The sequence below is a fragment of the Tasmannia lanceolata genome, unplaced genomic scaffold (assembly GCF_043159265.1).
Source record: "Tasmannia lanceolata isolate RefF3 unplaced genomic scaffold, GAP_Taslan_0.1 ptg000008l, whole genome shotgun sequence".
Taxonomy (NCBI): domain Eukaryota; kingdom Viridiplantae; phylum Streptophyta; class Magnoliopsida; order Canellales; family Winteraceae; genus Tasmannia; species Tasmannia lanceolata.
Genome location: NW_027518685.1, coordinates 6,003,328 through 6,075,416, shown reverse-complemented (window position 1 = coordinate 6,075,416; position 72,089 = coordinate 6,003,328). Strand labels below are relative to the sequence as shown.

General features: G+C 38.5%; 2 protein-coding genes across 4 annotated transcripts; both read left to right on the top strand.

The window, feature by feature from the left end:
• The first annotated feature begins 31,627 nt into the window (after positions 1-31,627).
• Positions 31,628-58,143, top strand: LOC143884107 (putative GPI-anchored protein At1g61900). The gene is made up of 8 exons (XM_077387503.1): positions 31,628-31,846; positions 34,814-35,032; positions 35,137-35,742; positions 37,860-38,105; positions 38,283-38,294; positions 44,077-44,223; positions 55,264-55,308; positions 57,752-58,143. The coding sequence occupies exons 1-8, from the start codon at positions 31,789-31,791 to the stop codon at positions 57,820-57,822; spliced, it is 1,404 nt and encodes a 467-aa protein (XP_077243618.1). The 5' UTR covers positions 31,628-31,788; the 3' UTR covers positions 57,823-58,143.
• A 1,095-nt stretch (positions 58,144-59,238) lies between these two features.
• On the top strand, positions 59,239-65,960 carry LOC143884106 (uncharacterized). 3 transcript variants are annotated; one of them, XM_077387502.1, is made up of 6 exons: positions 59,239-59,568; positions 60,463-61,167; positions 61,327-61,381; positions 61,475-61,721; positions 62,411-62,473; positions 65,667-65,960. In XM_077387502.1, the coding sequence occupies exons 1-6, from the start codon at positions 59,253-59,255 to the stop codon at positions 65,802-65,804; spliced, it is 1,524 nt and encodes a 507-aa protein (XP_077243617.1). In that variant the 5' UTR covers positions 59,239-59,252; the 3' UTR covers positions 65,805-65,960. The 3 variants fall into 3 exon arrangements, with proteins under 3 accessions (XP_077243617.1, XP_077243614.1, XP_077243616.1); XM_077387499.1 differs by having other exon boundaries at positions 60,463-61,381; XM_077387501.1 differs by lacking the exon at positions 62,411-62,473 and having other exon boundaries at positions 60,463-61,381.
• The last annotated feature ends 6,129 nt before the right edge of the window (positions 65,961-72,089 follow it).

Below are 72,089 nucleotides of genomic sequence, written 5' to 3'. Positions count from 1 at the left end.
GATGAAATCGGGCCCTGTACTTATTTGATGGTGCATTGAGCATAGATCCTAAAATCATAGATTTAAGTGCTGCACAATATCTGCAGCATTATTCTATTTCTGCGAAGAACTTCTCTGCTTCCATTTATTTGCACCAACATGGAAATAGAGCAGCATTTCAACATTACGAACAAGTTTTCCCCTTCCGCGGCTTATGTCAGATGGCCAAATGGATGATAGAAAGCTTATGTTGTGTTTTTCATCCATTCACATAAGCAGAAAAAAATGAGAGCGATTCGGATTCACTTCGGAATATTCTCATTCTCCATTTTCTGCCCCATTTTTGGGGAGACTGAGAAGGCTTGCCAAATACGATCTTAATGTTAATCATCTAAGACTAAGGGGTGGAGCTCTTATTCTCAAAAATCAATTTACTTCTCCTGTGCGTAATCCCCCCACCACAAAAAAAAGGTGCGATCTTCCATAAAAAAATTCATTGCCGCCACATTTATTATTTCCTATTCCATGAAAAGATACAAATTAATCTGATGCCACAAGTGAAGAATTTTAGAGAATTTCTCCTTCATACTTCCCACTAGCACATCAAGTTTCGAATGTGCATCGGTCGAAGGGAGCTCGCCCAAAGATAGATCGCCCCAAAACATAATTTCTCCCACACTAAACCTAATCTGCACTTTGACCCAAAGATAGATCGCCCCAAAACATAATTTCTCCCACACTAAACCTAATCTCCACATTAAATTCATCAACGACCGAAGAATATTTATGACTTTAACTTGATTTTTTCTCATGTGCTATGACAAAATATGATCTCGCTTATTATGTCATGATTGTTCCTTGTCTATGGCCAAGTTTCAATTAGAATGCTTGGAAAAATTTTCTCTTATTACAGGTCTGGAGATAAACAAAGAAAAAAGTGAAATTTTTTTCGCTAGCATCAGTGCTAGATTGAAATGTGATATCACAGACATGGTGCAAATCAAGGAAGGAAAGCTCCCAATCCGGTATCTGGGCCTCCCTCTAATTTCTTCTCGGCTTTCGGCTAACGATTGCGCTCCTCTCATCTCCAAGGTCAGGAAGAAAATGCATCAATGGAGCTGCAAACACCTCTCTCAAGCAGGGCGGATCGAGTTAGTAAAATCAGTGCTAAGCACATTCCACACCTTCTGGGCATCTGCTTTTGCAATTCCAAAAGGCATCTTAGATCTCCTTGAAAAAATTTTCCGAGACTTTATTTGGGGTGGTCCTGATTGCGCGAAGAAACTCCATTCGGTTAGTTGGACCGAAATGTGTAAGCCAAAAGAAGAAGGAGGTGTGGGTATCAGAAAGCTGAAAGACATAAACAAAGCTCTTCAGGTAAAGCTGCTTTGGAACCTGCTGAACAACAAAAAATCATTATGGTCGAGGTGGATCAACCAAAAATATGTTAGAAAGCAGAACATCTGGACTATTCCAATGCCTTCAAGACCTTCGTGGGGCCTCCGACACATCCTGAAAGTTCGAGATCAAGCAAAGCCTTTCATCTGCTACCAGATCGGAAAGGAAGAAGACATTAATCTTTGGGACCAGCCTTGGCTACCTACAGGCCCTCTCAGTTCGAGCTTCTCCAGACTTTCTACCGACTTCTCTCTGAGTTCGATGAATCTACTTTCTGAAGTCTTCAAAGATGGGACCTGGAACCCCAAAATCGATAATCCATCGCTGAGGGAAGAAAAATTGATGATAAAAGAGGTCATTTTGAGTACTGATATGAATAACTATCCAATTTGGATGCCTTCCACTGATGGATTTTACTCTACAAAGAGTGGCTGGAATACGTACAGAGAAAAAGCTCCAAAACCTCCGTGGATTTCTACTGTTTGGTTCACAGGTCATATTCCCCGTCACGCTATCACTGCTTGGAAGGCCCTGAAATACAAACTGAGCACCAAAAACAAAATCCAAGCTATGGGTATAGTCGTCGACCCCACCTGCCCCCTCTGTAAATCTGAGCGTGAATCTATCGATCATTTGTTCTTTAAATGTAGCTACTCTGCTTGGCTATGGAAGATGATTCTTTGGAGAAGCGGGTATCACAGACACCTCCTGCGATCTCTTGTAGATGAAGAAGAATGGATCCGTCTCCACTCTAAAGGTAAAGGTCAAGCCTCCACAGCCTTAAAGCTCTGTTTTAGTTCCTTAATTCACAACCTGTGGCTAGAAAGAAACCAGAGAACATTTGAGAACAAATCTAGACACAAGCGTATTCTGCTGCAAGCCATTCTATCAGATATCAGTATCAGGTTAAATGCCCTGATGATCAAGGACAAAGCTTCTCCTTGGAACATTGCGTCGGCGATTAACTTTAAATATAAGTTCAATCCAGAAACATGCACCAACAAATCTTGCTCATGGATTCCGCCGGAAGAGTCGGAACTCAAACTCAATACTGATGCTTCTTTGGAAGCAGAGGGAGGAGGTTTGGGAGGCCTCATTCGGGACTCAAAAGGAATGATTCACTCTATGTTCTCAGAAAATGTTGACAAAGAAGAGATTTTTGAACTTGAAATTCTGGCTATCGAAAGAGGAATTCGCCTTGCTATGAGCCTGGACCACTCCAACATCTGGATAGAATCTGATTCAAAATTCGCGGTGGATGTTGTTCAAGGATCCATACCTCCCCCCTGGAAGAAGATAAATGTGATTACTCATATCCGGGACCTCCTTTCGCACTTCAAAAAATGGCGCATCACCCATATATGGCGAGAAGGTAACTCTGTTGCTGACATCCTCTCCAAAAGATCATTTCCATGGAAAGGTTGCCCAGTTCAAGTGCTGTTTGCTCCTCCCCTTCTCCTCTCGGCAGTTGACGACGACCGAAATGGAACTCTGTTTTTGAGATTGTAGGCAATGGCTGCCTTTTTCATTTTATTCAGTGTTGGGATTTTCATCCCTGTGCTTTGGCTCTTAAGGCCCTTCTGTTGTACTTGATTACTCATCTATGAACCTGGTAGGGGTCTTGCCTAACCCCAGCTTACCCATCAAAAAAAAAAAAAAAAAAAAAAAAAAAGTTTCAATTAGAATTTCTGTGATTGAGACAGTCCTAACTCCTAACACACCCTTTTATAGCATTACACAAAGGGATCACTCAAGAACAAAATCGAAGAAGCTTTTATTTATAAAGTGATTATGTACTATAATGCCAACACTACATAGCCTCTAATACTCAGATACCATCACTAATAGCAACTGAAGTAACCTCTGTAGCCGTTCGGGCTTGAAGGTCTCTATTCTCTATGATCTTTACGCCCTGCAAACCTACCTTGACCTCAGCTTTCATTCGAATCTTGAATCCTGATAGGCCATGAGAAGGACCGCTTGGTCTCTGCTTGGTCTCTCCCCTCTCATCCCCAAAGACTCCACCTAATCCTGATGGCCCTGTATTGCCAATGCTTGAACCATCTAAGTTGAGGTTTACTAAGCCTAGACCAGGGGGATTGGAGTTAGATGCGTGTATCTCCACCTACTACATGCTAGCCCAAATCTCTCTACATCCCTGTCAAATGTCATAACTAGATATAATCCACCTAGCAAACATGGACTATTGGTTCAAGAAGAAACAGTCTAAAAGCTCAAAGAGAAGAACCATACGGCAAACCTTCTAGTTAGCTGAAATGTGAACTCAACCCTGCCCAACTGGTCCTTAGAAAGAATTGCACCCTCAAAGGCAGGAGGATAAAGTTAATTGCAAATGAATCTTCTATACCCATCACATCACTCTGATTGGGAAACAAATTTAATAGTTACTACAATAATAGCACAAGAAAGCTTGTGTTTCTCCAAGTAAAGGTTAAATTTATATTGCCTACTCCACCCCAGTTGCTACTTCTCCAATCTCTTTATATTGCCTGTCTCTTTGTTTCCCAAAATAAAAAATCTCTTTGTCGGGATACTATTAAACTCAGCCAAGTCATTAACCAACTAAAACCCCTTCAAGGGCTCTTCTATCAATCAAACCCTCATGTATGTTTTCTCTCACATGGTCGCTCCCAGGCCTTTCAAACAATTGAAGGCTGTAGCTTATTTATGCCTCTTCTTGAAAGCACGCAATAAACTAAAAACCGAGCCGCCTTTCTTTTACCCCAGGAATCACAATGATCAATAAAATCAAACCATTGCAGCTTTATTTGTGAAAGGAAATAAAAATTATTAGTGTAATTCTTTAAACACCATTCTAAGTATGGACTCCAATCAGCTAACCACATGAACAAAATATAAGAAGAGAATAGAAAATGACCAAGGTAGAACACAAGCAATAAATGGGAACTAGTCTTGCTGATGAAAGTGTTGAATTCAAACGGCTTGGATCATCGAAAGGGAGATGGGAACTATATAAGGTGTGTCATTATTCAATGCAGAGTTGGGAATTAAATTACTACTTGGGTGCATTTCGTTGTATAACTGACTTGCACATTTGGGGCTTTTTTTTGGATGGTAATTTATATTCTTTTCATTTTCCCCGGTAAATTGAGGCCCGTTTGGACGCCTGAGAAGATTTTGATTTGGATTTTTCACATTTGCAGCCTTTTTTGCATTGTGATTTAGATCCGGATCGAATCTTTGGATTTCCAAATAAGTGACTGACAGTGAAAAACTGTGGAAATAAGTCTAGGAAGTACCCCCTTCCCTCTCTGTCTCCCTCAACATCAGCTGGGGGATCTATTCAATTTGTATTCAAAACTCAATTCCAAATCCAAAAACAAAATATGATGTATTCGAAACTCAATTCCAAATCCAAACAAGGATGCCAAAATCCCATCAAACAATTCAAGAAACCTAAAAACCTAGAAATGAGAGGGAATCAAAGCACACCCACAACTCGCACGGTTCCCACAAAGCGAGAAAACATACATGCTCATCTACTATCTATACCTTTCATCTCTACTCGCTAATACAGAAATGTAGTGGGTCCCACCAAATTGGTGATCGGAACCGTTGCTGTGCTGGGCCCATGTGGATAAAGCCATGCCCCCTCCCCCAAATCTCCACCGTTCTACTGTAAATATCGTAGTCACTGCTTTGTGGACCCCATTGTAAGGTAAAAGTTGTTGTCTTTGTTTTTAAATCTTTGTGATCGGTACAAATGAATGGGAGGATGAAGATCATTTGATGGGTTTTTTGGCGCATGTCTAAGTCCTCTATAGGGATAAATGGTATGGATCATTGGATAGATGCGTGGGTGTCCATTCGGTTATTTAAAACCTTATAATAATCTATAAATGTAAAATATGAGCGGGTAGAAGTGCAAGTGGGCCCCCTATCAGGTTTTTCTATGGATGGGCCCCGCATCAAAATTTACTCTCATTGGACGATTCTAACCCTCCAATTTGTGTTAGTTGAATAGATGGAGGGAAAACATGGAAGTGGCCACCAATTTCATGCCCGTTGCATGGTCCAATGGGAGTGGATTTTTATGCCGGGCCCATCCATAGCAAGGCCTAACAGATGAGTAGTTTGGATAATACTAATCGGAGATTTTTTACCCGTGTAAGCCCTTATAGTCCCTTATTTTTCAAAAAGTAATGTACGGACCACATCATAGAATGATCCAAACTGTCCATGTGATGGGCCATAACGCAAATAGGTTGTGCCCAAAAAAACATTTCCATAGGATGATCCTAGCCATCCGATCTATAGAGTTCCATAATATGCAGTTTATCTTTAGATCGAAGGGTTGGGATCATCCTATTGGAATTATTTTTTGGGCACAGCCTATTTACGTTATGGGCCATCATATGGACGGTTTAGATCATCCTATGGTGTGGTCTGTACAGTACTTTTTGAAAAATAAGGGACTATAAGGACTTACACCATACAAAATCTCATACTAATCGTCTGACTTTTGGAGATCCCATGAATAATATTTTTCAGGGCATGGCCTATCTGGACAAGGACCAACAAATGAATCGTTTAGATCATCAAAATAGGTGGGCCCTATTGTACTTTTTACTAGACGTATATTTCTCCTATAAAATCTCCATTAATTTTTTTCCCTGTTCATTTTAGATTTTGACAACGATTGGGTCCAAAGCTGATGATTGGACCCATTAATTTAGGCCCGTTGCATGTTAAAGCAGCCACCTTGTGAATGAAGACAAAATTTGTTGAAAAATGATCTTGTGTTGCAACAGACCGTACTCGAAATGCCTTCTGCTATGGACGCTAGCAAATCCCTAAATTATAACATGGAAGAAAAAAGGACTGCCATAGTACATATGAGCTTCAAGTATCCTACTATACCATTTTTTTCAGATATCACAAATAAAACCTACACTATCAAGTATCAACAGAAAAGAAAGGAAAGCATACTAACCGAGAACCTAACCTAAAAAGGACAGCCATAGTCAAAACATGAGCTTCAAGTATCCTATTTTACCATTTTTTGTTCACATATGACAAACAAAACCTACATAAGAAAGAAAGCATACTAATTTACTAACCAAGAACCTAACCTAAAAAGGACAGCCATAGTCAAAACATGAGCTTCAAGTATCCTATTTTTCCATTTTTTGTTCACATATGACAACCACAACCTACATAAGATAAAGAAAGCATACTAATTTACTAACTAAGAACCTAACCACCCCAAACAAACACCTGTCTATGTAAATCCGATGATAAGATTAAGCAAAAGATCAAAACCCACCACGCGGAGACACCTATTTATCAACCCAAAACATCAAACAAACCACAGTCTAAATGATCAAAAGCCACCATCCAAATTTCTCCACAAACACCCACTAACCTTCAGCATCACATCAACCATTCTCCCGTAATCAAACTCTTCCCAATCTCCAACGAAAGAAAAGCATCCATGCAAGCATACTAAATCTAATCAAAGTCAAGGCACCGATTATCTCACGAACTCCTCCGAATCCACTCGGGCTTTTCCACCTCAAACCCAAGAACATCCCTAGCTAGAGTCTTTAAACCCACCCCTCTCAACTATCTCCTCCCAGTCTCATCTGCAGCCAAATACCTCAAATCTGTAGTATAATCCACATGCAACCTATAACAGTTCATTAGTTTCTCGGCATCGTCATTGATCCCAACTCCTACGAAATTGAAACTGGGGTCGGAAAGGAACTAACACATAACGTGTACAAGATATCATATAACTAACACATAAAAAGGGAAAGAAGATTAAGAAGAAGGAAAAGGAGACGTGAGAAAAGAAAGTGGGGAGCTTAACCAATCAGAGATTAGAGAGGGCCTGTTGTTTCTCCTGGCGCACCGGTGGACAGTACCAATCAAGGTGTAGATGGAGTTGGGAGGGACGCGTGTCGTTCCCTCATAAGAGCTGGAGGAGACACGTGTAGTCTCCTCACAGGATTGTTGCTTCCTTGCTAAGTCACTCTCACTCTCCTTTTTCCGCTCCAAAAATTGAGAAATTTTTTTCTTTTTTTTTCCCTCCAAAATTGAGAAATTTATTGGGGATTTGATATTGTGATTTGGGAACTTCGTGTGGTGGGACATAGTAAATAGGTCATCTCTAAGAAAACACATTTCAAAACCCACAATCCAAATTTCTCCATGAGGACACCTATGAACCTTCAATCTCTCAACCACTCTCTTGTAATCAAATTCTTCCCAATCTCAAACGAAAGAAAAGCATCAATGCAAGCATACTGAATCTGATCGAAGGTAAGGTGCAGATTATCCCAAGAACTCCTCCGAATCCGGTCGGGCTTATCCACGTCAAACCCAAAGAACATGCCTGGCCAGAGTCTTTAACCCTAGGTCAATTGAAAAGAGCACTTTCGTCCAGCTTTTACTGACAAGACCTATTTTGTCCCTCGTTGATAATTTCAGAAAAGCATGAGTCTGTTGACAATTTCATCATTTTTTAGTCCCCATTGATGATTTTTTCTTAAGTTTTTTAGGAGGAAAAAGAGTAATCTCACTTTTGGAAGCTGAGAGGCAACACTGTAAATATGCATAACTTTAAAAAAAAAAAATTAATTCACATTTTATATTTAAATACTAACATTAAAACAAAGCCAGGGAGCCTGATAATCTTGAATTGTCAAAACAAAATAGCAAGTCGCAAAGGGCATGCTATTGTGTTTCTAGTTTGTAGTCTTATTCAGTTTTCTCCGTTTGGATGCCAGAATTTTTTTGGTTCTTGGGACTTTTGTGGAATTTCCACAGGAAACCCACGTTTGGTTGCTAGTTATATAGTGGGCAAAAAAGAATCCCACAAACCAAAATAACCCCGCACGAAACCCAAAGCTGGAAAAAAAAATCCCAGGAACCAAAATAATCCTGCACGAAATCCGAGGAACCAAAATAACCAAAAGAAGAACTTTTTTCTTCCCAACAGTTCAAGCAACCAAACAAAGCAGGATTTTTATTTTACCGGGATTTTTTTTTCCCACCATAGTCCGGTCAACCAAACATGGGATTTTTATTTTACCGGGATACTTCCAGGGAGTTTTTTTTCCCACCAATCTCCCAGGAAGTTTTTTGTTCCACAAAAGTCCCAAGAACCAAAATAATTCTGGCATCCAAACGGACACTTTTCCGACCAAAAAACACATATTCAATTTCTCACTTTTTGGGTCTTGTAAATTGCGTTGGCAAGATAATCGCGTTTTAAATGTGCTCCAAAATTGGATTAATTTTTACGGAGTCGGCCAAAATTTGACGAGAATTTCGTTCTAATGAAAAACCATATTGCATATTCCTCACTTTATCATACACTTTTCCGATTAATGATAGTCGGAATAGCCTTTAACTGCTCAAAGGATGCTGACAGAATTGCCCCCTTCTCTTCTTTATGCCTACCCTATTCTGTGATCGGTTTTGAAGCTTACAAGAATTCATCTTCTTCATAGCTGAATTTGTCCAATTCATTCCATTCATATGAGTCAGCACTTCTCTCTTGGAAATAAGGAGCTGCAAAATTGGTTTTACGAAATTGCCTAGGCACTGCCTAGTAATTAAAGATGACCATGAATCACAACAAATAACCGTATACTATAGAAAGCTTGCAATATTATAGTTTAATAGATTAGGAAATCATATAAAAACAAAAGGATATGTTTCAGAGGTTCACAGGTCCATGCATCTATCTCTTGTACAATTCACAAGACGTCGCTTGTTTGAAGGTACTCAGAATGTAATTAAAAACTAATTGGCTTATGCAAGCTGACTGCTCTTCTCAGAGACGGCAAAAGAAGACCCAAACGGCATATATCGTTTGCTAACAATTACCAAAAAAAAAAAAACGTGGGGAAAGAAAGAAAACAAAAACAAAAAGGAAGAGTGCACGTCATCTTGCGTGGTTGCATTCAAAAAGAGGGAAAACTGTCTAATTCCCATGTATTATGTAGACCATGGCGATTGTGTGTTCACCATGTTGCAGTTGAATTCTAAAACAATTAGGCAAGAAAAAGTGCATTACATTCTGTGGGTTTAGCATAGTTTCGAAACTCGAAAAACTGGTTCCAGCTTGGAAGTGGGTTGAGTCGAGTCAAATCGGATGAGTAAATGGTGACTCCATAAAAACTTTAGGACATTTTTCACTTAACATAGATATTTTATGTTGAAGTATAAATGATTATATAACACCAACTCCAACCATTTAAGCTTTTGCAGTAGTTGGTTGTTTCACGTGGTATCAGAGCTATTGCCTCACGGTTAGTCATGGGTTCAAAACCCCTCAACTACTTGATATGAAGAATCCACATGTACGGCCACCTCAGAAGAAGAGCCACATGTCATACCATCAACCTCGCGAGTGAAGACAACAGCTAGTAAATTTCAAACATCTGAGAATTTTTTTGCACTTTTAGATTTAGGGATTTTTTTTTTATATCGATATCTTCCGCTAGTATTTACATCTTCTTGTAACCAAATTTCAGGCATCTGAGAATTTCATTTTACGAAGGAGTTGTGGTTCTCTGGCCCTGAATTTCGCTTCTCTTTTCCTTCTTTTTTGTTTCTTAAAATCCGAGGTCAATGAAAGATCTGTTTAGTACACAGTTTTGTGATATGAATTTCTCACATTCAACACTGTTCTGCAATCTCGCTTGTATCATTTGTTATATATAATTTGATCCATGTCGCTCTTGGTCATGGTTTTTTCTTATTGATAAACTTGGACCATTTCAAGAAAAGGACAATCATAATTTGAATTGGTCTAACCCAGGGAGCTTGGATTCAGTTGGGCCTACTCTGATCCCATCCATTAAACGGGACGATCCACGATTGCATTGCAATTTAAAGGCTGGCCCACCCCATCCCACTTTTTGGTATGTGACATACATGTGTGTGATAGAAAGTATTATTACGGGCTGGTAGATGGGCCAGATGAAGCGGCCCGGATCCGTACAACAATAATAAATAATATTAAACACCAACAGGCTAATGCAAGCCAAATCAAGGCTATGGACTTCGTAATCTGAAAACGGATGCCAAATATTTTATTTTTATGCATTAATTGTTCGTAACATTATGAATTTATGATCAGCGTAGAATATTTAGCTGTTGTTAATTGTAAACATGAGAGGTAAGTCTGCAGATTCTTCTCATGTGCTAAGGAGTCTATGCCCATGTGGTCTGCTGTCTGCACATATAATGAGAGAGAGAGAGAGAGCATGTGATCTTATGTTAAATCCATGATCATTGCCAAATTCTTATTAAATAGAGGGGCCAACATCTTAGAGGTGTGGCCCTTCTTGGTGGGACCAGCAGCCCTCCCTTTAATTGGTGGCCCCAGCTTTTCTATTTGTAATCCCATATGCAATTGAATACTTTTATTGGTTCCCATATGGTTGCCCATCAGATCAGTTGCTTTGATCTCCATAAACGTGTGGCCCTTCTTAGTGGGCAATCGCAATTAGACAACTGACACTCTTAATCATGTGTACGTAACCGTCAAAATTAAAGATTCCATCAGGGTGGTCGTGTTCACACTTGCTTTTATCCGCCTAGGTCTTGTCTGATTTAGATTTTGAGAATTGATTTTGAGATCAAAAACTAGTCAGACAGACTTAGGCGGACAAAAGTAAGTGTGAACACCGCTGCCTTGATGGAATCTTTATTTTTGACGGTTTCTTACACATGATTGAGAGTGCGTGCAATTTTTAGACTAGTAGTAGTCAGTTTTAAACTCAAAATCCACGCAAAGAGGGCCTTGGGTGTTTATGTTTTCTAGGATTGAGTGTGAGTCCTATTTCTCAAGTGTTGAGAAAGGGGATAGTGCTGGTGGGAGGCGACCTTAATAGTTCATTATTTTTCAAAAAGTACCGTACAGCCCACTTAACAGGATGATCCAAACCGTTCATTTGTTGGGCCACACTGGAAATAGGTTGTGCCCCCAAAATCATTTCCATAGGATGAACAGTTTGGATCACAACCTATTTACGGTGTGGCCCAACAAATGAACAGTTTGGATCACCTTATGAACAACAAAAAAGGATATACAAGAAAGAAATCCAAATCCGAAAATTATAGGGACTGGATTATAAGGAATAAAGCCTGTAAATAAAATGAGAAAACGCCCTCGACACGATACATTAATATGCGTCTCCTTAACAAATACAATAATGAAACACGAAGCTGGTCACTATTCAAAGTTTACCATATAGTGGTGAAACTTGGGTGAGGCTCAACCCGAACCTAACGGGTTACTGGATTTTGCCTCGAGTCTAACCCAATTTAATTTCTGGTCGGGTAAGGGTTGGACGCCTTGGCCAACGTGACCCAACTGGAACCCTACCTATGTCCTCTAATTTTATCATGATTTCTTAGGGTTTTTTTTTTTTTTTTTGGCCCTAGGTTAACGCAAACCAACCCTACCCTAATTTGGGGGTGGAAAAAAACAGGTTAGATGGGTGTGGTTAGGGTTGAATGATTTAGAGGTTGGCTGTTAGGTTTGACCGTCGGCTCTAGTTGGGTCAGATTAGGGTCGAGAGAATGTTATCTCATGTTGGACTAGGGTTGGCCTTAACTTAATCCAACCTGACCTGAGTTACACCCTTATCATATTTTGGTTTTCCAACTTCTTCAATTGAGTCAAAATTTGAAAATCTTGCCCGAGCTACCAAGTCAATTCCCTGTAGTCAAACCTTTTCTATGATGAACCAACCCAAACAGGCCAAGTCCGACCTCCTGCCTATCAAATCAAAGACGTAAGATATTTATCTGGACATTACTTGAAATTTGGGAAAGGAAAAAGCCGTGCCTTTATCTTAAGCCATATTTATCTTCATTAACTATGAGTTGATGTCAATTTCACAAGAAGATAGAAAACATGGGCAGCAATCGACTCTTTTGAAAAGCCGTGCCTTTTATGCGACTCAGTCTAGCTTAGTTTTGTCATCAGTTATCTTAACCCATATTTATCTTCATTAACTATACGTTGATGTCAATTTCACAAGAAGATAAGAAAACATGAGCATTCGTCATATGCCAAGGCTTATCCTTTAACTGGTAATTAGTGTTGACTTAAACTTTTAATTCTAAGTTTAAGAAACTAGACCCAAATATGAATACCAGATGTGACTCGAGATTCATTAATTTTGTAAGCAATGAATAGACTAAAAGCTGTGTTTGGATTGCCCCAATCAGTGGTAGAATCTGTTTCCTATTCCGATTTTGGCCTTTGGTTCAAAAAAATGAACGGAATCAAGGGGTGAAAACTACTCTCTGGCAGAATTGAAGTCGATAAAAATGCTGGAATCTGTTTCCGGCTCCGTATTCTAATCTTCCACTGTTGGAATGATTTTTATTTTTATTTTCGAATTATTTTTTTAATTTAACTTTTTACCTTTCTGTTTCCAAGGTAAGGGATTAAGAATCTGAAAAGCAAACGAATTCCGATTCCTGAGATTCCAGCAATCCAAACTCAGCGAAGTAATGGATAAAAGTGGCATCTTTTGGAACCCACATTGGTTTTCATGAGATTTTTTTCGTTCTAAAATTGAAAAGAATACCATTACTTCTCCTCTCAACTCTAAGAATGAAAAATGGATTTTAAGAAAATAATCACTGCTATTGCATTTTATTATCTCTTAAGTGAATAATCGAATGGCACAATGGACATTTTTTTCATTTCTTTCATTGAATTTGAATTCTAGTTCTTTTATAAATAAATGAACATTTCTGATTTGTCCAAAACAAGCAGGGAATTAATATATACTACGAAATGATTGAAGGAAATTATGGTCAATTGAAAGGAGTTCATAGTATGTTAATCTTCAAATGTATTTTAGATCTTTCCAAAATGTGGGAATTGCCAGGGTCCATCGCAGAAGGCATTTCACTGCTGTTCTGTCCCATGTTAGACCAGCCCCACACAGTAAATGAAGACAAAAGCCGTGGTTTTCATTCACTGTGTGGCTGGTCTAACATGTGACAGACCAGCTGAGAAATGCCTTGTGCGATGGACCCTAGCAAATCACCCAAAAAGTATGAATTTTACAAAAATTTCCTCAACAAATTAATAGACGTTAATGAGGGGGAGAAGTTTTGAAAAGAAACCTAATTATTTTAGTATTGAGGCTAATCCTAAACAGATAAACAACAGAAGTTATTCACCTCATTCTTGTTGATTCTTCCTACACATAAAAATATGGCATACCTTATTTATGTGAAATCAGAAAGTAGACGATGTTAATGAAATATTTCGGATGTAGCGAGAAGAGGCACGAACTAAGTCGCTCTCTTTAAGGTGAATTTGTGTCATGATGAAGAATCTCAGGTAATAGTCCGAATACAATCACCCCCAGAATACAACAGCCTGATGCACCGTCGATATCTACCAGAAATGTACTATCGAATAGATATAAGCCACTCACTGGAACACTCTGAATACCCAAGCAAAAATATAAAAACATAGCAGGAAGACGAAGACAGAACAGAGAGGAATACAGAGAGCCAGAGAAAGTTTGTGTTGGGTAAAACAGTTGCGTAAAAAAAAAATTGTAGCCTTAGATTTTTACAAGGGAAAAAGTGTCCATCGAGACACCCCTTAAATCAGCAAATACACCCTTCCAAAAACACCCATTAAAATCCAATGGTTGAAAAAGAAAGAAAACGTTTAGGAGATTAAAACCCACACCCGTCCCTGCACCCGCGCCCACAGCCGTGACCACGACCCGGCGCGGTGTGAGTCTACCACCTACGCACGTGCGCTAGTGTGTATTTTAGTTCTTTGTAAAATGAGCTCACCCAAACTAATCTATTGTCCCTATCCCAAAATGTTTGACCTAAGAGGTGGTATTTGTTAAAGTCTAAAAGATAAATAACGCCTTTCTCCAACAGCTTAAGCTTTTGGAGAAGTTGGTAAGTTAACATGGTATCAGAGCCAAAGGTCTCGAGTTCAAACCTCCCGGATAGCAAAAGTCCACATGCAATGGTCGGCCCAAAGTGGAACCACATGTGCCACGTATTTGCCAAGTGGGCCACACATGCTGGGAGTGTTGAAGTCTAAAAGAAAATAATGCCTTTCTCCAACAGCTCAAGCTTTTGGGGAAGTTGGTAAGTAAACAGTATTTAACCCTATCCCAGGAGGCTGATAATAAGTAACACACATTGATGCAGATATGCTTGCTCAGGCCGGAGTCGATTGGCCGACTTTGGAGATATTTGAGTTTTTGCCACGTTGACTATTATTGCACTCTTTCTCTCGCCTTCTTGTTGTTCTACTTGTGCTGTCAACCTCCTCGGTTGTGAGTTTGTTTCTCATTACATGCCTTCATCTAGATAAGATCAAAAAGAGTAATCCGTACCTTGCTCTTAAGGTTAGGAGATGGGTTCTAACCATATCCCGGGATGTCTTTCTAGCATCTAGTGGAGGCGGATATTTACTTGAAGAAACAAGGTTTCTCTTTTGATACCTTTACATAAAACAAGCTAAATCATTGTGAAATGGAGCGTAATCACAGAGAGAGCTTATAAAATCCTACCCTCCTCGGAATAGAAAGTGTGAAAAATAAAGCTCACATTTTTAACATATATACATTTTTAACATACACACACACACTAGCATATTGCCCTTGTGAGGCATACTTAAACTCTTTTAAGGACATTGGCTACACGAATCAAATAACCATTTTTTCAAAGGAGTGTGATCATCGTACCACCAAACAGCTCACGAACATCCCCTCGATTAGTCAGGCCTAGTTTAGGGTTTCTCCATAAAAAGCAAAGTTGTTGATTTTTGTAGTCTAATTTGGAATCTTGGATGAGAGAGAGAGAGAGAGATGTGACATGAAAGAGAATGACAAGGAGAGTGAATTTGACTGTGGGTGAGGCATTTGTGCCTTAGAGAGTGGAGGAATTTTAGGTGTGAGAGTGTGGATGTTAGAGAAGGCCCAACACAGTAACAAATAAAAACTTGATCCTTTCATCTTAGCATATGTATCTAAAATATATCAAAATATTGTGTATTAGTATGTTAATATAATTAATATACATGATATCTTTTTATAATCGACTCAACTTAACAAATACTCAACAGGCACGCTGAGTTAATAACTCAACTGGGACAAAAGGCTTTCTAATTGAAGCTATGAGTTTTTAAACATTGACTAGATTAACAATAGGAAAATGATACTCAAACTTATTTTAATTAAGTAGGCTAATAATCATATTGGCACTATGACGCAGCCCACGTCTCTATGTTTTAATTAAAGCGGTTGCAAGTTTGCAACACATCACTTGATACAACAATTTTTGTTTGGTAGGTAGGATGCGTTACTAGGGTAGTTGAGTCCAGGGTACTTTTTAGCTTATAACTTAAAGGCTGTTACAGTATAATTAACAAAGAGCTGTCAAGAACCAATGGGAGAAGTGTTCAATAAAGTGAGGAGTGCTATGTATTATCAAAACAAAGGCACATGGATATGGATTCCCCAATATCTATAGTGGAAGGGTTGTTCTAGATTGGGTCAAGCATTAGACCCACCACTAGCAACTGCAATAGGTGAGCCTACAGGTCACTACCACAAATGGTGGACTCTACTATTTGGTTCATGTTAAAACTACATGGTTGTGCTATACACCAATGTTCCAATACATACAAAAGGTGGACCTCCTCGAATGGAATGGTAGAGCTTGTGTCCGAAAAGCAGAGTTGAGATGATGATGGCAAGCCGAATGACCTTGCAACTTGTTGGCAGAAATATTTTTCCATGAAATTTTTTCTTTCATTTCAAGATTTAGTGGGAATTGGCATGATTATAGCTTATTTACCAGGATATCATCATAAATTAAAGTGGGCTGTCTAGGCAATTTCATAAAGGGCAATGATATCCCCCTCCTACATTATTCGTTTAGTTTTAAAGGCAAAGAAAAACGTTAAAGGGGTTGAATTTATCCTCAAACAGTGAACCTTCTCACAGATTTTATCCGTTTAGGGGGGGGGGATATCATTTCCCTTTATAAAATATCATTTTTCTGGCTCACTTTTTTGCGAGAGAACCTTATTTTTTCACGAGAGAACCGAGCCACCTCAAATGAATTAAATGAATAAGGCAGAATATGCTACAAGGTGGACGTTCTCTCCCGAAAAAATGAGCTGCCGTGAAATGTCTTTTTAATAAATTGCCCAGACAATCCCAAATTAAAGACTAACATAAACCATTAGGATGTTTTACTTTTTACATGTTTGATCAAACAATAGAAAAGCAGGAAATTTTGGAAAAGTTTTTCGTTCCTAAGTTTTTCTAGAAAATTCCCATAATCCAACCAACGAGTGAGTGTCAAAGCAGTTTCTGTGGGGCCTCCACTGTAGTACTATGCTCTGCTGGTCCACTGCATACGCAATAAATTCGTTGCAATTACGTTCCGCCTTAGAAAATGGGTGGGGCTATTTTAACGTTCCCAAACGAATTAATCACAGAGTATGGCTCACCACTTACTCATAATGTTAAAAAATTTGTGAATTGATTGGGTAGAGTTTGGGAAAAAGTCGGAAAAAAAAAAAAAAAAGGGGAAATGATTTATGCGCTCCGGTGTTTTGATAAACATGCCCTCCACTTATTTGCCGTGTAGTATTTAAAGGGATGTCAGAGGATATTACAGTTCTCAAAAAGCTCTTAAAACCCTTTAAATTCTACACGGCAAACAAGTGAGCGCATGTTTATCAAAACACTGGAGCAGCGCTGAAATCATTTCCCAAAAAATAGCTAGTTTGTTTTTATATTTATAACATGTATATTTATTTTATATCTTTTTTTTTGGGGGGGGGGGATTTACTGGGGACCATTGCAGAAGGCATTTCACGGTGGGCTGTTGCATGTAAGACCTGCCACCTTAGTTAAATTAAACGAATAAGACAAAATGTGAGCCTGTGTGGCTGCTCTCACATGCAAAAGCCCATCTCCGATATGCTGCGATGGTCCCTAGCAAATCCCCTCTTTTTTTTAATAGTAAGGTATATATAAAAATGATAAAAAGACTAGTGGGTGTTAGGCTTGTTCTTAATAGACTCTTTGGGGCCTTCTTGGGCCGAATCTATGTGATCCAAATGCCATTTGAGTTCAATTTGCGAAACAAACACGTTTTATTCAAAAAAATGCAAAAAAAAATTAATCAGTTTTTAAAACAATCAATTATTGACACTTGTGATTTGCCATTGCAAGCCAAATGGCATTGCTCAAATTGCACGCAGTATAATCTAGACTACTTGTCTAATCAAGCTACGTACCTCATGTAATATACCTAATCAATCCAAACTGTTGAGATCTCTGACACTCTAACATCAACGTCCGTGATTGTCACACATGTTGGCCACATATGCAACATCTATAGTAGGTTTGGCTTCCCATCAAGGAGGAGGCTTCTTAGCAAAGTTCTATAAAAAAAAATTTATATAGAAAACAGTACTCACAAGGTTGATGAATTGTGAAGGCAGACAGAGTTTCCTTTTGCGTGACTGTTTGCTGGTGTCCTACCTATTTGGGAAGTCTCATAAGCAATGTAATTTTATGGTTTTGGTCATAATCTTAATGATCAGTGTGGCTCAACCTGATTATTAATTTAATAAGTTAAGCATAAATATATTGGATGGTACACTTGGTTGGTCCTAACTTTGATCTCCAATGACTCAAAAATCACATTAACGGCAAAGGATTTTCATGAAATTATTGAGAACTACTTGGTGATGCAAAAATAAATCAATATGAATTAGGCATTGGAATCATCATTCTACTCCATTCCACGCGATTCTGACATTTGGTTGATAAAAATATGCGGAAACAGGGCAGAAATGATACCCAGAAGGAAATGCCGAAATATGTTTCCGCCCCGAGAAATGGTATTCATATTTTATCTCGATCTGGGTAGAATATTTATTAATTTTTTTTAATTTTAATTTTTTTCCCACTTCGTTTATAGAGGAATCAGAAGGGGATTCTGATTCCGATTCCTGATTCTGGCAATGAAGCTTAAGAGTCGGATCAAAGGTTTTAAAAATAAAAAAACAAACGAAAATTAGAAGCAATGTGAATCAAAACTAGGTTTCATCGAATAGTTGATCAGCATGGGAGATCCAAGTTGATCGCCAGCAATTGGACGGTTCAGATCAAAAGACTCGGCTGAGGACCTCACATTATGCAATCATGTAGTTATCTTCAACACAAGGAAGGACAACGTGTTGAATTGAAACACTCTGTCATTCTACCATTCTACTCACCCCCGGTGTGTATAGAATCAATGAAGTTGCATAAAAGGACAAGCCAAGTGAGCCACGTGGCAAGAAATGATGGCTAGATCAAAGCATGGGAAGATGAACGTGAGGGTTAATTCTAGGAGCCAAGTTAGACTAAAAGAATATTATTAAATGAAATAGGGAGATCTCCAAAAGGCCAGCACATCAAAACCAAAGATTCCGTATGGAAACACGTTCACACTTGCTTTGTGAGGGAAGATCCCATCCTAAAACCCTTTTCACACTGGAGAGTGCTGGGTTCTGGTTTCAAACTACTTCTTAATGCCCATCAAAAAACCAAAAAGTAACTTGCTTCACTAGGCGCCAGCCTGTGGCTCGGCTTGAATAAAAGCTGTGCATTGTTCATTTTGGATTTTTAGTTTAAAACACTGATTATTGAACTCAAAATTGTTTGATTTTGAGTCTGATAAGGTATAATTTTGAGTCCAATAAGGTATGAGGAATTCTAGACTGAATGGAGCCCTTGCAAAAAAAGAGGTGAAAGGGCTTCCCCATTGGCTGCACATCACCATGTGCAGATCATGAGACTGATTATTGAACTCAAAATTAAGTTTAATAATCATATAATTTTCCTCAAAAGGTCTGGTTTATTTTGGATTTTTAGTCTGAAACTGATTATTGAACTCAAAATTAAGTTTAATTTTGAGTCTAATAATCCATTTAATTTTGAGCCCAGTAATTAATTTTGGACTCAAAATCCATTTTCCAAATCGAAAACAACATGGCTAGATCATGAGAACAAAAACTTTCCTAGGAAATTGATATCAGCACAACCATGTTTTGTTATTTGAGCTAACATGTCTTGTCTCTTAGTCTTAAAGTAGCTGTCAAAAGGTTCTTACAGTTCCTAAAAAGCTCTCACAAGCTAATTAAAAAAGAAAAGACAAGCCACATCCGCCGAAATAACAAAATGTAATCACAACGATATCATTTCAAAAAATTTATAGTGATTGAAAATTTTAGTGGCAATATGGCGTCTGAGAGTAGAGCCGAGCCGATCTATAAACCGGCTTGAACTACTCTAATGACCGAGTCAAAACGGCACACCCATCACCCAAGCGGAGTGGCTTTTGCACCGCTCACGTGACGTCATCGTGGGCCCAAAACCAATCCAAAACATGATGACACCGTCAACTATCTGATGCCATGTAGGACTACATCTCCCCATCCTACGTGGCATTAAAGGGGTTTGACGATTTCTCCCACCTACGTTCCTTGAATTCTTATCTCCTACCCTCTCTTTGATAATGACACCCCCACTCCTCCCTATTTAAAACACAAAACTCCCCCTTGTCCTAGATCTGGTTCTTGCAAAAACAGATACACAAAAATCTCCTCCTCCTTAGAAGAAATGGGGAATTGTGTAACACATCAATCTAAGGTGTCATGGGCCGGAGAAGAATGGGAGTGGACGGAACAGGAGACGTCGAACGGAAAATGTTGCGACGGAATGGGAAAGAGAGGGGGGACAGAAGGGGAGAATCTGTTCGGGGAAAAAACATGTGTTGGTTCAACAGAGGTGAAGATCAAGATCACTAAGAAACAATTAGAAGAATTGCTAAGGAGAGCAGAGATGAAGGGTATGTCCGTTGAGCAAGTGCTTGGTCAGCTGATGAACATGAATGGTGAATTCCATGTCAAACACAAGTCTTGGCAACCTGGTCTACAGAGTATCCCTGAGGCCAATTGACAACTATGATGATGATGACGAAGAAGATGGTGATTGTGATTATTTTTTTTTTGAACCCAGATGGAATCCTTTCAGTTCTCATTCCCCTTGTAAGTTTTACTCTTGTAAGATAGTAAATGTGTTTGTAAGAGGGGGGATTGGGGTTAGAACTTAGAAGGATTCTCTTATGGGTGGGTCTGATTGTAAATAGAAAAGAGTGGATAGAATCGATAAATTATTTTGAGGTATTTATACTTCTCTTTACTCTCTTCTTAAGTTCTAGAACATTAATTTCAAAGGAATGAATGTTGTCTTCTTTGAGATAGAAGGGATTGAAAAGCTCCCCTTAATTTTGTATGAGTGCCCGGGCACGCATACTAATATTTGTGGCACAATGGTTTAACACCCTTGCCTTTTTATGTAGCATGCATGATCATGCTTTGACAAAGAAATCAAAACCTTGATGTAGTAGTTATTGCGGCACGAGGGCTTTGTCTTCTAATACTTCTGACCAAACCAAAGAAATTTTAAGCCTTGATGGGTCATAATAAATTTTAAGCCTTTGACAAAGGAATCAAAACCCGAGTTAGGTTAGTTTTGTCCATCATCTTTCTCTTTATCAAATAAATCGATAGGGGTCCCCGTTAAACCCCAGCTACCCTATCTGGAAAAAATAAAAACACGGTCATAATACATGTGTACACATAACAATCATGTATGGTGGTTGTTGATCTGATGGGCCATCACAGCGGGACGTTTTTATGGAGATCAATTTGCAAGTTTGATTCATGCAAAGGATTTCGATTTCTTGGAGACTTGTTAAAATGGTGTACTTTTTCATCAATTTGATCATCGGATAAGAGATTGACAAGCCAGTTGACAAGATTTATGGGCTTGATCACCGTACACGTGCTAGTGGGTCCATGCCTTATATCCTTCTTTTTTTTCCATTTTTTCAATTTGATCTTATCACTACTAGAGGATAGAATCTGCAGTTGAAATGTTCAGAGAATCTAATCTCAAGCTTAGAATTTTATTTATAAAAAAGGATTGATGGAAATGCATAGTAATTTGTTTTTGAGTCCTGATAGGGGAAACCGAGACTATGTCCAAGTTGGGAACCTCTACAATTCCTGCTCGCCGCCTAGCTATGGAAAACTATCCCGATTCTCTAGGTTTTCACCTCGGTCTTGGTCTTAGTCTCGGTTCCCATATCATTTTCCTTAATTTTTCAATGTGGACCTTGGTTTATTACTCTTGCTCCAAATTGGGCATGCATTTAATTGATTTGAACTGTCCAAAATACTTGGGTACATCTTGAATTGATCAGTCAGGGCCTATGTAACAAAAAAAAAAATCGGACAATTCGGTATAGGTTTCTTTTATCTCCATTTATTGCTCTTGATCAGACAATCTGGGCCATCCAATTATTTCCATTTGTCGGTTTATTATCCATACAAGATGGGGTCTCCACATAGATGAAGGTGGGGCCATGAGTAGGATAGACTACCCAAACACCCTACTTCCTCTGTGATTTTATCGGCCTCCCTAGGTTTGATGATGTTACGAAGCTACTCTGCGCCCCCAAAACTAAGGTACTATTCATTTTGGATTTTCAGAATTGATTTTCAGTCCAAAACTGATTATTGGACTCAAAATTGAACACAACTTCGAGTCCAATAATCAGTTTTTTACTACAAAAATTCCTTCTGAGCAAAAAAGACGCTAGGATGGAATACAAGGACTTCCCAGAAGGTCACTTGTTATAGTAATATTCTCAATCAGTCACCCAAGCATGCTTCACTTCGGAGTTCTGATGAATATAGTTTTGGACTCAAAATCAATCCACAAATTCCAAAACAAAGAGAGCCTAAGAAAAGTATGGTAGTAATAGAACATTAAAGAGAAAAATGATCAAGAAATTTCACCTTACAAATAAGGGAAGGTCAATTCATATATACCATCAACATATGAGAAAGAGGAAATTAAAGATTCAATTATGGTAAGTAAGTTAAGATCATTCTTTCTTTTTTATCCAGGCATTTGCAAGCTGCCAATTAGACAAGTACGCTGTTCAATGTTCAACCATTACTCTGGGGTATGCGTTTATCAATGGACCCAATTCCAATGGGATCCACCAATGTCTAGGGTCAACGATCCATTCGGATCTTAATCGGATTATCCTAATAGAAAAAAACTCCTTGAACCCTACTTTTGGTGGGGTCAATATCCCTTTTCAATCGGACTGTTCTAAATCCATTAATAAAAGCCCAGACTGAAACCATGTCGTCTATCAGACGGTGACAATGATACACAAAACCAAGTTTTGACTTCTTTTATGAGAAAGCAGTGAGACTTATCATTTTATTTTGGGGGGGGGGGGGGGGGGGGGAGATGATATTTTCACCCCCTCTGCAGTACGCATACGCCCCCTAATAATGTGAACATGGGGCAACTTTAATGCTTTTTGACATCAAATAACGTTAAAAGGGGGCCAAATGCGTACTGCCGGGGGTTATTTTTACCTCTCTATTTTTAGCTATACATACAGAATGTAGAGGGTTATTTTCTTGCATATGTAAATTATAATTGGACATGGGACTGTCTAAAGGAGTATCCACTTAGTTTGGGCTCCTATCCGACTTGACTTCAGATTGTGCGATTTGGGTCCGAATTAAATCTGGATGATCACATTGCATCTAGCTCTATCTTCCATCTTAATGTAGTCGGATCCCTAACGGATCCAAGACCAACTGGGTCCATTGACATGCCGACCCAGGGTTGCAAGACAATGAGTTCTCAAAATCCAAAACAAATAGGGCCTAATTGTGTCGATCACACTTAGACCCTATTTGGATTGCAGGATTTTAATGAAAAAGTTTAGAAGGGAAAAAAGATGACTTGAATCAAACCTATTCAATTTTTACTTAGAGGGACCTTCTATTTATGATAACATCTTTCCAAACTAACCATAGTCATATCATTGGCCTCTAAATCATGGAAAGGAAAAAAATTGCCAGGAAAAAATTGTCAAAAATATTTTTCTTGCAAGCCAAGCATGGCCTTAACTTATTTCCGTATTTGAGAGACACACACACAAGCCCATCTAGCTGGGCCCATTTTAGGCCCATTATGTACATGGGCGGGCTTAAGTTCCTATGATTGATGGGCCCTTTTTTCATAAAATGGTATGAACCTCATTATATGAAGTATATTATTAATAAATTTTATAGTCATTAGAATATTGAAATGAGTAGGAGGGCCCATCAGATGTCAAGATTAGGCTTAATCGTTAAGCTCAACCAGAAGTGACTTCGTGGGTTAAAATTGGTTATGGATCAACTCCATTTCACATAGGTGGGCTCAGGCCCAAGTCTTTAGGCCTGTGTTACGCTTGGAGTTGAATCCTTTTTCCCATGGGCTGGGTTGCTTGGTGGAAATCAACCCGACCAGAAGGTCTATAGTATCCCATCTCTTGGCCAATTCCCTTCCGTGAGTGTTGTTTTCATTCCTTCAGATGGAAAAGATTGGGATTCTATGTACCAATGCTCACCCAATCTCCTTATAGAAGAAGAAAAATGAACATTCCACTTTTCGAGAAGTATTGGACTATAGGGGGTTACACCCTATAAAACCATACAACGTAATTCCAAGGCAAGTTCCATGATGGTAGTGTATTCTCCATTAAAGTCCTGAGTGAGTCTAACTGTCTAAGGGTAAGGGGGAAGAGTTCATTAGTGAGGGTCCATGAGGAAAATGTGTGGTTGTTTTGTGAGTGGTTGGTGGAGTTAGAATCCTATCAGTATTGTGCTGGTTTTCTTGATTTGATTATAAATGACATCAAGTGCCAAAACGTAATAGTGAGAGGAGAAAAATTCCTCTCCTTGCTTTGTGGCTTTTGTTTTGTGTGTTCTTCTTGTGATTTCATTTTCTTTAACTAGTGGTGTCGATGGATGCTTTGATCTCTTTTTCAACACTACCTTTGTACTGGTGTGGTTTTTCTCTGCGCCCACCTAAATCAAGGTATAACAATACCTTATGCAGTCTTTGGTCAAAGGCTCAAGACCCTCTCTTTGTTACCTAGTAAGACAAGGAAACCTATAAGAGTCCCACTTGCATAGGGAGTCCTCGTCCTAGTTAACTAGGATGATCTCCACTCACATAGAAACAAGGCACCAAAACTCACCGGGCTCAAAAAATTGAAGAAATATTTTCTTTTATAAACTTGATAAACCAAACACCCAAAAAAAAAAAAAAAAGATTTTCCCTGAAAAAATTCCGACAAGGCTCTAACATCATGCATGTTTAAAAAAGGGAAATGATTTCTGCGCTCCAGTGTTTTGATAAACATGCGCTCTACTTGTTTGTTGTGTAGTATTTAAAGGGATGTCAGAGGATATTACGGTTCTCAAAAAGCTCTTAAAGCCCTTTAAATACTACACGACAAACAAGAGAGTGCATGTTTATCAAAACATTGGAGCACTGAAATCATTTCCCTTAAAAAATTGCACCTTGTGCACACATTCATTCATGTCCTGGATGGGACCCACAACATTCAACAAGGGTCCAAGCACCATTCACATTTCACACTGGCACACACTGGCAGTCCAATAGTGATAACCAATGAATGCTGGGACTTCGTGGCACTTATTTACATAGGGGTTCACTCTAGAATCTTGACATTTTTTAGCCATTGGACAAGAAAATCTTATAAAAGAGCATTTTGTAGCATAACATAGCTCATTTACAATAAGGGAAAGAATGCTATTCTCTGTGAAACAACCAATTACTCCAAAAGCTTAAGTTGTTGGAGTTGGTATTATCGAATCATTTATACTTCAACACTCTCCACTGCCAGCAAAACAAAACCATGCTAAGGTAGAACCGAGTTGGAACGAATGTTTAAAAACTCAGACTCAGACAAGAAATTGACTAAGGTAGAAACGATTTGTCAATGATTCATGTAGTCGATTTTTCATTGAGGCTCCGTTTCTTTCAACGTAAAATTGGATGTAAAATTTGTTTTATGTTGTAAAAATGAATATAAAACAAATTTTACATCGAAAGAAACTGAGCCTACCAATCAAATGTGGTAAAGAAGTTTTTAATTGGCTCCAATAAACCTGACCTAACATGACTTCGACCAACCGTACCAACTGAAAAACATAGATCACATATAGACAACTACTTAATTCTCAATGTAGCTAATTAATCTGTTAATTCTTATTGTAGCTAATTAATCATTAATGTGCTCCTTGTTGTATGACTATCAAACATGGCCCACAACAACAAAGAAAATTTCATGAGATAGTTAATACACACTCTTGACAAACTATATCTCAGTAACAAAGAGCAGACAGGAGCTTGCTGTCCCATTTCAAACATGCCATCTGCAACTCGCTCCTCTATTAAAGAGAGCAGACAATGAAAACCAAACGCTATTGACTATTGATGAAATGTAGGTGAAGAGCTCTTATATCACTCAATAAAGTATTCTTTTCATTAATGGCATAGTTGGAGGTTTGAAACCGATATTAAAACCATGGTCGGTATGCCAACGACTCCTAAAATGTATAAAAAAAAACCCATTAAACCAAACACCGCTACCCCTGCTTATAAGGTACACAAGTACAAAAGCATGGAACATGACTCCAACTTAAGAGAGTCGGTAACCAAGAAGTATAGACCATTAGCTCCTACTTGAGAGTCGGTAAATACACATCCATGAAACGAGACACCATAATGTTGCATTTGGATTGCTGGAATCAGAGGTGGAATCGGCTTCCTATTCAGACTCCGTCGATTTTGACATTTGGTCCCAAAAAATGAACGGAATTAAAGTGGGGGAAATGCCAGCGTCTGTTTCCCACCACTAGAGGTGGTATTATGATTCCACCCTGGTCGGAATGAAATTTTTATTGGAATTTTTTTTATTTATTATTTTAAATTTTGAATTAAAATTTTTTTTATTTTATTTTTCCCGTTGCGTTTATAGGAAAATCGGAAGAGGAATCGAAATAAGATGCCAATTCCAATTGCTAGTTTTGGGAATCCAAATGCATCCTAAGGGTGTGTATTGATTTCCGAAATCAGGAAGAAGAATCGGCATCCCCTTTCTGATTCCGCTTGATTTTGGTGTTTGGTTATAAAATAGGAGGGTGGAATTGAAACCAGGGCAGATTTGATGGGGGAATTTATGGTGCCATCTGTTTCCTCCCAAGGGCCCGTTTGGATACCTCATATTTTGTATTTGGATTTGGAATTGAGTTTTGAATACAAAATGAATAGATCCGCCAGCTCATGTTGAGGGAGACAGAGAGTGAAGGGGAATGCTTGCTACTGGAGGGGAAAGGCTGAGGAGCAAAGAGGGTGAAGGAAACTGCCAAATCTGTGGATTTCCAATTACTTATTTCCACAGCATATTTGGAAATCTGATTTTTTTTCACTTCCAGTCGCTGATTTGGAAATCCAAGGATTTGATCCGGATCCAAATCACAACACAAAATGAGCTGCAAATGTGAGAAATCCAAATCAAAATCTTCTCGGCATCCAAACGAGCCCTAAGTGTGTTGCATGGCCTCTACAAATTTTGCACGTGCTACAAAAAGGCAGTTGATTTATAGAGCTACAGCCCTTAATCTAAATTAAGCATACGGAAATAGAAACTAAAAATATAAGATAATGAATCATGCGTTAATTAAAAAAAATGAACAAAAATCATAATTTCAATTGAAGCTTCGCCCACAATAAGAATCTTAAAGAGTGGGAGGAAAAAATTCATCTTGGTGTGATTGAGATGTTTTTACCAATCTCTTTTCTAGTTGTATCAAAGGATTATTTCATTATAAAAAAGGAAATATTTATTTTCAATAGCAAAGGCAGCGGGTGCTATATATAACATGAATTATGCCAAGAAGAGTCCTTGGCCAAAAAACCTAGAGCATCCTTCTGAAAAATTCATAGTCTGCACTCAAGGCTTCTTCATAGTACACCTGAAAGTAAGACGATTTCCGTTGTGCCTCACACGCAAAGGTTATGTCCTCACACAGCTATTCAGCCACACCACCAAGGTTTTGACCCATAGCTTGTTGGGCATGGGAGGTTAGCATATCCATGGTTTTAAATTTTGGTTTCAGTAACAATTTTGGCCCCGGTCAAAATTGAAATTTCGGCCGAAAGACCAATCCCTTGCTTTGTTTGGTTGCCGGAACCAAAAATAATCCCAAGAACCAAAAATAAGTTTGAGAAGAATTTTTTTCCTCCCAACAATTCAAGCAACCAAACAAAGCATTTTTTTCCCCCACCATAGTCCGGTGAACCAAACATGAGATTTTTATTTTATCGGGATACTTCTAGGACTTTTTTTTCCCACCAATCTCCTTGGATTTTTTTCCTCCCACATAAATCCCAGGAAAAAAAAACCCGGCAAACAAACAGAGGTCCAGCGACGGCAACTATCCCGCTTAGCCAGGAGTGCCCATCAAAAGTCTTGTAGTAGGCGCCATGGTTTTAAATTTCGGATTTCGGTGGGGACCGAAACCGAAATTTTCCACCGAAATCCGAAATTCAATTTTTCGCCATTTTTCGGTCCGAAATTTCGATTTAATGACATTTTTTTTTAAAGCGTTACAAAATTTCGGAATTTCGGCCGAAATTTCAGTTTTTGGTGGGGTCCGAAACGGTTACCGAAACCAAAATTTTAAACCATGGACTAGATGCAACATGACAGGGATACTTTCATTTTAAATTCCAACTGCTTCCCCATGACACGATGTGTCTTCCTCGAGGCACAATTAATGCAAATACTGAGAAGTCACCATGTATTCTATGTAACATATTGACATTGAAAACGGTCCTATAACTACCGAATGGCTAGCTATTAGAATCATCGCCAACTCACACACCACCGGAGAAGATAGCTAACGCGGGTGGTGGCAGCCCCACGACCAAGTGTGTGGGTTCTACATGATAGCACCATAATTCAATTTCGTTGCATGCTTATTTTGAGACTTTCCTTGCAATAGGAAACTTCTCTTTGTGTCACTAGAATGGCATTTGGATATATTTCCTTTAAAAATGTAATTAGAAGTTTTCTACTTCGTTATAGCTCTAGTTAGATTTTATTTTTTTCAAGGAGTTGCAATTTTTTTAGTGGATTCTAGGAGTTGCAATTATATCTGGAATAGATTTTCTTTTAGTATCTTTCCAGTATTTAAACATACTTAATTACTCATATGAATAATCAATAAAGTAGAGACATAACTTTATCCTTATGCCTTAAACCTTCCTTCTTTATTCTTTTTGCTGTCTGTTTGTAGTTTAATGTGGTACGGGTAACATATGGGTAGAAGTCATTAAGGTTGCTTTAATCCCCCAACAATGGCACTTTTCCTTTTTAAATTCTAAAGCAAAGTTTAATAGAGGCAATGATGGGCTTCTTCATCCATAGAGCACTAATAAGACATCAATAAATTCCACAAATATTGCTAGGGGGAGATGATATCTGCGCTTCCCTTTTTCGGTAACACTTCAAAATACAAGGACATAGATACATGGGATTTGCTAGCGTGTCCATCGCAAAAGGCATTTCGCGGTGTCTGTTGCATGTGAGAGCAGCCACACAGGCTCACTTTTCAATAGATTTTGTCTTCATTCATGAGGTGGCTGTTCTCACATGCAATAGAACATTCGCGAAATGCCTTTTGCGATGGATGCTAGCAAATCCCTAGATACATATATAAATTCTCTCTCTCTCTCTCTCTCTCTCTATCTCTCTCTCTGTATATATATATATATATATATATGGAGAATTTATATGATGGGTGGCCGTGAAAACACGTGAAGTCTAAAAAAGTAGGTACGGCCCACTTTTTTTGATAATCCAAATTGTTCATCTGTTTGAGCACAACTTAAATAGGTTGTGCCCAAAAAATCATTTCCATGGGATGATCCTAGCCCTCCGATCTGTAGAAGATTCCATAAATGATTTTTGGAAATCTCCATTTTCAGATCATTTCAGATCAGAGGGTTAGGATCATCCTATGGGAATGATTTTTGGGGCACAACCTATTTACGTTGTGCCCAAACAGATGAACGGTTTGGATTATCAAAAAAAGTGGGCCGTACCTACTATTTTAGACTTCACGTGTTTTCACGCCACCCATCATATAAATTCTCATATATATGAAGGGAAATGGGGCAAATATATCATTTCCCTAATAAGAAACGGCGCTCAAGTTTTTATCGACTCGATCACTTCGACTCGATCACCCAAGATTCAAAATTTTGAGCTATTTACCAATCATCTTTTTGTGACTATGGCCCTCAAGCAACTAATGAGCATTTCACCTTGGCCTTGTGTGAACTATAACTCTCTACTCTCTAGTACGAGATTTTATATGGTGAGTGTGCGTGTAGTCCAGTATTTTTCAGAAGGCACAGTGGGGCCTACTTTTTAGGATGATCCAAACCGTTCATTTTAGGATCATCCCATGGAGATGATCTACGGCCTAACATGTGGGCCACACTATACTTCCTGAAAAATACTGGCCTTCTGGGGCACTCATCACATAGTATTGTCCTTCTAGTTGGCGAAAACCTGAGTTCAAATCTCAGTGAAACTTTAAACTTTATTTGACCGGGTATTGACTTTTGACAGCTTGTTGGAAACATAAGGAAAGAGGGGACTCCAACTACTAAACCAAGTAGTGGAGATACCAGTTTCCTTTATTGCTAGGCAGACATTAAACCAATTATGAGAAGGAAAGTAGGTCTATCTTCATGGCATATTTCAATGTCATTAGATGCCCCGCAATTCATGGTTGGGAGTGCAAGAAATCCAAAGCTTTGAGGGAAAGTATTAAATAAATAAAAGCATGGCTAAAAAAAAGATAAAGGGTATATAGAGTACAAGTTCATATATTTGAATACAATTTTCCTCTCTCTCTCTATGTGTGTGTGTCTAGGGGTGGCAATGGTTTGGTTTCGGTTCGGTTTGACCACAAATTGAACTGAACTGAAATTTGAATCGGTTTGGTTCAACCAAAAACCGAAACCGAATTTTCGGTTCGGTTTTGGTTCAGTTCCGTCAATTTTGCCATCCCTTACTCATAATCATTGGAAATCTTCGGTTTGCCAAAATTTGAATTGGTTTGGTTAAACCAAACCGAAACCGATTTTTTGGTTCGGTTTTGGCTCGGTTCGGTTCGGCCAATTTTGCCACCCCTATGTGAGTCTCTCTTTTAAATTTTTTGTCAGTAAAACAAATAGAATAATACATATTTATCGATATTTTTCTATTTTTTCCCACAAAAGAGAAAATTGAGAAAAAAAAGTAAAAAATTAAAGAATATGGGTCTAGTGATTATTATTTTGGGATTTGTTGACGAGTGACCCGGGGCCACTCGTTAAGGTGCAGTTAATGTGCATTGAAAATGTAGATTTACAATAAATTTACATAGGGATTAAGAGTTTTACATATCTTTTGAGTCTTTTTTTTTTCTCAAAAAATGTGTAGATTTACATTTTCAACGCCCTGTTAACAAAACCCTATTAATTTTCTTTTGTTGTTCAGTTCCATTGAAGATTGCATTCTTTTCCTTTCTAGAGCCCATATTGGGACCTCCCCACTAAGTGAATTAGAACCATATTTACAAAATTCGCCAAATAATCTTCCAAAAATTTGGAAAAGCTTAAATCTTTTATGTCACGTCTTAAACTTTAAACAATCCTGAATAATTAACAGATTCTCATATTTTAAGAATTAAATACAAGTTTTTCAATAAACACAGACTTTTTTTTTTTTAATCAAACGCAAATTGAAGCTCCCATGTGCGAGCATCTCCATCTTGTAGAGAAGTTCCAGTGGACCACGGCCTCATTAGGTCCCACCTTCGACTGATCTGAGGCATCCACTCTGATAGGCATTGTTTTGGATCTCTTATGACTAAAACATCGGGACTAATACTCTAATATAGCATCCCATAATACATAATTTCTGAAGTTGAATATGGATGATAAAAAGAGATTTTATATGGTGTAAGGCTGTAAGCCCTTATAGTCCTGTATTTTTCTAAAAGTACTGTACGGCATGCACCATGTGATGATCCAAACCGTCCATTTGATGGGCCATTGTGCCCAAAAAATTTATTTACATATGATGATTTCAACCCTCCCATCTATAGAGATTTATGTAGCTTTTACTTACAACGGGAAACTCAAGAGGCCAGCTATTAAGGACTGCTTTTGGCCCCACCAAACACACACCCACATTCATGGCGTTTGGACTCTCTCACTCTCCCTCCTCTCTCCCTCTCTAACAAACATCAACAACAACAACAACAACAAGAGAAAACCACAAAATCAGCTCTTCATTTTTCTGTCTGGATAATAAGTCAACATGAGATCAGGGGTGTCCCTCTATCTCAAGCTCTTGCCAGCTCTCCTCTTCTTTTTCTGTGAGTATTTGATTTCCTTCATGGGCTTTTCTTTCTTTGCCCTTTTGTACAAATGTTGCTCTCTTTCATGCTTGGTTTGTCATGAAATTTCTTTATTTTTTGTGATTTTTGTTTTTTCGTACTGGGTGTGCTGATATGCTCTAATTATTTGTGATTTGAGGTATATGGGTCTGGAATTTGATGGGTTTTAGTGGTTTTTGGGTTTTTTTTTATTCTGGTTTGCTTTTGAGATTGATTAGTAGTTCGTTAGGGTTAGATCACTTTTAGTTCTGGAATCTGGTGAGAAGGTGTTTTTCTTTGTATTTTTTCCTCTCTCTAATTGATTCATCATGGGTATTTCTGAACCTAACATTTTCTTAAATTGGTTGAATGGTACAAGTACTGAGACCAAGGCATCAGTTTTTTTTTTTTTTTTTTTTTCATTTTTTTTTGAATGGTGAAGATTTATTTATAAAAGCAAGCAAAAGGCCCCTTGATTTAGATAGTAAAAAAGAACTCCCAAGCAAAAAATGAGAATGCATCAAGGCCCCTCAAGGGGGGAAGTTAACTAACCCACCATTTTTTCTTGGGGAGTGATATTCTCTCCCCCCCCCCCCCCCCCCCCCCCCCCCCTCCCCTTTTATTCTTCTTTCTTTTGGTTAACAAGTGTAAATGTATTTACAAGAAGTAGCCAATGAAACCCTAAATCATTAGTGTTGCAGTAGTAGCCAATGAAGCCCTAAATCATTACAGTGTTGCAGAGTTCTTATTTTGCAAGCTTTGCATATGTCCCCAAGTCATATCGATGCAGAACCTGTTCCGTGTATTCTTGTGCTGTCTTAATTTATCTGTAACATTTATATTGCTAGCAACTCATATCAATGTCTTACCCGCTACCTGTATATTTTATGCTTTCTTTGGATTATCTGTAGCCAAACACTAGAAATGTGGGTTTTTAATATTTCACAGCATTTGTGAGATTAACAGCCAACGTACTAGCAATTGTACGCTAGATAGGTCCATATTATTTTGTATCTACAAGTTGTTTAGAGCTGCTAATAGGTTCTCCCAGATATAAATAGCAGTATGAAGAAGACAGTAAGGCCATGCCCGGCAACCGGGATTTTTTTTCATGATAAATTAGTTTCTCCTAGTGGTGAGAGGAGGAGAGACTTGAGATGGCATGAATAAGTAGACGGTGAGAAGTGGCTAGAAAACTAGGAAGAAAGTCAATCGTATTTTGGATGGAGTTTTTTGTTTCCTTCTTTTTGATGATTTTCTTACCCTCTCCTCACTCAGTCCTTCTTGTTTCTATCCCTCTTCCACCCTCCCTCACCCTTGGGTAAGCTAATATTCTAGGGAAGAAAATTTGTGGTAGCCAAACATGCCCCAACTCTTAAACTTGCATTCATCTTGAACATGCTTACCATAGTATTTGGGTAGTGATGGGTGGAAATTGTTATCTATGCACTGTAAAGATGCAGCTTCAAAATACTTAGGCCCTGTTCAGTTTGGATGTTGAGAATTGATTTTGAGTCCAAAAGCTGATTATTGGACTCATAATTGCATTTAATATTTATTCCAATAATCAGTTTTTGGACTCAAAACCAATTCTCAGAATCCAAACCAAACAGGGCCTTAGTTATTTACACGTGTTATTAGATACTCTCTCTCTCTCTCTCCCTCTCTCAATATGTGGAGTTATGTATTCTCTTTATCAATTTTTATCCGTCCCTTGCAATTTGTGATTAGCGTGCTTATGTTCCTGGATACTTTGCAATGCATTTTATAACTAATAGTGTGCCAATATTATCAGGTGCATCTGAGTTTTACCGTTCCCTAATTGTTTAACTTTTTCTTTTTTGTGTGAAATATGTCAATTAACTTCATGTTTATTTCAGATATATGTAAGCATTGTTTTGAAAATCTTACGATTTACGGTTCAATTTACGATTCGATTTACGATTCTTAGGCAAAACGATTTGAATCCCATGATGAATCTTAATTTGTATGAATCTTACGATTTTTTATTGAATCTTACGATTCGATCGTAAATTGTACGATTCATACGATTTATCCAAATTAAGTTTTGTATAAAAGAAAATATGTCTTTCTTTCAAAAGACCTCATTTCCTTTCTACATTACAAGAAGCCTTTGAAATCCCTCTCATTAGAAGGAAGAAGACAGAGGAGGATTAGGACATCGAACCAATCGAGCACAGAGCATTTGTTGAGGACATTACTCACATCGAGGTGGGAGTCGACGTGGGAGACTACCATAATAAGGACAACATCGATTCCCGTCTTTTATGATTGATATTTCTCATTTGATGTTTGAGACTTTGAGAATTGATATGATCATGTGCCTTTTTTTAAAGATTATTAACCAAGATTCATGGTTTTGGATGAGAATTAGATGATTAGTATGTGTCAAGTTTGTCAGCAAACAATTTGTATTACGATATTGAATGCTTATCATGGTAGTTTCTGTTTGAATTAATGAATTTGGATGAAAAATGAATAATTGGCTATTTTTATTCTTTAATTTATTTATAATTTTTTATTATACATATTTTTTTTATATTTTTGAATGAATCTTACGATTTACGATACGATTTACAATCCGATACGATTTGACCCCAATTACGATTTACGATTCGATTCCGATTTTCAAAACATTGTATGTAAGGTCACCAACTTTTTAATTTTCTCAACTTGTCTATCTATGAGAATAAAGCTTTGTCTACATGCTCACATGCAGTCATAAGCTACAATGTGAGTGAAGATTTCAGTTGGAAGTTACTCTTTCACGCCTTTTCTTCTGTCTTATCTTCTAATTTTCCATACCATGAATTGTCATCCTCAAAGCAATAAGGTTTACTGAACTTATTGTTTTTTTTTTTTTTTTTTTTGAATGATTTTACTGAACCCATTGCTCAAAAAAAAATAAAAAATGATTTACTGAACCTGCGGGATATTGTGGTCCAGGTTTACATGAATCCAACTGCAAATCGTTGGATGCATTTCCTGATTTCCGAAGTCATGAGATCCCATTATCTTATCAGCAAGGTTCTGTTCTAATGGATGAGAAGGAAAATGCTCTTTTGCCGGACACGTCCCCAAGCAGTACTCCACAACCCTTTATCCCTCTCCTAGCACCTTCACCACTACCACCTTTTATAAATAATAGTGTGCCAATATTATCAGGTGCATTCACTGAGCCTTGAAATAATATGTTCCAAGTTGAATAGCTTATTGGTTATTAATAAGTACAATAGCATGTGCACTCAGTGCTTCTTTTGTTCTTGCAGGGCTTTGTACATTAAATTTTTCCACTGCTGAAAGTATGATAAGAATGACATCAGTTGATTGCTGGGCTATCTTTGCTCCTTTTCTGGCCAATGTAATATGTTGTCCACAGTTGCAGGCTACTCTTACAATTCTTATTGGCCAATCGAGTAAAGATACCGGGACGCTTGCTTTGGATATGACCCACGCAAACCACTGCTTGTCAGATTTTCAACAGATCCTAGTGGGCCGGGGCGCAAATCGAAATCTTCGACGGATATGCTCAATTCAACCATCAAACCTCACTGAGGCCTCTTGCCCTGTCAAGGATGTTAAGGAGTTTGAGAGTTCTGTGGATTCGACTACACTTCTAGCTGCCTGTTCAAAAGTTGATCCTGTAAATGAGTGCTGCACCCAAATTTGCCAGAATGCTGTACTTGAAGCTGCGACAAAGATTGCGTTGAAAGTGGATGGTCAATCGGCCTTAGATGATGATAATATCTTGTCTAAGCCCTCTTACAGAATTGATGACTGTAAAAGCATTGCCCTCAGATACGTAGCCAGTAGACTTGATCCATTAGCTGCTAAGCAAGTTCTTAGAAGAATTTCTAATTGCAACTTGAATAAAGGTAATTATGAAAATCTTCTCCTGAAGTATTTTGTTAGGAGAGATATAGTTTGAGAATATTGCTTTCGCTTGATATTGGTGGTTTTCACACTTTTTTCCTCCTTAAATGCATGCATTCCTAGCTTATTATGCCATAATCAAAGTATTCTTTTTAGCCGACGGCATGAAATGGAGCATACATAATTGATTTGACAATGCTTCATTCGTTATAAAATGTGACTACCTTGCAGTAGAAAAGGTAAAACAAAAGAGACATGATTAGTTGTCAAGCTTGTGAAATTTCTTGTCTAAAAGAAGAGCGGTGAAGATAGGGCACACTTCATGAAGTTAGAGTCATCAGACTGAAGTTTCTTTTGTTTATTTGATAGGCTCTGTCCTTAATGGCCCTAATGGCATTCATATAATATTATTAAGTGATATATTATTATGTATATGAAGAATTTGTGGGAGCTTCATCCCACACAAATTCTTTCTTCTCCCTTATGCCTTCTTCCCTTCTTCTCCGCCATCTCCATTCTTCTATTTCTTCCCTTCCTCTTTTCAACTTACATGGATGAAGGTTCTTAATGTTAACAATGAGCATAATTCATATTTTAGGACCATTCTGAGATAATTGAGCCTAGGTGATAAATTGGATATTAATTATTGATTGATTCGCTTTAGAGGCCACTTTAAGAAGATTAGGTGCCGATCTGTTTGGAATTAAGAATCTGGATGGCAAAATAAGGGGGTGTCCCTATTTCACGTCACACATGTCCCATCAATTGCCAAACAAAAATAGTAGACGACATCCTCCTGTGTGGTATAGAACTTTCCCCTCTTGTTAAATCATGTAAATTTGGAGGGTTTTTTTATGCAGGACGATCAAAGGAAGAAATAATGCTTCGCTCTGGAACCAAACTGATGTAAGACAATTCTTCGAAAAAGAGTAAAAAAGATGGGTAAAAATTAAAGATTTGGATTCCAAAGTAGGTTATTAGATTGGGGTAATATTCTTACGAGGTTTATGGTAGGTTTGGAGGGGTGTTGACGTATGCTTGGAAGTTGTCTAGGGATGCCGGGAAGCTGTCGAAGGATGCCGGGAAGGTGTAAAATTAGTTTTGGGGCAAAACGGAGGGGCACAAGGTTAAGGCTGAGATGGGATGGTTAAAACAAGAAAAAAATTAGGGTTTTGAGGTTTTAGCAAGGATAGAGAAAATTTCACGTTCCTGTCCTGATATATTTTATATATGAGATCAAGAAGAAAGAGAGAAAATTGAGAAACATATAGATAATAAGTAATAAAAAAACAAGAAACTTATCTCAAGGCATCCCAAAAAGAGTTTTCTTTGGCATCTCACCAAAGAAGCTTCGGCATCTCACCAACAAAGAAAAAGAATTTGCTAGAATCACACTAGCAATCCCAGTGATTCGCGCCTTAGGAAAGATCAAAGCATCACACCTTGAGGACAGGCTTTACACCCACAAGTTTGCAAAGTAGCAAAGAACAATCATCTTCATTCATTCATTCCATCATGGCTATAACATAGAATAATAGGGAAGCATCTTGAGGCTTACAATATATAAGAACAAGAAGAGAACTAGAAAGTTCTAAAACCCTAAAAAAACCTAATAATTTTGGACCAAAATACCCTCTAATGACTTTAAGAGTTGCTTCCTACTTAAAATTCTCGTAATACATGTGTGAGGCCTATTTAAAACACTCATAACTCAAAAAACTTGAGTGTTTTTTATGGGAAAAGACCATGGTACCCCTCCTATAACTTAAGGGACTTAAAAGACACCTAGAAACACTTTAAAGCAAAGTTTGGCTATTTGTACTTCCTTCTTGGGTATTTTCAGTTGCATCTGACGTAAATTGTTTTTAGTAAATTTTAGTTTGAATGGGCATACATTGTTAATGTTTACATTTTCCCCAAATTTTTTTTTTTTGAATGGTACTGTTTACATTTCCTCTTAAATATTTTTTTGTATCCTGTGGTTTCGATGGTAGTGCACAACTTCATTCTCTGAACACTTTCCAACTTGCAATATTTCTAGGTCTTGCTACTGATAAGTATTTTTTTAATCTGTTACTGTACAGTAAAACTGTTGTAAGATTACACATTTTTGCTGCAGTTTGTCCACTTGTTTTCCCTGATACCCGAAATGTTGAGAAATACTGTGGGCATGAGATCAATAACCAGACAGCTTGCTGCAATACTATGGAGAATTACATATCTCACTTGCAAAAGCAAAGCTTCATAACCAACTTGCAAGCTTTGGACTGTGCTGCATTGCTTGGTACACAGTTGCAGAAAGTTAATATTACCAAAAATATTTATAGTCTTTGTCAGATAACCCTCAAGGACTTCTCTGTGCAAGGTTAGTCCTATTATATGCCCTTTCACCAGGGAAAACTCTTGTTTTTTAAGGCAAATCTTTAGCATGAGTTGGTTTTGTAGTTTGTTATCCATCTCAACTCTCTTAAAAAAGAAACTGATGCGGATGTTTGATGTTTTTGTTTTTCGGCTGTGATGGAATTTACAATTGACACACCAGTTGGATCCAAAGGTAATGTCCATACTCTTTTACATTTGTGAAATTGTAATCTTTAATGGATTTTATTTTCATGAAATATGTGACAATAGATTCTGTCATTCTAAATGTGATTCGCATGAAGCATTTTGATGAGTTTTTTTTTAACCTGGAGTTTATCAGAATGATTAATTTTGTTAGAGGAATGACATGTAGGTAAACACATGAACTTTTTCTTTATTATTAATAAAATTTAAGGTGCCGCCTTGGGTTCTAGATAAATTCTGGGCTAAAAAATAAAAGAAAAAAGGTAAACACATGAATGTGTTTGTGGTCTGCTGCACGTATGTATGGTCTAATTATGTGTATCTCCTGGTCAATCATACCTCAATTTGGTAATAGTTACTAGTGGAGGCAATCGTATATACGTAGACATGATTTTGGATGCGGTCCACTCAACATTTGTGAAATATGGAATGACATTGCTTTTTATACATGGACAACCAATCTTTTCTAACAAAATTCGAAATGGAGAGAATAAACCATACGAATTTAATGAATTAATGAGAGATCCGAGTCAATTCACTTGTCTTGTCTCTTACATAATAATTGAATGTATATAATTACAAAAGTACCCCGTTGCATAGTACAAGAAATGAGAGGTATATAGTAAACTCCTATGACATTATATACACTTAAAAAAAACGTGGGTGTGTGCGTGCATGTGTGTGTGTTTGTGTGTCTAAAGATACAAGTATCCAACCATGTGACTTATATACACCATGTTATGATGTATATAGGTTGTCTATATTCCACACTCCCCCTTCAAAATGACGCCGAGGTTCAGAAAGGCCAGTGTTTAAAATTGCGGATGTGACACGGAATGCGGCCAAGAAAAATCCTTTTCGACTCGGCGCGAATGCGGCCAAGAACGCAGTCGACATGGTCATAACTTGGGAGAGTCAAAGGAGTTTTTATTGACTTTGTAGGGAAAAACACGGCATGTGGATGCCGTGCAACGCGGAATGTGGCCAAGGTAAAAGGGAGTTGACTCCGGCGAGTTCCGAGTCAAGTCAATGAGTTTTTAAACACTGCATAAAGCATCAATTTGCCGGCAAAGAAATCATGCCGGGCATGAGTCATTGCTTTCATGAATATAACAACAAGTTGATTTGCTGAAAACACATATGGTAATGTAATCCTCCCTCGGTCATAACAATGATGTAAATAGTGAAGCTGCTTTTCTTGTCCACGAGGAAAGGAGAGTTTTGTAACCCTAAAACGAAATAGCGAAACACTTTTCCCGTAGACGTAGGCACACTGCCGAACCACATAAATCTTATGTTCTTGTTTTGTGTGATTATGTTTCTTGCTTCTCTTGGCCATTCAAAAAAAAAAAATGTTTCTTACATCTCGTCAAGCACACATATGGTAATGTAATCCTCCCTCGGTCATGACAATGATGTAAATAGCGAAGCAGTTTTTCTTGTCCAAGAGGAAAGGAGAGTTTTGTAACCCTAAAACGAAATAGTGAAACACTTTTCCCGTAGACGTAGGCACACTGCCGAACCATGTAAATCTTGTGTTCTTGTTTTGTGTGATTATGTTTCTTGCATCTCTTGGCCATTCAAAAAAAAAAAAATGTTTCTTACATCTCTTCTTGACTTGTAGAGATCTGTGTTCTTGTTTTGTTGTCACTCAATGGACAGTGATAATATCATAAACAACGGTCTGTATTCGTTAAGAAAGTCTTTACAAATTGGAAAATTACAATCATCCAATGGGCGTGGATTTCGCCCCATGGCCCATCCATACCAAGGCCTAGGAAATAAATGCTTTGGATCATAAAGCCAGTTCCCCCCACTTGTACTTTTGCCCGCTCATATTTTTCCGTATATGGACATCTATCTTATAAGAACCCATATATCAAATGAAAAAAAATGTACTAGATATATCAACAATTAGAAAAATAAAATGTGTCATATATGAAACACACACAATCTCTCTCTCTCTCTCTCTCTCTCTCTCTCTCTCTCTCTCTCTCTACCCATGCGCGCGCATCACCACATACCTTTCTACTAGTAGGTGATGTAGAAAGTCTTTTCCACAACAGTAAGTCCATGCACTGTTTTATAATTTATATGAAAGTTGCGATAACATGAAGGTGATTTTTATGTGCTTTCATTGTCTCAAGGCAATATTATATCTAAGATGTTCCAGTATTTTTCCAATTCCTGTTCTTTTTCTCCACAACCAATAATATTTTAGTGAAAAGAGAAGTTTTTTTGTTTGGAAAATTATTAAAAAAATGCAAAGTTTTGCTGAAATTGTGAATCAAGGGTAGACTTTTTAAAATCATGAGAGAGGGGCTGTCAGATGCGTCAGATATGTTTTAGGACAAGAATACCCTTCTTGCTTTTCCCTCCACCTTTTAGGCACGGATCTCAATGCCATTTCACCTACGCTTTTCACTCTTTATCTTCTTCTTCCCCAAGCCTTCCAAACAGTAAAACTCCATACCCATTGCCATTGCCATTAGAAAAAAGCTCCATTGCCATTGCCATTAGGAAAAAAACTCTATTGGTTCTCTTTATTTTGCTTTGGATAATAAACCTAGGGAAATGTTATCAGCACTACTGTATTTTGATGAGGGCACTCCTCACTTTATTAAAAGTACGGTATGGCCCGCACCATAGGATGATCCAATCCGTCCATTAGATGGGCCACAACCTAAATAGGTTGTGCCCCAAAAATCATTTCCATAGGTTTATCTTAACCCTCCGATCTATTGAGGGTTAGGATCAACCCTCTAACATTCAGATCAGAGGGTTATGATCAACCTATGGAAATGATTTTGGAGGCACAGGCCTATTTAGGCTGTGGCCCATCTAATGGACGGTTTGGATCATCCTATGGTGCGGGCCATACCGTACTTTTAATAAAGAGAGGAGTGCCCTCATCAAAATACAGTAGTGCTGATAACATTTCCGTAAACCTATGCTCTGGTATGTCCATTATCCTCCATTTTTGCTTTGGATAATAATGGAATCACTCTTTCCATAATTGGCCCGTGGTGTACATGTGTTGGACAGTGATAATATATTTCTGTGGTGGTATCAATATTTTAGACCATGGAACCACTATAATTCTTCTTTTGGAACCACAATTTCGATTTTGGCAGCACCTTTTTAAATCTTGGAACCACCATCTTGGAAACAGAACCACTATTTCTGACTTAGGAACCACTCTTTCCATATTGGAACCACTCTTTTCATATTGGAACCACTCTTTTCATAATGCATAAGCCAATCTTTTCATGCTGGAACCACTCTTTTGATATTGGAACCACTCTTTTTATAATGGAACCCCTCTTATGATATTGGAACCACTCTTTTCATAATGGAACCACTCTTTTGATATTTGAACCACTTTTTTTATCATGGAACCACTCTTTTCATACTGAAACCATTTTTTTCATACTGGAACCACCTCGATCGAGAGTCCGATTGACCCTTCAGACTTCCGATAGGAGTCCATTAGTTTGTGATGGAAGTGATACCCAATTGGGAGTCCGACTCGGACTTCCGATTGTTTCCGTCAGACTCCCGATTGGGTACCACTTCCATCACAAACTACTGGGCTCTTTTCGGAAGTCCGAAGGGTCATTAGGACTCCCGAACGAAGTGGTTCCAGTATGAAAAGAGTGGTTCCAAGGTCTAAATAAAGGTTCCAAGAGTATAATATTAGAGCATCTAATTTTTTTTATCACGGTTAGAACCATTGAAATACTATTAGAATGTATAAACTACTATTTACTCTCTTGGAACCATAATTTACTGGTTCGAAGGTCGAAATAAGGGTTCCAAGTGTATAAATAGATGTCCTTAGTGTTTAAATAGTGCCTCTTATTGATTAGATAGGGTCATGAGTGTGTAAAGACCCTTTACACACTCAGAACAACTATGTCTACTCTAGGAACCACTATTGATTGGTTTCGAGGAATAAATAGTGGTGCCGGGGTATAAATAGTGGTTCCGAGATTTAAAAATTGATTCTGAGTAGGGGTGCAACTTGGGTCGGGTTGAACTCGATTTTTGGGCGGGTTGGGTTGACCAAATTTGGGTTGGGTTCGGGTCCGGATTGGGATTTGGCAACCCGACCAAAATTCGGGTTGGGTTGGGTTGGGTATCAGGCAACCCGACCCAACCCGTAACTCGACAAAGAGTAATACACGTTTTTTACTTTTTGTACTTTGTAGCTTCTGACGTTTTGTTGTTTCTTTCCATCCTTTGCAAATATAATAATAGATACTTATCAAAAACAAAAAGTGAAGGGCTAAAGTCACTAAAGTAAAAACCCTAACCTAGAAGAGATCTCAACCGCAAGATTGAAGCATGCAAAAATCGATTGATTGGATGATCTCAACCTTCTTTTTTCTGGACTAACACCCGCATATCCTTGTGATTGTGATTGTCATGTTTTCCTCGCATCATTTGCAGTTATTTAATATGAGCATGTGTTCTAGTAGTGTTTTACTGTTTTTTTTCCTTTGGTTTTGAACTTCGGTGCCATTTCCCTTACTAAATATCTCATCTGAAATGTCTAAACCCGACCCAACTTGGGAATTCGGGTTGGGTTGGGTTGGGTTAGCCATCCCGGGTTGAAAGTCGAGTCGGGTTGGGTTGGGTTAGGGTTGGAGGTTGAGCTCCTCGGGTTGGGTTGGCCTCAACCCGACCCAAACCGACCCGAGTTGCACCCCTAATTCTGAGCCCTTGTAACTAGTGGTTCTGATTGTATAGATATGAGTGCCATTCGGGTTTTCCTCTACAGAGAGAGAGAGAGAGAGGTCAAAACAAACATGTAAGCAAACAAAGAGAGCACTGTAAAGAGGATGAAAATAAACCATATCACTGTAAACAAAAAAAAAAATGCAAAGAAGATGTAAAACCTAAGCAAATGGAGGACAATGGACCTACCAGAGCATAGGTTTATCACCCAAAGCTAACTAAAGAGAACCAATGGAGTTTTTTTCAAATGGCAATGGAGTTTTTTTCTAATGGCAATGGAGTTTTTTTCAAATAGCAATGGCGATGGAAATGGAGTTTTTACCGTTTGGAAGGCTTGGGGAAGAAGAAGATGAAATGTGAAAAGGGTAGGTGAAAGTGCATTGGGATTAATGCCTAAAAGGTGGAGGGAAAAGCAAGAAGGGTATTCTTGTCCTAAATCCACTCTGACTGTACCTGACAGCCTTCTTTCATGATTTTAAAAAGTCTACCTTGATTCACAATTTAAGCAAAACTTTGCATTTTTTTAATAATTTTCCCTTTTTTTCAAAAAGTAATGATATTACAATATTGCAGAAAATTGTCCTAGCATATTATGTTAATAAAAAGTTGTAAACAAATATCTGGAATATTTAATCCTCATTTTGTTTTTAATTTTAGAAGAAATTTCACATTTACCAAAGTATGATATGGGATTTTCTTACTTCAAAACAATTTTTCTAAAGAAAGCAGAAATAGTTTCTTTTGTTTTCACCATGGACGATTATGATTTGTGTGCATCTTGCAATGCCCATCATACACAATCTACAATTAGTAATACACAATATAATCTGCATGTGTTCTTAATTGTCCAAAACTTCATAGCTAATTTTTTGTGTTTGTCTATTAATTGTTTTGCCTGTGAAAGTTTCTAAGTTTATCATACCTGCATACATATATTTGGGAGGCCAAATTGTTTTAACTACCATACCCACATTGTGCTTACAATTATAGGCTTACCTTGGCAACTTTTTGTTCCTCTTATTTGGTATCAGAGTCTGGATGCCTCCTGCCAAGTTTGCCTTCAGATGCAACATTTGACAAATCTTCTGGAATTAGCTTCACTTGCGATCTGAATGACAATATAGCAGCTCCTTGGCCGTCTACATCTCAACTAGCATCAGTATCTTCCTGCAACAAAAGTATGTCCAGCATGCTTATTTTCCTCCTATCTAGTTCAAGTGTTTAAAACCATCCTTTTCTTACCTACTACTTTTATTGACACATAACTACAGGATATGCGCAAGAAAGACATCCTTATTTGTGCATAATTATCTGAGCATCATTATATTCATGACTTTTGTTGGATGTTGATGGGTGGTGGTGTTCGCACTTTATAGATCCATATATTCTTGTAATGGTAATATTGTAACATGGTTAATTGTGTAGGTTGAGGTTTGATGTAAGGCTTATACAAGTATTATTCACTTTATTATAACTATATATCTTTTATGTGGAGCCAGTAAACAGTGATCTGCTTTAGATGATTTTTCCCCTAATAGACATACTTAGCACAACATGTAGGTGAATTCATCTTGTTGATGATTCTTGATCCTTATTAGTGTCGTATGTGTTATGCGATTGCAAATTTTGATTCTGATCCATCCTTGGAAGTCTTGAAGTCAAAATTTTAAACCAATTTGAATTTGAGAGCAGAAACCATAATTTCTAGACTTCCTGACTATGATTTGGCCGACACGTCAAATTTATTGTTGACTCACGTTTCCTGCCGTGTCCAACACGACACGCGTGTCCGACACGACACGCGTGTCCACAGACTCCACACATGTCGACACTCCTTTGGACACTTTTACTTGTATTGCTGGAAGTGTTCGACTTAATGTGGGTGTGTCGACATGTTTTTGTACTGTGTCAAGTGTGACATTCTATTTTTTTTTATTGAATATTGTGTTTAGACAACTCGTATCCATGTCGAAACTCGACACATGAATCCATATCCACAAATATACTTTCTATTTTAGCCGTGTCCCCGTTTCTAAAGTTTGGGGGTTTGCCGTGTCCGACACTCGTGTCCGTGTCCACAAATCATAGCTTCCTGAAAGGGAGCAACTCATTTTTTTTTGAATGGTAGGGATCAACTCAAATTACATAGCATAAAACCACCTCAAGAGATTAAATGAGAATTACTAGAGTTTCTCTCTCAAGTGCTGATCTGTCAGCCCAAAGCAATTTTTGATCAGATTTGATTTGTCCAACGGACCGTTATGCTGATGTCTACAAGATCAGATGATAACTCGAGAAAACATGAAAGGGTAAAAAAGGAATAGAAAAAAGATGCTGACCTTGTAGGGGGAGTGTCTCCTTCTCCAGGGGACTAGTTTGTCCTCTGAGCTTGTCGATCCTGTTGTCGTTTATCTCTTCCGGCGATAGCTCGTTATGAGCGTTTCTGGGTCTTCTTCGTCAATGTCTTCTTCTGTTTCTTTTTCTTCCTCTCCTTCACCTTCTTCTCCATCTTCCTCATCATCTTCCCATCTCTTTTCCTTAATCTTTTCTGAGTTTTCCTCCTCGTCTGCGTCGCTACTTTCATCCCTCTCGGTTTCTTCTCCATCATTTTCTTCTTCTTCTTCTTCTTCTTCTTCTTCATCTCCGGTGTCTTCTTCGCCCTCTTCATCGTTTCTCTCTTCTTCTTCGTCTCCCTCGTTTGTCTCTTCTGAAGAGGTAGTCGCCTCTTCCCAGTACACCTCTGGTTCTCCAATCTCTTCTTCAGATTCAGTGGAGGAAGAGGCGCTGGAGTCAGAGGTTGTGGTGAAATCTAGTATGTGTATCCCTTTGCACATTTTCGATTCGCTGAAATCTTCTTGAGTTTTTAGCTACTGCTGGGGGTTTAGGGCCCAAGCCCTTCAAGTCTCCTCTCTTGGTGGAATTGTTGTCTGTCTGTTTGATAGGCGGGGTTCTTCTAGAGATATATCTGGTCCTGGAGCTTGGAACCCTCCTAGTTTTGCTAGTGGGTCTAATTTAATCCCTCCGCGGCGTGTGGGAGAAGTTGAGGATGATCTCGTGTGGGTGGAAGCTCGTCGGTTGAAAACTGGGTGGTTGCTAAAGGTAAGAGAGCCAACAGGGTTGATAGGGTAGCGAACAGGCGTAGGGGTGTTGGTTTTGGGGATTGGAGGTGTTGTAGATGTGGTTTCAGAAATTTCAAAAAAAGATTGGAGTGTTGGATGTGCAAAAAGGTCTGGTCCAATAGGGATTTCAATTTCCCTCCTCAACAAAGAAGGGCAGAATCTGGTTCTGGATCTCTGGGAGGAGTAAGACCAATCTTAAGCAAAAATATGAGGGTTTCCCCAATGACCTCAGAAGGAGTGGCTTTTAACATTGAAGTGATTCCATTGCAATCAATCAGTAATGCGGATTTAGGGATTTGGGGGAGGATCAGGGTGGGGTGGTCAGGAAATCTTCAGGCGATGGAGTTATGGCTTTCGCGTCGAAGTGGTATCCCTGGAGATGTAGTTGTTTACAAGATTTCTAAACTAGAGATCTTGATCACTACTCCGGTAGGAGCTAATAGATCAAAGCTTATGGAGGTATGGAAGAAGGCTGCCAATTCTCCTTTCACTGAGATCTCTTTGTGGGTTGATAAATTTCCAATTGAAGGGAATAATCAATGGTGGCTTATTGAAGGTGTACCGCCGGAAGCGTGGTGTGAGGAAAATTTCAAGAGGATTGGGGAAAGGATCGAAAAAGTGGTGGAGATGGATCCGTCGTGTCAAGCTGGATCTGGGTACTTGAGGGCATGGTTTTAAATTTCGGTTTCGGTGGAAAACGAAACGAAATTCACAATGAGTCGGAAAAGTATTTACAAGATTTCGTCCGAAATTTCGTACCGAAACCGAAACCGAGATTTAAAACCTTGCATGAGGGCTAAAATGTTAATTGCTACAGAAGGGAAGCTGGGGAAGGAATTATCTTTTCAAGTTTCTCTAATGCTCTGTTTGGATGCCGGGTTTTTTTTTTTCTTGGGATTTATGTGGGTAAAGGTAGGAGACAAAAGAGGGGACAAGCATTAATTAGAGAAAGATATTATGATGAGTGGAGAGAGGGTAGAGAGAGAAAGAGAGAACACCCTTTTCAAGACAAGATTTTGCTGATGTCAGCAAGAAAAAGCTGATGTGACCACTAAACCTTTACCCACATAAATCCTGGGAACAAAAAAAACCCAGCAACCAAACAGAGCATAAGGGGTTCTAGCAGATGGGTAAGGGTTTTCCAGGAGGCGGAAGAGAGGGATAACGTTTCTGAAAATAGTAAAGAGTTAGCTTTTAGGGAGAAATTTGGGTTTATGAAGGAGTCTAATTGCTCTCAATATGAGGAAGATAACATTGAGAGAGGGGTTTCGATAGATGGAAACGTGGCAGATGGAAGCTGGATCGTTGCAGAGGTGGGCGGAAGGATAGAGGAGGTGCAAGTTAGCAAAAGGTGTTATCCATCACCTCAGGGGGTGCAGGTTAGAAGTCCAACACCTGACGAGTTTTTTGAAATTCAAAATTCTTTTTCTCCAGTTGGATACAGATGGAGGAGTATTGTGGGGGAAGCCCTGCTGAGGTGGCAGTTCTGGGACCCACATCTGCAATTGATAGTTATTTCGACTCATTTCAAGATTTTATGCCTAATTGTTTTAATATTGGGGGCCTGTCTTTTTCAAAGAACAACTGGGCCTCGAATTTTGAAAGTCTAGTGGGTGAGAATGGCTCCTGGTGTATGGACCCTTTAACAGATGATTCAATTCTTGGGTTGGGAGAAAGCCCATTGGTCTTTTCTCCGGAAATTCAGGGTAATGGGTCCTTGCTCAACAAAAGGATTTTATCTTGGTCCACCATTGGTAGCGGCGTGAGATCTAGAGGCTCTATCTCTGTTTCTAATCTATCTAGTTCTTCTGCTTTAAGTCGTGAAGTCGTTGTTGGGGTTTCTTCATCCAAAAGCTATCAAGTCTCGATTTCCTGGAGAATGGCCTTAGAGGAGGTTGTAACTTGTTTGAACTTTGAAATCGAGGAGGAGCTCGAGGTAGGGATTAATTATGTAGGTGAAGAAACAGGGGCCTCATCAGGGAATCAAAATGTAGGGTTTCTAAGGCCAGAGGAGAGGCATCCTAAAGGGGGGAGTTGTTGTGAAAACTCTAATGAAATGAAGAAGCTCTTTCTAAGGGATGAAAAGGGGGGATCATGTTTAATTATTATGTGAAGATTAGACCTGAAGAAATTGATGGGGGGCTGTTCTTTATTAACCATATATATAACTTGCTGTTGAGAATGGGGAAGAAATCTTATGGTTTGGGAAGTCTTTGTGCTAGGGCAGAGGGATCAAAGGACTCAAGATTTATGGTAAAATTTGTAGGAAAAATTCATTGTTCATCGAAAGCTAAAGGCAATGGCTGTGTTGGGGCTATGACTAAAGAAGTGGGGGTGACGTCTGAAGCTTGTCAGTGGCCCTGAAAAATTGTGGGAGGTGGAGCGGGGCTCTATTGAATTTCTTCCAGAGTTGCAATGTGAGGAAACCTTGGAAGGTCTGAAGGAAAGGGAGATGTCCAAGGAATTTGGAGTGGACTTTTTGTAAATCATACCTTGAGTGTGAGCAAAGAATTGGGGGTTGTGTTTGGTGGGGTAGAGAAGGTCTTTAAGGATCAAATAGAATCTGCTAAACAAAGGGATTTGGATGCACATGCATTAGCGCATCGGACTGAGGAATCAAGTAAAAAGAAAGATCAGGAATTAAAAAGATTGAAGTCAGGGGTAAATTATGGTGAAGGTGGGAGTGAAGATGGTGCCATTTCGGGTCGTAGAGGAAGGAAATCAGGTGGGAGAAAGGGGAGGCTCACCTTAAAATTCTGTTCTTAATGAAGATAATCTCTTGGAACTCAAATGGGTTGGGGGTTCAGGAGAAGAAGCTCCAAATGAAGGAGATGATTAAAAGGGAGATACCTGGTTTGATATGTATTCAGGAAACTAAACTAGAAATTATTTCTAGAGAAATTATTAGGGGTTGTGGTGTGAGATCAGAGTGGGAGTTTGATTTTATCCCCTCTGTGGTTGCTTCCGGAGGCATTATGGTATCTTGGAATGAATCCAGTTGGAAAAAGGTTGAAGTTTGGAGGGGGAGATTCTCAATATCAGTGGCTTTTAGCAAGGTTGGAGATGCATCCTATTGGTTATTTTCGGGGGTTTATGGTCCAGTTCTTCGGGCAGAGTTGGAGGCTTTCTGGGGTGAATTGAACGGAGTTAAAAGTTTGTGTTCTCATCCTTGGTGCATTGGAGGAGACTTTAATGAAATAAAATCTATAGGGGAGAGACTGAGATGCATCAGATCAAATCAAAATATGAGGGCTTTTGTAAATTTCATTGCAGATAATGAGCTTATTAATTTGCCATTATCTGGATCGTTTTTTACGTGGTCTCGAGGTGAGAGTCGTAGCCGCTTAGATCGTTTTCTATTATCAGCTGAGTGGCTGGCTCTGGTTCCAGATGTTTTCCAGCAAGCTCTGATTCATTCGGTCTCGGATCACTGCCCACTATTGCTTGACCCAAGACTGGAATCTTGGGGCCCGCCCCCTTTTAGATTTGAAATTGCGTGGCTTGATTACGCTCAGATGGTGGATAGGTTAGAAGGATGGTGGAAGTCTTGTTTGGTGGAGGGGCAAGCGGATGTTGTATTGGGAAAAAAGTTTAAGATTTATCAAGAATAAACTCAAAGTATGGGTGAAAGATAAAAAAGAACAGATGTCTGCGAAAAAGCTTGAGTTGGAATCCAGGTTGGTGGAGTTGAAAGCCTTGGAAACACCAAGCTATTCTTCTGAAGTGGCTGTCAGAGGGAGATAAAAATACAGCATTCTTTCATGCGATGGCTAGTGTTAGAAGAACAAATAATAGAATTGAAGTGCTAATCGAGAATGGAGGCATGATTTCTAGTAAGGAAGGTATTTTTACATCAATAGTGAATTTTTTCTCCTCTTTGTATGCTTCCGAGGACATGGTCCGTCCAATTCCGGAGGGAGTTGAATTCGAGAGTCTAACTCTAGAGGAAAGTTCTAAGTTGGATAGGCTTTTTAGTGGCGAAGAGGTTAAAACAACTCTTTTCTCCATGGCTAAAGACAAGGCTCCTGGGCCAGACGGGTTCTGCATTGCTTTTTTCCAGTCCTGTTGGTTTTTTGTGAAGGGTGATATTATGAGTTTTTTCAAAGAATTTCATGAGGGGCTAGTCTTGATAAAGGCAAGGGAGCTACATTCATAGCCTTAATTCCTAAGATGGAGGGTGCTTCGAAAGTTTCAGACTTTCGGCCCATTAGGTTGGTGGGTTTGTCTTTACAAGATCCTAGCAAAAGTCTTGACAGATCGTTTAAAAGCGGTTCTTCCCAATATAATCTCCATTAGTCAAAGTGCTTTTGTAAGCAATAGGCAAATTCTGGACTGTTCGTTAATTGCAAATGAAGTTATTGATTCTTATTCAAAGAATGGAGGACAAGGGGTGATTTGTAAACTGGACATGGAGAAGGCCTACGATCTTGTTGAGTGGGATTGCTTGGACTATATTTTTAGGAAAATGGGCTTCAACAACAACTGGATTAGAAAGTGCTTGTCATCGGCATGGTTTCCTGTTTTGGTTAATGGATGTGCGAAAGGCTTCTTCAAATCTTCAAGGGGTCTAAGGCAAGGGGATCCTCTATCTCCTTTTCTATTCGTGATTGTTGCGGAAACTCTGAGCAAGTTGATTCAAAAGGGAAGTGAAAAGGGGTTGATCGAAGGTTTTATATTGGGAAGAACGAGGTTGAAGTAACAATTTTACAATTTGCAGATGATACTCTTCTTTTTAGTTTGCCAGAAAAGAATAAATTATTGAACTTAAAGGCAATTCTTCGATGCTACGAGTTGATATCTGGGCAGCGATCTAACTTCCTAAACTCAAGGTTATTTGCTTTAAATGCCCCTTTGGAGGATGTAAGGATATATGCTGAAATTCTGGGGTGCAAGATTGATGCTCTTCCTTCTTCCTATCTTGGACTTCCGCTGGGGGTCGGCAGACCGAGTAAAAATCTTTGGGAACCGGTAGTGGAAAGAATAGAAAGAAAATTGGAGATCTGGAAGAGAAACCTTGTTTCAAAAGGAGGGAGATTAATGTTGATAAAGTCGGTGCTGTCTAATATTGCAATTTATTTCCTATCATTATTCAAGTGCCCAGTAAGTGTGGCATTGAGGATTGAGCAGATTCAAAGGAGATTCCTATGGGGTGGAGCAAGCATCAAAAATGGATTTCCGCTAGTTAAATGGGACAAGGTTTGTGTTCCAATAAGTCTGGGCATTAAAAGAATTAAGGGTTTCAATAATGCCCTATTGAGTAAATGGCTTTGGAGATTTGGGGAAGAGGAGCTTTCATTGTGGGTGAGGGTAATTGGAAGCAAATATGGGTTTCTTTCAGGGAATTGGGAATCTGTTAACGCTTATGAGAACAGGGGAGTTACATCTTGGCAGGATATTTGTGGTTTAAGGCATGAATTCCGAAAGGGTTGTTGCTTCAAGGTGTATTCTGGCCATAGGATCAGATTCTGGCTCGATGCGTGGTGTTTCGAGGATCCCTTGAGCTTGTTATTTCCTGATTTATTTTTTGTGGCCGCAGATAAGGAGGTGCTAGTATGTGATTGTTTTGAAAGAGTTGAGCAGAAGGTAGTATGGTGCCCGAGATTCAAAAGAAACTTTTTTGAGAGAGAATTGTCCTCCCTCTCGAATTTGTCTGAGGTGATTGAAAAATGCTATATAAAAAGATCGGGAATGGATAAAAGAATTTGAACTTGGTGCCCTTCTGGTGTTTTTTCAGTCAAATCTTGTTATGCTTGACTGGTTATTGGCGAGGAGGACTCTTTATCAGCGAAGGTTTGGTCATTTCATTGTCCCTCAAGAGTAGGCTTCTTTGGATGGTCCGTGCATTGTGGTCGAATTCAGACTATGGATTTCCTAAGAAAAAGAGGAATGTGGTTAGTCGACCACTGTCCTTTATGCTTGTAGGATGGTGAATCCATTGATCATTTGTTTTTACATTGTAGGTTTGCCAGAGAAATATGGGGTATGATTCTGTCGAGATTTGGATCCATTGGGTCTTTCCAAGTTCAATCACCCAACTACTTTATTGTTGGGATTTTGCCCCTTGGAAGAAGAGGAAAGTTTTATGGAGGATTTGCTTTTTGGCCTTGTGATGGTCGATTTGGAAGGAAAGAAATGGAAGAGTATTTGAAGGAAAGGTTAAATTAGCTTATGGGGTTTATTTGAGAATAATTGCAATATCCATCCAATGGACGAGGAGCATCCCTATGTTTTTTTGCGTATCAGCCTTCGATCTATGGGAGGGGTGGCAAATAGTCTGTAATGAGGCGGCAGTCAAATCTAAGGTAATTCAAAAGTGGATTCCTCCCCCAATTGGATACTTCAAGCTAAACTTTGATGGTGCTAGTTTTGGGAATCCAGGCCCGTTGGGAGTGGGTGGCCTCCTCAGGAACGATGATGGTCGAGTGGTATGGGCTTTCTCTGGCCCCTGTGGTATTACAGACTCTAATGAGGCGGAAGTAAAAGCTGCTTTTTTGGGTATTTTACACTTGGACAAAGGAATTCTGGATAAAGTGATAGTAGAAGGAGATTCTTCCAATGTTGTGAGATGAATTTCGAGTTCTGCTCCCCCTCCATGGCGGTTTCTTAGCATGGTTGAGGAGATCTCAGATTGGGTGATGGGATCATCTGCCTCCTCTGTGCATATTAGGAGGTCTGCTAATGGAGAAGCTGATTTTTTGGCCAAAGCAGGCATCACTAGATTGGGTTTGGAGTGGTTTGATTATATGCCGCCATAATTGTTATTTTTTTTGTTTTTTCTTTTCCTCTCCTTGTACTTCTCTTTGTGGACCATCTCGGTTCCTTTTTAATATATTGCCATTTCAAAAAAAAAAAAAAAGATGCTGACCTTTATCTTTATTCTTGAGTGAAGACCTACCAGGAAACTCTGACCTTGGGCTTTGGTGCTGTGACAATCCATGAAATAGCTTTTTGAGAATATATATAAAAAAAATTGTAGGGGTTATTATGTTTGTACAAAAAAACAAGTAAAAATGAATAACCTGCTAGACATTTATGGGGCCCTTTCATGTAAAATCTATTTTGGATTAGTAAAAAATTCTTTTTATGAGTGATAGATAATTTTATTAAAGAGATAGAAAGGAGACTGAGATAGTCTGAACAGCTGAAATCAAAGAACAAACAGTCAGCAATACACAACAAGAAAAGAAAAGTCACATGAGAATCATATATATATATATATATATATATATATATATAAAATCTCCGGACAACTCATGAATCTGCTAGCCGGTTCGTCAGCCTTGCCTCAGCTCTTAGGATTGCGGCTATCCCAATCAGGCCAAGATTGCCAACTCTAGATCCGTCAAACTTAGGCCTAACCCATCCAGGTTAGGAGGGGTCCATCTGGGAGCCATCACCACTGCTCTTTCCTTGCTTGAGCAAATCTCCCTTCAACACCGCCTGAGGTTAGTGGAGGAAAACTTAAAACAACGTAAGATCTTTACCCAAGAGATGATAAGCGAGGTGATTTTTGTCTAAATAATGAGCGGACCCTTAACAACATTTTTGAAAATATGCGCGTTCTTTTCCTTCCAGAGAGTCAAAATGGTAGCGAGAAGAGTCACTTTTCAGAGGGTCCTCCCTTTCCTCTACCAAGGCGTGAAAGCCTAATTATCAAGAAGATCGGACTTGCAGAGGCTGTGCTTCTAGCTCAATTAGTTAAGGCTTTGCTTTTCAGTCATGAGGTCAGAGGATCAATGCCAGGTTACCTAAAAAAACGGTCGAACATGCAATGAGCGAAGACCCATGACACCCCAAATCTCTAGAGAATGTGATACCTCACGATGCATTCCTCCACGAACACTTATTTTTAGATGACACAACATAGAGATCAGGAAAAGGTCCATTAGCACCATCTCATTACACCATTTATCTTTCTAAGCCTGAGATGGTCCCCTTTGTACACTCTATATCAGAGAATAAAGAAATTTGTCTCAAATATGCCTCCACACCCACTTCCTAAGCAGAGCTTTATTGACACTTCTCTAACTGTGAATCCCCAGTCCCCCTACTTTCAGAGGATGACAAACCCCTTAGCAACTAACCAGGCAAAACCAATGTTTAAAAATGTGTATGCAGCGCTAAATTCGGCCAAAGAAAATCCTAGTCGACTCAGCACATTGGGGTCGAGTACTTAGTTGAATTCGAAGAGTCAAAGGAGTTTTTATTGACTCTGTAGGGCAAAACGTGGAACGTGGCCAAGGTAAAAGGGAGTCGACTCAGGGGAGTCCACGATGACACGGGGGAGTCTTAATACTATGGGTGAAATTTCCTTTTATCTTCCGAATCGCTTCACAAAAAATTCCTCCGAATCTACTAAATTCGACTAATCACAGAGATCGGGCACCTAAAAAGAGAGAGGATATACTGGAATGTTAGCAAGCACAACCTTAATCAATATAATTCTTCCCCCAAGCAACACCAGATTTCGCTTCCAGACAGATAATCTTCTTTCCACTTTTTCCACTATCGGATCCCACATCCCTCTTCTTGGGCCTCCCTTCACATAGGGGAAGACCTAAATACATGGACAGAAGATGATCCACAGAGCATCCCAATAAGCCAACCAAGCCGTCACACTCGAGTCATCTTTCTCCACATCGCCTAGGGGTTGCGGGGAAGGGAGTCGTCTCATTCAATTACAGGCTTCTCACTTGATTACAGCTTTCACTCTCAAGGTCTTCTTCTTCATACTCTAATCTCAGCCCTTCCCTAGAATAGGCCAGCCCATGGTTGTGTTTCTTTTCATTTGATATAAAAGAAAAAAGTTCGTTATCCAGAGATTCTTGCATTCATTGTTTTTCTCTTTCCTTTTTCTTTTGCTATTATATGAAACCCTCTTTTTATGTTCCTACACTGCTCATGCTTTCTTGTGATTGCTCTAGCTATACTATTTTCTTTCTTCACACAAATTGGACTCCTAGTTTCTTCTTCTATGTTAACAAATGGATAGTGGTTTCTGTTACCCACGATATTGTGTCCTTTTGGCTCCTATATCTAAATTTTGGTCCAGTTTTTATTTGTGAATCTCACTGATAAGCTAACCTATATAAATTGCAGCTGTTAAATTCCCTGCACTTCCAGCTGCAACATCTGCACCAAGCGGTAAGGATGGTTTTTGTTATTTAATTATTTTATTGACGAAGAGTTTGCCTTTGAATCGATGCATTTAGAAAATGTATTCGTGTGAATTCTGATTAAAGGGGAGAAATCTCCCGGATAGTATCTTTTTTAAAATTTAGAGGAATATTTTTCTGTTTATATGCATCGAAAAGTAATTTCTGACACTTTCTAACAGATCACTTACAACAATGGTTATCTTTATTTAAATGTTGAGATTGCAAATTTGAAAGGACTATTGATTGGCTGCATCATAGTTGTTGGGTGCCAACCCTCTTGATTGAACTTGGAGTAAATTATCTTCTGAGCTGTCAGATATAACTTCTTGTTATAATAGGCATAATAGCATTCATTTTGTTGTAGCATTCGTGCACTTGCGGTTAATTTATTATAACAATCACATTCCATGTTTTTATTTTAAGTATGTAGCTCTGTTTAGAGATTCAAAAGTTTGTTACCAATTTCTTAATAATGACTAGGGACTTGCTAGGCAATTTTGTGGAAAGCCATTTCATGGCTGAATTTTGCATGAGAGAACAGCTGCATAGGCTCACTTTTCAGCAAATTTTGTCTTACTCATTTAATTCATCTTAGGTGGCTGTTCTCTCCTGCAAAAGTCAGCCGCGAAATGGCTTTCCGCAAAAATTGCCTAGCAATATACTGCTGCTAAGTTTTACTGAGAACTAAAATGATACTGTAACGGTGCAACCTGATCAATTTGAATCCAACCATTAGAGCTTTGTAAGAGAATGGGAAGCAAAACAAGTAAAGCAAGCCAAATTTCCAATGTGTAAAACAAAGAAGTTAGACAGGAAAAAAATTCAACAAGATAAACAATGTCTCATGAAGAATGCACTCCTGTAAAATCTATTGTTTTCAGTCTTTTGAAACAAGGACTGCAGCTGAAGTGCTGAACCCAAGAATAAATAACTAAAACTAGCTAGAGTGCATCCTAGTAACCTTATGACTTTCTCCATCTAACAGTTCCCTAAAACCCAACCAACTCAACCAATAAATAAATCCCCCCAAAATTGTATCCATATACGACACAACTGCCTTGCTACTGCACTACTGATGCAACCAACTTCTTACTCTCAGACCTCCCTCATTTTCTTTTCTGTTCTCTTTTTTGCTTGTTCGTCCCATCCCGCTCCATCCAAAGAGGGCCGGGCACTCCTTAGATGTACGAAGCCTGGTAAGTTGCTGTTTATTTTTTACACTGAGTCTGCGATCCCAGTAGGGTTGGACTTGGCTTTTACAGTCCCTCAAGTTCAAAGCATTGCTAGATACCATTTTCACTTGCTTCTTGCTCTCTACTTTGAATAATTCAGTGGACAGGCCACCACCCATTTATCTTCGTCATTGGACAATACTCCTCTATCATGTGTGAACCGCTGAGTATAGTAATCTTTTGAAGAAACTTGTCTCTTGGTCCACTCTCGTAATGTCATGTTCCTCTCTGTATTACCGTGGGTTGCGCTGGGTTTCTTGGAAGTCTTCTTTCTTATTTTGTTCATCGTCATCATCCTCAAGCAATTTGGGCGGAGTTTCTTCAACTTAGGTTGTGCTTCGGACATCCGTTTGGCGACTTCCCAGCTTTCAGCATCAATCAAATTCGTTCCACATTGATCTGACCAATTCATTAGTTTTTTTTTTTTTGCTGGGATTGAAGTCTTGAGCCTCCGAAATGCCTCTGTAGAGCCAAATTCTTATATGAGATATACGAATAGCCAGAGTAGAGTTAGATTTTACTGTTATGCTGCAGTTGGAAGTTACATTTATCCTTGATCCTTGATCCATGCGAAAAGGTTTATGCAGAGAATAGGCAAATTGGAAATGGCAATTTATAGTTAATCAAGTTGCCAAGGACAGAGCCTTGATCTTATCAAAGTTTTGACTGTACAGTTTTGATGTCCACATATTGAGAGTAAGATACCTGTACAATATGGTCGTTACTTGGCACTTTCAATTTCAAGAACCCATATACAGATACAGGATTAGTTATCATCTTCGACACATGTATATTGTAAAAAAAGTGGGTGGGGAATTGAGAAAACAGAGGCTGTGCAAACCAATCTATTTAACACATGGTTGAAGCATCATCTATTTGTATCCTGTACTTAATCATTTACCATATAGTATCTGAATATCAAATAATGACTCCACTATTATTGAATATACCAATATTCTTGGCTTACCCAACACAAGAGTACTTAGATTAGCAAGTGCAGAACTTTAGAGCTCATGGATCCAGGAAAGTTTATCCATTATTAGAGACTACAAAACTACTTGTGTTAAGTTACAGGCCCAACTTAGAAGGGACATCTCACCCAAAAAATCATTTTAAAATATAGAATTTTCACTCTGAAGTTTGATGTTGCTTCTATTTAGATTTAGCTCCTTTGATCTTTATCTTGTTGTTTTGCAGACCCAAATAGGCAGGACATGATATTGCCTCTGATCGTTGCTTCTTTTATGGTCGTTACTGCCCTCTTGTAATTGTGATAAGTTCCACGCTCGCTCTCACTATTGTAATTATGAAGAGAAGCTATCCCTTGCCATGACCTTTCCAGTCCTCAACGATTAGGCATTCAAATTGTCAGGTGGCAGATATCGGAATTCATTGCGATGATCCATTCATGATTCTTGGGAGCTATCTAATAAAGCTCTGTGTAAAGAAGAAATTCCAGGTTGAGGAAAGGCATGTGTTAGTAGTAGTAGTAGTAGTAGTAGTACTGTTCCCACTTGAATTTGGTTATGTCATATTCCTGATTCAATTTATTGTATATTTTTCAATATAATTATATCTTTCATCTTGGAGATTTCTGTGTAGAATGCAGAGTATTTGAACTGAGTTGTAAGCAAGCAGTAAGAACAATGAAAATACTATGCTCCCATAAAAGATTCCAGAAAGATAAGCATGGTTCACCCATAATTAAACCACTTTATTATAGGAAGGATGCCACTTGGGTGTTGCAACCTGATATGTTTTTCAGCCTGATTGACCCCACAACACTCTCTTGATGAGTGGTTTATAGGCTGCCACTATACCCTAATGAATGGATGGTCTGGATCAAAAGGTATCATTCGATGATCCAATCCATTTATTTGTTGGGCCCCAACTTAAATATGGTGTGCCACAAAAATCATCTCCATAGGATCATACTAACCCTTCAAGAGGTTTAAAACGGACGATGCTATGTAGGAGTAGGAACCTCTACAATCGTAGGGTTAGTATCATCCTATTAGGGTCATCCTATGAAGATGATTTTTGTGGCATGGACTATTCAATTTGGGGCCCATCAAATGAAAAGTTTGGATCATCCATTAATGCGGGCCCACTGTTTTTTTGAATGAACAGCATGCAAAAGGGAAATGATATCCACACTTCCTTGTTTTGATAAAAACACTCAATACTTACTTGATTGGTTGGAGGTTGCCTTTTGGGAATTGTAATAGTTTGAACAACTGATTAGATCGGAGGAGTGTCAGCTGACCTAAAGAGTCCGATGGATCCTATGGGTCCAAACCTCAATGAACGGGATTTGGGCACAAAGACTGGTTCTAAAAATGTGTCCATTGGATCCATATCCTAAGGCCAGGAATTAGTTTGGATCATGACCCAGACATAGCCACAAAATTTGATGGAACATCCTAGATCCGAATAGAGAGCGCCAATGTATGAAAATATTTATGTCTACCCGTGGTATTTCATAATATTTAAAAAGGAAAATGATTTTTTCGCTCCCCTGTAGGATAATGCGCCCCACTTGTAAAGTGAATTGTGGGCAGACTATAACGTATTTTGACGTCAAATCACGTTAAAATGGGGCGCATTATCCTACAGTGAGGTGAAAAAAAATATCGCCCTTTAAATATTCCCTTATATCCTCCAAATTTCCCTCAATTTCTCTCAGCAAATTTTCTCAATGGAGGGTTTCACCGCTCCCTCGTTTTCTCTTGGAATCGATCTGGACTTCGATTCAGATCCCGATGCAGCTCCCATCGAAGAATCAGTCCTCGAATCAGCTGCAGAATCTTCAATCCATGTAAAATTTCAGCCATTCGAAGATGACAGAGATTTCGATCCGGAAACCCTAACCCTAGATCAAGATCTTCTTCGTGAAGAAGAAGATACGCCCCCGGTACTTAAGCGCCTAAAGCAAGGGTCCGTGCGAGAAACTGTGAAGTTACCGATCGTCATTGATGAAATTGAGGAGTTTTCGAAGGAGGATCGGTGCAGAGGTAAGAGATCGATGTTTTTGTTGTTTTGTTTGTAGTTATATTGTGATTAGTCTCTTGTTGATGTAATAGTGCACATAAAATCTTAACTTGTTTTTAATGCTATTATGATTTGAAATTTGCTGATAAATGGAAAAAAATAATAATAAAAAATTAGGCACTGTTCGTTTAAGATTATGGCAACCGATTGTGAGTCCAATAATAGGTTTTGGGCTTCAGAGTATCAAAATTAGTTCTCCTGCTCATTTCCTGAGTTTGTGAGAGAAATGAATATTTAATTAACAACTTATCCGTTTCTTGTTTTGTATTTAGTTAGGGAACCTTTTAATGAATAATCATGGGTATTTTCTCTATCTTTGAGAAATATAATTAATGGCCATTAGAGCTGGAAGTGTACTTCTCCATCAATTTAATAAAACCTCTTCTCACAAGAGGAGAATTTAATCTCAATGTATTTGTGTGTTTGATATCTCTGTGTTGGTCCTGTTTTTACTTCAGTTCCTTGTACTCTCTTTGGCCTCGACTATCTCGGGTCGAGTACTTTCTCTTCTAATAAATTTTCATCATTTAAAAAGAAAATGTATTTATGTGTTTGATTTTCATTTCATGCATAAACTTTGTTGCTAACAGTTGTGACAATAACAGTTATGGTCACATTGTTATTGTTCTTAACAAAATTTGCTTCTGCAGATTTATGCTTTGTTTGTATTTGGTGAGTGTATTTGCAGCTGTTTTATATTTCCAAATTGTGCCAGAGAGAGTATTCGAACGGTGTGAAATATGCGATGCTAATAATTTTCTGTTTATGCCTAAGTTGGTAACAGTTCCTATGAATCACAATGGAGTTATCTTTTGTTTGAGTGATATACCTTCAGAACCCTATTTTCATTTTGGCAGATGAATATTCAACAACACAAAACCGTTATGCGTGTAGCAGTTCCAAGCTTTCACTGCGTAATCATGGGATCCTGTCTGCTCAACCATTAAGTAAGCTGAATGCTCAGGAAAACACATTGGCTTATAATGCTCCAACATCTGCAAATTTGAAGGCAGAAACCCACAAGGGAATGATCCCCAAGTTAACTGTCAGCCCTCTTAGAAGAATTCAGTTTATTGATTCCGATTCTGATGAGCCTTCTGACAGTGAAGATCTATTTAATGTTGTTAAAAAAGTTGATGGTTGCACAAAAGATAGCTGGCATACTCCTTCCCAATCCATGTCAGTGGGTGAACAGAAGGCAAAGATCTCATCAGAGTTGCGTCAGAAACATTTATGGGAAGATTTCCATCCAAAGGAAAACAGACATTTGGCGACACCTGCTTTTGATGAGTTCTGTGAAGAATATTTCGGTGTTAGGCAGGATATGAATATAGACCAGAGCAAAAGGGGAGATATTAGTTTTAATAGTGCTAAATCACTTGCTCCTGACTATTTCTTGGATGGAAGCAAAGGTTGTTTTCAGAGAAACAGCATCCAAGCAAATGTTGCGCACTGTAGGAACCTGCCCAATCCTCTTCCCCCTGCTTATTGTTATTTTTACCACCAGGACCCAAGAATCCAGACATTAGTCCATGACCGCTTACCTAACTTTTCCCCTATAGGTTCTGTAAATTGTTTTCAGAGAAACAGCATCCAAGCAAATGTTGCGCACTGTAGGAACCTGCCCAATCCTCTTCCCCCTGCTTATTGTTATTTTTACCACCAGGACCCAAGAATCCAGAAATTTGTCCATGATCGCTTACCTAACTTTTCCCCTATAGGTTCTGTAAACCACAGAGGAAATCAGCAGTCTGAAACAACAGATATTGATTACATGTAATTTCTCATGCAATCTTTCCTATGATCAATTTTTTTGGTTTATAACTTTTCTTTTGCACTTGTTCTAATCCTGTATTGTTGTTACTTTAGGAGTCAATTTGACCACAGAGATACTCCTACCCGTATTCATGGAACTGGTGGCAATGGCCTTGAAAGAAGCTCAAAAAAGAGCAAGAAAAATCTAAGCAATGCAAATGCTAAAGAGGTGTCACAAGCTTCTGGTAGTTGGGTGAACCCTAGAAGCTCGACTACCATTCCAAAGGATGCTAGCAAAAGACAAGTTCGTGCAGATAGCAATGCTACTGGACACTGGTATACTGGCGAAGATGGAGAAAAGGTGACTAAAGATAGCAATATAGTTTGACCACAACTTTGCAAATTATGTTTTAACTGATCAAATCCAATATCCAATGTCTATAACTTATGACCATCCCAAAGAGATGACACAGTCACCCTTTTGTTCATCTCATATGTGCGCATGAGAGAGTACAGTCACACGTGTGACTATTCTCTCTCACGCAAGCTCTCTATGTGAGTGTATATTAACTATTATTTGCAGAGTATATATTATATAAGGGACATCTATATTTGGTTTACACGTTCCTAAATAGCAATAGTTCTCAAAAAGCTATCAACAACCAATCAGAAAAGTTTTAAACACTTTTAAGTTGTTCCATTATCAATGTAAGAGAGTTTGGGTATCATTTCCTTATAATGTTTTGCATTTTGTGTTTTGTTTATCTAATTTCTTAATGTGTATGGCACTGTATTGTCCAATCATACTCCTAGCCAGATCCCATTCAAAATAAACAAATAGATAAAACCATACTGATGGCCTTGTACGCTCATGAAACCTTGATACCAGATAATACTTAACTGAATCCAGGCAAGGTCCTGGGACTCCCGTCCCTCCACAGGGGCCTGGGTCACTTTTGACAGTTGTATATTCTGTGTATCTGTGTCTGATATGTGTGTGTGCCTTTCTTGGTAAGCTATGCTTATTTGTTGTGTTGATTGTTTATTCAGGTTTATGTCACTAAAAATGGACTAGAGTTGACAGGTCGAACAGCCTATAGACATTACAAGAAGGTAATTTCCTGTAGTTTCATATAAATTTTTTTCTCTTCTTTTGCACATGCACGTGTATTAGAGTTCACACATTAGTAATATTAGTTAATATTACTTTTCTTTTTTCTTTCTGGTAGTGGAATTTTGGTAACCAAGCAAAACAATGCATGATTAGCTGTATTTGAAATATAAGCATCTTTTTTCTACCAGTGCTTGTTTTCAATTGACACACCAACTATATCATTTGGCCTCTCCTTCTACTGAAATTTGGACTGAGTGCATCTTGCAGACTATCTTTGACAAAGTAGTTTCCGATGTATAAATTTTATATGATTCATATCGTATCAGGTCCATGTTGTGGTTACAGTAGTTTGCTTATCATGTTGAGCAGTTTAAATGTGACTCTTCATGGATTGTGTTAGTCTACAGTAATATTAGAGAAGCCTGATTTAGAAAACATCAAATGGTAGACGTTAATGAACTCAAAATGTTTCTTGCAATGGGAGATGTGTTTGTAATGCTGAACAACTTGACGATTGATGCTTTCTAGCCAAATTATGATGAAACTTTTACAAATACGATTGCAGAAATCAGTCATGTAGAAGGTTTTTTCTCGAAGAAAAATCCCATAATCAGCGAGAACTGTCACAAAACATTTGACCAAACTTCTCCTCTTCCTGTCTTTATTCAATAAACAAAACTACCTCCAAAACAAAAGAGTAAAAGTATGTATATGTATGTATACATATATAAACGCCCTTGTTGTTGCCGTACTAGAGGTATAATAGAGTTGGAACTTACTTGCAACATAAAAACAAAACTAAAAGAAGAATAAAGACTTACTAAACTAAGGACACTTTTAAAAAAATAAAAAAAACTAACAGCCCAGCCACTTAAAGCTTCTAGCTATTGACTTCTAAACAGAAATAAATATATGTCAGTCTCAAGCTCTAAGCTTCCAAATAGTGGCTCGAAGAGTAATAACGTGGGCAATGCCATGAACAGTGATATCAGTAGTGTTGTGAACAGAACAGTGGTGTGAACAATAACGAAATAGTAACATGAACAATGGCGTGGATAATACTATGAATGTTGATCTGAACAGTAACACGCCATCTTTTATTCTACTTAAGTAACTCAAGGGAATCATTCTTCATTCTTGTGATGGATGAGCTCCATCTGCATCAAAATTGTGCTCCAATCCTATGTCTCAAACAATGGGGTTTTTTTTCACCCCTCTTTGGCTCATGCTTTGGCTAAGTTGTACTACATCAGTTTGCTATGGGTTTTCATGGTGACGTTATTTTAAACCAAGGGAAAGGAATGAATTGAGTTTGATAATTTTGGGATGAAAACATTGACAAGGATGTGGGCCTTGCTTTCAGTATAAGGAATTCCTGCAAAAGGAGCATGGTCAACGATTTGAAGCTCTTGCAAAAGAATTATCTTTAGAAAGGGGAACATATCTGCAACCCAAGGAAACATGGATGACATTTTGAATATGGGGTTCAAACAGGGTATGAGCCTTGACGGGAAGCCCAAACATAGGCTTCCACAATGTCAATTCCCAAACAAGGTTGGGTAGCAAGCCAAGTTTTTGAGAAGCCCGAAGATTAAAGCCAGAAGCTCTAGCTTCCTGCCAAACATGGCCTATACAGAGGAGAAAACTTATGTGCAAAGGACTGTAAAGTCTATCTTTTGTCTGAAAATCCCTGTTCTATATATGGAGGAGAGAACATCAATAGAGACGCCCTTGAGGAAGAGAATTGGTAGATGCAAAGCTGATTGTCTCTCCCTTAAGCTCACATCCAACAACTGGAGGATCATAGAAATGACCCTCCATGCTATGACTAAGAATATTGAGATTGGTTTTCACTTCATTTTTGAATAGGTAGAGAATGGTGAGACAACACCGTACATATCTCCAATGGAAGCCAAGTAGCAATCATCTTTACTTGATTGACAAGCTATAAATGTTCAAAGAAACATATCAGCTTGAGGTGGAGGTTTAGAGATTCTGTTCATCATCATCAAGGGTACTTAAGTCATTGTACATGTCACTGATATGTAAGTGATGTAACTCTTTTGTTAATGTGAAGAAAATACCACATGGAATTTGTCTCTACTACTTTCTTTACTTAAAAGTTAGAAGGGATAGTTAGTCCCTCAAGGTGAGGAAGTATGTCCTGGACACTGGGAATAGTTAGAATCTGATTCTTTTATAGTAGTTATCATTGGTAAGAGACAAATTAGGAGAGAATGGAAAAGGAAGTTGAGGAAGAAGAATCGAGAAAGAATGCAATGAAAGATCAAAAAAAGTTTAAGAGAGGGAGATCTATGAGGATTTCAAAGAAAAAGAATATAAGAAAGATGGATTGCATAGAATGAAACAAGGTAGATAGGGCTTGTGGTTTGTTTCTATGGAGAGGGATTTGGGAAGGTTTTGGGTTTTCAAAGAGTTTTTTGGGAAAGGAGAGATATTTGTTTCTTATGAATACGAAGAAGAGAGTAGAAAGAGGGGATTTCAAAGCCGGGGAAGAGAAATCTACTGATATAGGATTTTGGCCAGACAAGAAAAGAGGAGTTTTTAACTGGAGAGAAGTAGAAAACCAGGTTTATGAGTTTCTAATGGAATGGGAGAAGTGTTTAGGGTTTTCAAAGAGAGAGAGAAAGACGCAAGACGAAGTAGGGGGAGAGGATCAGCCAACCTTTCAAGTGAAGGGAGAGAGAGATTCAGATTATGTAGAAGTTTGTTCTTATTCCATGTCAAATTATTGTAGGAGTAGAGATCAAATTTCCTGGGGTAGTCTCTTCACAATAACCAAATTCTAAGAGCTTTATTATTATCATTAACATGTATAATGACTTAAATACCCTTAATGGTGACAGAAATTATCTAACAGTACTAATGCTATAGATAGGTCTAGGTAGGTCATAACTCATCATCTAGCATAGATTAATCCCTTTACAGTTCTTTAATCCATAGTGTTTCTCTTACTCTGTTGTAGCACTAATCCTAAGTTTAATGAAGTGATTTTTTTTTTTAATTATATGAAGTATCTACAATCCTGATGCCAACCTAATCTAATTAAGATTAATAGGGTCTAATTTCATTTCATTAAACCCTAACTTGGGATTAAGAAGGAAAAAAGCTAGTATTGGCCCCATGCTGCAAATGAGTGAGGATTTCCTAATATGCTCTTGTTTTTTACAGGAAAATGGTGGGAGATTCAGAAGAAAGAAAGCTGCTGTAAAGAAAGCTGCGGCAAAGAAACCTGCTGTAAAGAGACCTGCGGCAAAGAAAAAAGCTGCTGTAAAGAAACATGCGGCAAATAAAAAATCAAAACGATGAGAGACCGGTGCTGAGATTTATTGTTGATACATTGTAACTGTTGTAATTCTAATATACATAAAGAAATTTCATCTTCCTACATTTTTCTCTTTTACATTTCCTTTCTTGTTAACTCCATTTTGCTTACGAGTAATTACAGCTGTTCCATTCCATCTCCACATGTGATTATGCTACATGTTTTGTTACTATTAGTTGCTAAATGTGATTCCCATTCCTATTTTTAGCCACTACACTCACACGGCATATGCAATAGACAATAGTGAGAAGGTCTCCACTTGAACTGTCCAAACCTGGCCATTCTTTTCTCTTTACTCATTGCCGTTGGACCGGGGTTGTTGGTGCCGCTCTTTACCACCCTCCTGATCGAGTGGATGGCCATGGGCCCTGTTGTTCCCCCAGTTTAAAGGGGCATTTTGGCTAGGGGTGGCAACGGGGCGGGGGCGGATGTTGCATTCCCGTCCCCCCATCAAGGAGAATTCCCCATCCTCGTTTCAGGGATGGCGGGGAATTCCCATCCCCTCCTACTATGATAACAATTTCTACTTTTTTAATCTAATTAAATGATTTTTAAATAAAAATTCAAAGTTCCAAACTAAAATATAAACCACTTATAAGGATATTTATATAATTTTATAGACGGTGATTACGAGGCGGGGCCATCCCCGCCTCGTCTCCTCTTCAGGGAATTTTTTTTAATCCCCATCCCTTCTTAAATCGGGAAATCCCCACCCCAAACGGGACGGGGAGGGGGGCGCATCCCCTTTTTTTTCAGGTATAATTGCTAACCCTAATTCTGGCTATTTTAAAAAGAAACAACCAAACAATGTTAGAACGACCGTAAATGTGGGTGGAATTATCATTTTCCTTTTCTTTTTTTTAATTTGATAAAAGGTGACTTTTTTGAAAAACAGAACATGACAAGTACATGGGTAACCTCTAGTGCAGGCGACAAGACGTCACCCTCTCTCTTTGCAATCTATGTACTATCCCTCTTGGTGGTCTTAACCGATAGCACACCCCCACTACCCGATATTTGTAGTTGTAACTTCTATTTCCAGCTTTTCCACTCCATCTTTCGCAAGCTTATCCGCTTGTCATTAGCTAATCTAAGCATATGTGAGAAAGTTGTAGGTTGCAACAATCTTGGATCTCCATGATTATGTTGGCCAACTTCCAAGGACCCGTTCCCTACTGCTTTGCCCATGATATAATGTTGGAAGTCTCCTTCCACAATCGTAGCGTAGGATAAATTTGCCCTAAACCACTTTAATCCCCACAAAAGCGCTTTAGCTTCCACTTCGTTTGAATCACAAATGCCAGTAGGACCTGAAATAGACATCCACCGGTCCTCTTCCATCTAAGTCACTTATCATTACCCATTATCTTTTTGTTTTGTTTTTATAGAGATTACATTCCTCTTTTCCACATCTCGCACTGCCTTTTCCACCTCTCTTCTTGTTATTTACACTTTTAATTGGTTGCTTTTGGACAACTATAAGTTTGTGATAGCCTCAAGTCTCTTAAGAGGCCACTTAGACAACTACAAAACAAAGGGATGGATGCAGACATATTGTTGGTGTCTTTACCTTTTAAGTCTAGTTAGGGTGTGTTTGGTTGCATAAAAAGCCGGAATGGCCTAGGGATTTTGCTTGCCATTTGTTGCCACTTAGCAGAACCCCGTGTTTGATTGCCAATATAGCTCACCATTGTCTCCTCCCAAAGAGTTTCAATTAACATTGTAGTGCCCAACACAGGCTCGGATAAAGATGCGGCTACGGTAAAAGAGAGTAGACTCAAGTAAGTCAGTTGAAGATGAAGGGAGTTCTAAAATTATAGTTAGGAGTCCAAATACATCTATTGACTAGGATTGGAGTGATGGGAATGCTAAGGCCCTATTCATTTTATATTTTGAGAATTGATTTTCAATACAAAACTGATTATTGGGCCCAAAATTAAGGTCCTGCTTGTTTTGGATTTTGAGAACCAATTGTAGTGTCCAAAACTGATTATTGGACTCAAATTTACGTTTAATTTTGAGTCTAATAATCAGTTTGGGACCGACAGTCGTTTCTCAAAATCGAACACAAGCACGGCCTTGATGATTGAAATGGATGTGACAATGGTGTCCCAAATTTTAGAATCAGCACTTGAAATGTGAGTTAAAAAATCCCAATTTGTTCGAGTACATGTGTCTCATTATATTAGTCCATAAAAAGTATTGATTGGTGAGAAAAAGCCAGCCCTGCTTGGCTATAGATACCTTATTTTTTAACATATCCTGGATAGGTTTTGTAAGTTCTTCCCATCTAGTTAGGCTCCAACCAGGTCTGGAATTAGTTTTAGCCCCAGAGAAATAGACTTGAACAGTCTAGAGTGGCCGCTCAAATATGAACATATGTCAAGGCATAGGAATACCTGAACTCTGAAGTGACATATTTTAGTAGTGCGGATTGAGAGGGCCCAGCTTTCCTATATTAGAAAAAAAAAGAAGGAATGGATTGATAATGATAAGACCTTTTGGTGATTTCTCCATAAAAATAATTTTTTTCTTTGACTACAGTAAAGATCAGATAGGAATGACATCAATGTTCCGTTCAACAGCGGGGGACAGTTCCACAAAGCTCTCATGCATGACTAAGCTGTTTTGTTTTATGGACTTTGTGCCATGTAACTCTAATACCTTTCTTGCTTGTTTCTTCGTATATTTCCATTCTTATCAAACATGACAAAAAACAAAACAAAAAAGTACTAAAACCTATTAAACATACATTCTTACGTAGGACGTTGATGTAGCATGTAAAGATGAAGAACGTATCCTAATACAATACGTCAAGCAAGAGAGCGAGTCCAATCTCTCCACAGTCTCTTTTGGTAGCTTTTATAGAACTAGGAACAAAAAACTAGTCTTGATTTCTGTCGTTAGCAATTGACCCAATGCAAATTTAGCCAAGATACGAGCATTTGAAGTCATCATCATCATAATAATTAATGTTTAGTTTCGTTGTGCCTCTGTTTCTTCCATGTATAATGAGAGTAAAACAAATTTCAAAAAAATTAAAAATAATAATAATAATGATGATGCGTACTTTTTTGAAGTGGGTAAATGTTTGTGTCTAAAAAAGAAACGAAGCCCCGGTTAACTTTGCATATAACCTTCTTCCAGTCGTCCTCGCTCCATTTTTTTTAATTTATGATGTCCCTAAAGATGAGCTATGATTACTCTATCGCACTATTTAGAAGTGTTTTGGGTGAACCAAGCGAGTGCACGTAGACTGGAGCCTTCTTTAGTTGTTTTATCGTGGAGCGTCGATTTGTGGATCCCGGATGCACCATAGGGGGGTGAATACGATTCTTAAGGAGAGTGGCCATGTGGCATGACTCAGCCCAGCATTTCTTCCTCAAATTTCAACAATTTGATTTCCACAAGGATTTCTTATCAAACTAATAAGTTCAAACAATTTTATTTTCATCTCTGAAATTTTTATTACAAAACTAGTTTTGGGTCCGAGTTGCACAATTTGGGGCCGAGTAACCTATTTGGTTCAAGTTATTTGTTTTTTAGACTGAGTAATAGATCTGAGTCCGACCTTCTCTGTTTTGGGTTTACCGGATCAATATAATTTCCAACAAGAATTCATCGGTTGGGTGATGAGTGGAATGGGCTTGAGGACTTTGAAATTTTAAAGCAAATGGCATACTGAGTGGAAGTGGTCGAGTACTTAGTTGAAATTGTCTTAAGTTGGAAGAATTTTAATTAACTTTGTAGTGCGCAACACAGGCTTGGATAAAGATGTGGCTATCGTAAAAGAGGGTAGACTCAAGTGAGTCAGTGGAAGATGAAGGGAGTTTTAAAACTATAGTTAGGAGTCCAAATAAATCTATTGACTCGGATTAAGAGTGATGGGAATGCTAAGGCCCTAAAATATCATTTTATATTTTGAGAATTGATTTTCAATCCAAAACTGATTATTGGGCCCAAAATTAAGGCCCTGCTTCTTTTGGATTTTGAGAACCTATTGTAGTGTCCGAAACTGATTTTTGGACTCAAATTTACGTTTAATTTTGAGTCTAATAATCAGTTTGGGACTGACAATCGTTTCTCAAAACCCAAAAACAAACATGGCCTTGTTGATTGAAATGGATCTAACAATGGTGTCCCAAATTTAGAATCAGTACTTGAAATGTGAGTTAAAAAATTTCCAATTTGTTCGAGTACATGTCTCATAATATTAGTCCATAAAAATTATTGATTGGTGAGAAAAAACCAGCCCTGTTTGGCTATGAATGCCTTATTTTTTAACATATCCTGGATAGGTTTTGTAAGTTCTTCCCATCTATACTCCAACCTGGTTTGGAATTAGTTTTAGCCCCAGAGAAACAGGGAGATGATATTTTCACCCCTCCACAGTACGCATTCGCCCCCTTTTATGAGACTTTAAGTGGGCGCTCAAATATGAACATAAGTCATGGCATAGGAATACGGAATACCCAAGTATGAACATAGAATTAGTATAGCTATCTGATCTTTACTTTAGTCAAAGAAAAAAAAATAATTTAGGAGAGTGATAAATCGACTCCCCAGAGGAGAGAGAGACACACATGGGGAGTGGATCTATCCATTTGGGAAGTCGATTTATCACTGCCGTTATTTTTATGGAGAAACCGCCAAAAGGTCTTATCAATCTATTCCTGTTTTTTTTATAGGAAAGCTGGGCCGGGGTGCAACTTGGGCGGCTCAACCCGAACCCGTCAGGTTCAACCCGGGAAAAAGTCGGGTTGGGTTGAGTTCGGGTCGGGTTCGGGTTGAGGGCTTGGACAACCCAACCCGAGTTCAACCCGACATTTTTAATATTTTATAAGCTTAAAATTTCGGGTTGGGTCGGGACGGGTTCAGGTTGGCAAAAAAGGTTCCTCGGGTCAGGTCGGGTTGAACCTCATCAGCTTGGAACTCGGGTCGGGTCGGGTTCCGGTTGAGTGAATGGTTGGTCGGGTCCCTGCACTACAAAAATATGTCACTTCAAACATGACAAAATGAAGACTGTATCCTAATATAATACTTCTCTAGTAATAAAACCTAGGGAATTAAAAATTCTTAGGTAGGACATGATGTAGCTTTTAAAGATGAAGAATGTATCCTAATATAATACTTCTCTAGGATAGATATGTCAAGCAAGTGATCGAGTCCAATCTTTCCACAGTCTCTTTTGGTAGCTTTTATAGTCCAATCTCTCCATAGTCTTCATTTCTGTCGTAAGCAATTGACCAGCCAAGATACGAACATTTGAAATACTTGTGTAGTCATCATAATAATTGATGTTTGGTTTCGTTGTGCCTCTGATTCTTCCCATGTATAATGAACGTAAAACAAACTTCAAAAAAAAAAAAAAAAAACAAAGGTCATACGCACTTTTAAAAAGTGGGAAAATGTGTGTGTCTAAGAAGAAACGAAGCCCGGGTTAACTTTGCATATAACCTTCCTCTTCAAGTCGTTCTCGCTCCACTTTTTAAATTTATGATGTCCCTAATGATGAGCTCATGACTACTCTATCGTACTTTAATGTAGCCTGATCTGGACTATTCATTTGGGTGCACCCCATGTAAGGATTTCCATAGGGTACGAAACCCAACCTCGGTTACAAATTTATTATATAAAATACTAGTTAAATTCAACTAAACTCAACTCAACCTAAGCCTTTGTCCCAAACTAGTTGGGATCATCTAATGAATCCTTTAGAAAATTTTCATGAAGAAGGTGAAAGAATCTACTCGGCTCAAATTTACTAAGTCTAATCCTGACACTTGCTGAAATACTAATTAAACAATTTTTAAAAAAAATTGGAATAGACAATTCAGTAAAATAAATAGGGGTAGTCTAGTGCACCAGGCTCCCGCCATTGCGGTCTGAGGAGGGCTAGATGTACGCAGTCTTACTCCAGCTTTGTAGAAAGGTTGTTTCCGTTACTCGAACCCGTGACAATCAGGTCACAATGGAGCAACCTTAAGGTTGCGCCAAGGTTCGCCCTCTTGATGTAGAAAATCTTTTAACGCAAGCATTATTTCTATTAGGGAGTTGTTAGGGACCATATCGTAGAAAGGCATGTGGTAGCTGGCTGTTGCATGTGAGAGCAGCCACACAGGCTCACTTTTAGGCAAATTTTGTCTCCTTCATTTAATTTATCTGAGGTGGATGCTCTCACATGCAGCAGCCATCCGTGAAATGTCTTTATGTGGTGGTCCCTAGCAAATCACTTATTTCTCTCATCGGTCGCTATTACCGAACACATG

Coding starts and splice junctions, on each gene's coding strand:
- LOC143884107 (XM_077387503.1), top strand. CDS start 31,789: ATGAGATCAGGGGTGTCCCTCTATCTCAAGCTCTTGCCAGCTCTCCTC. Junction 31,847..34,813: donor AGCTCTCCTCTTCTTTTTCT/GTGAGTATTTGA, acceptor ATTGTGGTCCAG/GTTTACATGAATCCAACTGC. Junction 55,309..57,751: donor TGCAACATCTGCACCAAGCG/GTAAGGATGGTT, acceptor GTTGTTTTGCAG/ACCCAAATAGGCAGGACATG.
- LOC143884106 (XM_077387499.1), top strand. CDS start 59,253: ATGGAGGGTTTCACCGCTCCCTCGTTTTCTCTTGGAATCGATCTGGAC. Junction 59,569..60,462: donor GAAGGAGGATCGGTGCAGAG/GTAAGAGATCGA, acceptor TCATTTTGGCAG/ATGAATATTCAACAACACAA. Junction 61,382..61,474: donor ACAACAGATATTGATTACAT/GTAATTTCTCAT, acceptor TTGTTACTTTAG/GAGTCAATTTGACCACAGAG.